General features: G+C 40.3%; 1 long non-coding RNA gene across 2 annotated transcripts; it reads right to left on the bottom strand.

Annotated features, from left to right (window-relative positions):
- Window positions 1–37,063: 37,063 nt before the first annotated feature.
- LOC128852155 (uncharacterized) lies at window positions 37,064–68,377 on the bottom strand. Of its 2 annotated transcripts, none has more exons than XR_008449816.1 (3): window positions 68,293–68,377; window positions 56,715–56,897; window positions 37,064–38,861 (listed from the first exon to the last, which is right to left on the bottom strand). It is a non-coding gene; the product is annotated as an uncharacterized LOC128852155 (long non-coding RNA). The 2 variants fall into 2 exon arrangements; XR_008449815.1 differs by lacking the exon at window positions 68,293–68,377 and adding an exon at window positions 63,290–63,553.
- Window positions 68,378–72,089: the final 3,712 nt, after the last annotated feature.

Genomic DNA, 72,089 nt, shown 5'->3' with positions numbered 1-72,089 from the left:
GGAAGCCATCTCAGGAATTTAAAGCAACAGTAGATGCATGGTTTAGGGAGTGTTGGACTTGATGATCCAGTGGGTCCCTTCCAATTTAGTGATTCTATGTGGTCTCATTCAAGTTAAATAACAAACGATTTATTATTTTTTTATATAATTTGGCTATAAATTACCATGAGAAACAAGGAATAGTTATACTATTTCCGGTGATATTTATGAATAGGAGTCAACAGGTTTTGTTGAATTGGCAGTCCTAATCAGCTCTGTTCTGCTGTAAGAGTGAGTTATCACAAAGCTCAATACTTGATGTAAATTTATCTTTACAAAGAATCATCAGTGACAAAATTGTAAAAAGAACGGAAAATGACACCAAAACATTTTACTTTGTGCCAAAAATTTAATGAGATCTGAAAACCACAATAAAAATTCATCTCTTTTGTGACAAATCTAAGATTTTAATCTTACGGAAGGACCTCCTTAGAGCTGTATATAAATACTATGAAAATACTGATGAAAGGAACAGATGGCATTTTTTTCCAGAGGGTGATCTGCATGTGGATGAAGTGCAGTGTTATTAATGGTCATAAAATCATTTGCAAATATTTTAAACACAAGTATTAGCATATCTCAAACTTGGCAAATGTCCTCCTTTGCAGGAAATTGAATTCTGGGTATATCTTTTCCTTGATACTACATGTAATAATGTAATTAATGAATTGAATGCTCGCTCAGTTCAGCTGAATGTTCAGGTAATGTTGTCAAATTGATAAAAAGACAGGAAATGTAGAAAAATTATGATAAGATTTTAAGAGCATTGTGCATTTCTACATTGTCCTTTAACACGACTCACTGTCTGCAACGGACATCCTACACTGACGCATTTTATAGAATTTCATTTACCCGTAAATAATGGCTGCTAAATTACAAAGCTGGTAATGAAAAGAGGTAGAACATACAACACTATGACCTTAACTTTCTTATTTTTCATCACATTTTTCATTGCTATTCCTTTTATAGGAACTGGAAACCAACCATACTGATGGGCACTATTTAAGGTTTCAGGTAATGGTCAGCAACTTCATTTAAGTAAAATTAGCATCAAGAATTAGAAATACAGCATATGTCTGTTTTACTTGCATTGAGAGGAGCTGTATATTATTATTGTTCAACTCCTGACATTCCAGAGGAGCAGAAGAGGAGCAGAGTCAGTCGGTGTGATGTTATTCATAGAGCTGTTAGAGGAGAAATATACGCATAAATTAAGATTGCCATTTTCAAAAGGTATCCAAATCTAATTTTTCAATTTATTTTCTCATAAGACCGACTTTACCTTGCTGAGGATATATTTTTTTTAATCTGTGTCCTTGTCAAAACTGTCTAGATAAAGTTGCTGATAGGTATCTTTTCTTCTCTTTTCCTAACTTTAATACTAAATCTCTGAGCCTCCTGGAGGACTAGTGGAAATTAATTAAGTGAATAAAACTGGAACTTTACTCCTCCTTTTCCACTTAATTAACTGTTTTTTTCCTAAGTCTTAGCAAGTTTAACTAGCACATTTCGTCAGTTACAGCTCTTCCTTTCTGGTATCTTTTGCCTCTCCTGACTTTACTTTTAAATTATAACTTCTTTATAGGAAGAATCTCCCATTTTTTGTCTTCCTGTCACTACTCTTTCACAGGAAATCCATCAGTGAGAAATCTGATCAATGACAAGAGGAGGAGCAAAATCTCTGCAATTGCTTTGTGGCACAATTTAGCCATTTAATGGGCTGGATTGTTTCATCCCTTGGCTGACCCAGTTGCTACGGTCCGAAAGGCTCACCACGGTTGCCCCTAGAGCCTTCTCTGTGAAATCTGTAGCTCTGAAAACCTGGCCAAAACAAGTATTTGGGATACAGGGACCTTCGCATGTGAGGGTGTTTTTTTTATTCCTAAGTATATTAACCACGATCTTGCTTGGTAACACAGTGACCTTTTGGCAGTGACATAGTAAAACTGTTAAATAAACATGTTCTGTAGAATATTTGAGAAGATGTACTAACTCCGACAGGACTAGCACTGCTAAATGTTAAGTACTTGCTTTGGGGTGCTGCATGAGGACCACTGTGCCTGGTTCCTGAAAGGGAAAATATGTATATACATACATAAATGCGTATAGATATGTAGAACAAGATATATAATGAAGATGTAAAGTAGTAAATTTATTTTTTACTCTGCCCTGAAGAGAATAAGCACAGTGTCATGAGACTGCCTCTAAAAGTCAGCAATGATTTCAGACTGGCTCCATGCTGTTCATCGTCAACCTTATGAGCATTTTTGTATCTTTTACAGATGCATTTGGTACTAAAACATCAGAAATGGGATAGCCCTGGTCATGGTTATCATGCTGCGGGGACTGAGTAAGCATTTGTACCTACCAAGTCCTTTGGAGTAGTAAACATACAAAAAGCCAAACTTAACTTTTCTGTCAGGAGACTAATTTACACTGAAACTGTAACAGTTACAAGAATAATACAATGGGCTTACCCAGGAATGTATTCGTACTCATAATCTGTTCTTTTTCTATGTGTAACTGTAATCGAATGGCACATCACTTCTCTTTTCTGAACTGTCTTGTCCTTCTCTTCCCACTTGAGAGTCATTGAAGTATCAAACGCTGCTGTTTTGAAGCTCTTGCACCCCTGCTATCCCCTTTTAGCACTTTTTATGCCCCCTGTGTCAGTGATGTATTTACAATGATACTTATTCATTGTACTTCAGTAATCCACAATATTGTGGAAAAAAAAAGTAACCTAAAAAATAAACTTCACATTTGCTTTTCTATACTTCTCATTCAAATACATTGCAAGGTAGACTTTCTCCCTTAACCTGAATCAGGAAAGCTCCCCTGACATTTAGCAGAAGTGTTCCTACCCATTTATTGCATTTCTCAGAAAAAAAGGACTGCTGATTAGTAAAAGATTTTTTTTGTGAATTTAAAACATTTAGCACTTGAAATCTAAATCAAATATATTCAGTGAATGCCCTAGTTTATAGTACTTGTGGAAATGAAGGGGTATAGGAAAAAAAATAATGAAATAAAGCAGCAAGAAGCAAGGTTGAGGTCAGACTCTCAACTCTGAAGGTGGAAGTTTGCATTTAAAATGCAAGAAAAACTGTCATGAGGTACAATTTTGAACAGTCACAAAAACCTTCAAGTCTGAATGTTCATATGCCCTTGTTTGCCACGTGGCCAGTAACGACGCAGATGTGTGCATAGAATCACAGCTGAATAATTTTTCCTCTCTTTCAGTGCCCATCAGCTTCACAGGATGGATTTATGGTACTGGTGCAGAAGTCTGAGAAACATGCAAATATCTGATAGGAACTTTTGCAAACTTGCCTGACTGACGCTTACTGATGAAACGTAGCAAATGAAACATTTCCTGGAGAAACAGGTATTAGCATTCTGCTTTTTAATTTTTTTTTAACTCTAGTGGTTCTTGCTGGCTTCAGTTGCTTTGTGTGGCTAATTAAAAAGTTTGTATATAATGTTGTTATAGTAAACGGTGATGCCATGAGATTAACTCATTGACTTCTACCTTTCTCAGTGGGCTGCCCAGGATGCCACCATATGAGATTCCCCTCCAAAAGAGTCAAAGGCAGCCTGACACGACCAGCATGCCACAAAATCCTTCCTGTGATATTCAGGCTCCCTTAGCAAGGTCTTTTGACTGATTTTTCTGCCTGTCATGATCAAGGACAGATATTGCTGCGAGAACAGATTGATTAAGTGATGGATATTTTCTGGAAGCTGCTTGTTTGACTCTGTACCAAAGATTAGCAAAGACACATGCTTGTCAGTCCTAATGCACTTAACTGAACTTTCACTTGCCTTCCATATTGTGTTAATGTGAAGTAAATCTGGACTAAAGTAGATCTTGAGTCTACGGTCAAAATGCAATTCATAGGTATTGCTGTGAATAACTCATTTAAAATACTAACAAGTATATTGTGGATTATCACAAAAATTAATGAGCTATACTAATTAAACTTACTCTCTTCACCTTGTATGATATAGTTTCAATTTTATTTTGAAATGTGGTTTAATGTATTTTTTTTTTAATTTTAGGCTACATTACATATTTTACATTCAATACACTACTTATTAGAGGATTGCTTTTATTTTTTATCCTAAATGACTTTTCAATCCCTTTTGGCATCATTCCTTGGCATGGAGGAATTTAGAAGCTGGTTTCCATGGATTTCATATGTTGGGATTTTAAATTCATTTTCCGCAAATGCTCATATCATTCAAATTAGAAACATGAAAGATTTGCGAATACAAAACAAAACAAAAGCAGTGATCATTCATTGTTATTTTAAATTTTTATGAACCTCTATGAGCCTCCACGAGAATAAAGTAGTTAATCACACGTGCATGTGGAATAAAAATTGGTGACCTTTAAGCTGATTCTGCGTGAAGGCACCAGAAAATTCCAGGTGGCTTTATTTAAATAATGTAAAATGCAGAAAAGTGTTGAGTTAATTATAACCTTGAAACAGAGCCAGTTCTAAATATATCTGGGCAAAGTATTAGCTTAGGGTAGCAGGCTGGGCATGGGAAATGGCTAAGATCTCCACTGAGCTCTGGAAAGTCAGCTTTTCTGCTGCTGAAATAAGTAGCAGTATATTAATTCCTTTGGAGGGCAGGCATAGACACTGAAAGTGTCTTCCCTTTGAAACAGTTTTTGCTACGCTTAGCCACCCATATTCCAGACATAATTCAATAAATTCTCTAGTGATGGCTTTCCATTGCAGCTCTGCTTCCTTACATCTTTATCCCCATCTGTAATAGGAACCCATTGATCATGGCTCCTTATTCTGAAGACAAGAAAAAACTAATTTAACCAATGCTTCAGAAAAGCTTTTAATTAGATGATGTTGAATAAAACAAACAGTTCAGAACAGAAATGCGAAGGCTGTTTACTGGCTGATGAGATATTACTGACAGAGGTAGTTTTGCATACTCAAAGACTCCTTGACATCAAAGAAATTTTATGTCCTTCTGCCTTGTTTCCATAATTGTAGAAACATTATCTGCATGATATTCTCATATGTACTGGCTACACTCACAATTTATATTGTCAGGAGGAGGTTAGATTGTTGATATGTCAGGAAGGTAAAAACTGAGAGATTAGCACATTAGCTAAATGTTTCTGCTAATGTGATTTTCATCGAGAACATTTACAGCCCTGACAGTTAGATTTTCTTCTGTTTCTGTTGCCATTGCACTGATGTATGCATCAGCTGAGGAACCTCATCTCTAGATGAGACAGTTCTGCTGTAGTAATATACAGAAAAGGAATTTGCAATTGATCCGAGCATGCAATGCATAATCTAATGTTGAGAGCTCTCAGTCAAAGTCCATCATTAGAGGGATGAGAAAAGAAAAATAATCAAATGGGTTTTGGTTTTTTTCCTGATTTTGAAGACTGCTCCTTCCTGCTATTGTTCTATTTGTCCATAGTTATCTGCTGATACATTTTTTTTTCCTAGTGTCACAGAACATAGGGCAATTTTTGGCTAATTGATATGAAGAAGATATTGCATAAGTAAAGATGATCACACAATTCCTTTCGCTTCCTCATACTTCTTTCTGAGCCGTCCAATCTGAACACTTACAGAAAGAGAAAATCTAGATTTGATTTACCATTGCAATACTTCCAAATAAGCTGTCTTTATGTATGCGTCTCTATGAGCCGCTCAGCAGTAATCATGAGAAGAGATTAAAGCAACACTGTTCTATTCTAATTATTTCAAGTATTCCATCCACAATTCACTCAATTCTATTGTTTTATACTGTACATACAAATCTTGCTTCCCAGACAATATGTAGACTGTCTCAACTCAGAAAACAGGAGCCCGCTGTATTTGTAGAAATATGAGTACTTTCCTTTTCAAAGACACAAGTTTTAACAGCAGATTAATGTGCAATAAGGGAAATAGCTGCATGTATTTCCTCTCCTCTTTCTGAGGAAATATCTGCATTGTTTTGCCAGTGCTTCACCTTGCTTTCAGTTTTCACTTATACTCCATAACTTAGGAAAAACTGTTTCACCGAAGAAATAAAAGGAAAATAAAAAACAAATGAAAAATAAAATTCCCCCAGTGCCAACTTCATTGCTGATCCTTTGTATGAATTGAAGTAACTGCTTTCTATTGAGAATAAAACAACACACTAAGTGATGAGGTCAGTAATCTAATTTTGCCTGAAGCAATCAGATAAAAAATGCCAAAAGCAAAGTGAATATTCTGCAAGGATAATAGGTAGAAGATAGAAGTCAATCATTCAGGGCTGGAATCAGCTCAACCAGGGACTTATTCAACCAGCTTTCAAATCCTTTTCAGGCTCTTTCCAGCTCTTGAAATATCAAAGAGTATAATAAATATCAGTATTTTTTTCCTGTCATTAATTTTTCAATCCTTTCTGGAATAGTCATCATAATTAAATTTTCTATGAAAAACCTCAACTATATCTCCAAAGACAATGCGGGTTGATTAAACATCAGGAATCAGAATGAAACATCTGCATGTAACAAATTCTCTTTTGACGATAATCTTCAAAGGGCTATGAAAGAAAGATGTACCTATTTATACATCTATGAATGTGTAAAATATGTCTGCATTTAAATCTATGGAAGGAATTAACGGAAAGTTGTTTTCTATTTTTGGTAACATTCTTAAAATATTTCTTTGTCCTATAAATTTACCCAAATCAAACAGACCCAAGGACAGGATAGTGAGTGTATTTCATTAGCTTAAGAGAACGTTTGATAAAGGAAATAACAAAAGGATATTCATAAAGACTTACTGCTGAATGCTGAGTAATTGCTGTTTTCAAGCAAAGAATGTGCTCCTAAATGCAATAGGTAGAAGCCTAGATCTCGTTTTTAAAAATTAAAAAGGCATCATGGACTGATGCCGATGACAGCAGACCTCCATCGGTCTCATCTCCCTCACCTGTCTCAGAATCCAGGGCTGGATTAGACATTCCACTAGCTTTTCTTTAGAGTCGCTGCAGATGGAAACCTCCTGTAGCTCATACACCCCGTCTGATGCTTCATTGTGAATTTTAAGATCTCTTTGAACAAGAAGCATCCCAGATAACCATCTTACACCAAACACACAATTTTTAAAGGGGTTCTGAGTCATTCAGATTGATATCCCTGGGTAGTTACGCACCTATAAAAACACTTTCATAGGCACTTAAATACTCTTCAAAAGTAGACCTCGTCTTCTTAGTCATTTGATTCATAATTCATACCAGTTTTAGTACACTTGTCAGGACTTTTCACTCCCTTGCTTTCAAAGCCATACCTAAAACTCAAAAACTTGATCCCTTACCCATATTCTGTCATGACTGGTAGGATTTCTTCTCTTATCCTAGAATTTTTAATAGCTTTTGAGGTATGCATATCTAAAAACTGAAGATCCTACTGGTCTGCTGTGAACACCTACGCTAAATGGCTTTGGAAAGATGTTGCTTAGACAGACAGTTATCAAAGTCATACCATTATTTGTCACTTGATGGTCTTTTGATGCATATTGTGGAATTCAGCCCTCCTCAAGATAACCCCTGCTGTGCAATTATAAAAAAAACCAACCAAACAACAAAGTAAATAAAGCTAAAGGTACTTCAAAATTAGCACTGTGATTTTCATATTGCTTCAGCATATCATTTCTTTGCAATTTTGCTAATAACCAACATTGTTATTTAATGAGGATGGTTTTCTAATGATATAAAGTTATATTGTGTTCTTCATGATTAATATTATTATTATTTTAGGCTATGATACAATTCCCTAATTAGATTCTGATTCCTTGTACTTGTTGGAAGGCACCGATGAAACAGAATTTACCACCTGTAAATATCTATTTTTCTTTGCTCTAGAAAGTACCTGAAGTGACTAAATTAAAAGAAAATTAGATACTAATAAGTTCAGATTAATGGATTTATCAGATTGAATTTGATAATGTCTATCTCCCCACCCTTAAAAAAAAAAAGAAGCAACTTTGCAACAGCAATTTGTCCTCTGAAAGAGGGACCACTCACAGAAGCCCGTTAGGTCATTGCCAATCTGTTTGCAAAGAGGTTCAGTACTGGCAACTAACCTGAGTTGACACCAGAACAGCTGTGGATCCTAACAAGTGGATGGCATGCACAGACCATCTCAAGCACAGACAAAAATATGGACTTTACCTATTCCTAATCAGTTGATACGTGTAATTCTGGTGCATACACTTGTAAAATTAAAAAATACAGTAGCAGTGCAGGTGCTTGGCCTAAGTAGAGAATGAAAACATTATCAAGAAAGTGTCAAGCAGAAAATTTTATCCGTCGTTATTTTTAATTTAAGAAAATCTAAAGATAATGCTTCAAGCCAGGTAAACAGTCTGTTCATTGATTTACTAGTCCTTTATGGAATTATCCAATAATGTTATCAGCTGCATGTTATTTTAAATGTTTAGTTTTCCCTGTTTTTTTTTTTTTTTTTTACATAAACTAACTTTTCTGATACTTGTACTTCTGAGCTTTATATCATGAGCGATCATGGAACAACTTGCTTATCTCACTTTTGCTACCTGTACTGCTGAAATGGTAAATAAGTCATGGGAGGCAAAGGCAAGTCCGGAGAGCTGTCAAATGGGGATCGTTGCCACAGAAACTACACTTTGTGCCCTACAGGTTCAGCGAGTTTCATTTCATTTCTTACAGTGGAATTTCTCTCCTGAAAAATGAAAATCCTCTAAGCAATTGGAAAGTAACCAAGAAAGAAACAATCTAGACACGTGCCCCACGTTTTCATTAGACGCAGGACTGTCTAATCTCATGGGGTACTGGGACTGATGGTGTGGGATGTTGTTATTTTCTCTGCACGAGGGAAATTCTATTTTTTCTATGTTTCCCCTGTTCAGTAAGTGTGAAACTAGGTATCCTTTTCACAGGCTTAATTTGAAAGCTGAATTCTATTTCTAGTCTCTGTGACATAAGAAAACAATCCTGTTAGCAAATCGTTGCCTCCACAGGTCTCCCATTTTTTCCTAAAAAGACATTATAGAAGGCTATTAGGAAATAATAAATAAAAAGCATAAACAAATTAGAAGAAAATTATTAATCTCTTTTACCTCATCAGTCTTTATATGGATATATACAGTTCTTACATGTTACAGTATACAGATTTGAGTGACAGCTGCCCAGATAGATCTTTCATTTTTCATTTTATTATAAAGTGGTAGTATAGTCCAAATAATGACCTATTTTTGCAGTAAGTTTTAAAACATCACAAAAATAGGAACAGTTCTTCTTTCTACCTTCTTTCTTTGAGAGTTATTCCAGATGGATAGAAAAAACTTCTGTCTATCTACGTGTCTTAGGATGATCAAATAGAGGCAGAAGTTTGCCCTTCATGACTCCTCTGCCATCTTGTCCCCTTCAAAGGAGAGAAGAAAAGAAGAATGGGACATTTGACCTTTTTGCTTCCTTTTGTCATTAATCCTGCAGAACCAAAACTTACTAATAAAGAGGTTATTTACATTGACACCCAGAGAACCCTCTTCAATAAGGTGTCATATTTCTGAGAGACAAAGTGAGCATTCTAGCAGAAAGACTAGTCAGTCCAACAGTTTCGTGCTCATTCATTACTTAAATTGGTCTTGCCAGAAGACTAGTCCCTCACCTTTGCAAAGGAAAAGGGATCAAATGAAATGTGACTCATCGGATCTCAAATGTCTGAAAGTTAGATATTGTTCTCTGAGCCATATTAATATGCCAGGTCAATTCTTATGCATGGTAAGGAAAAGTAAGTGTGGTCAAGGGAAGAAGGGTTAAGTATCACTTAAAGATACCTGTTAAAGGTGGATGGGGTGCGTTTTCTGAAGGTTCTTGTGTCTTTTTACCGACAATACAGGGCCTTATCTCGGTATCTTTTTATAGTTATATGGATTTCTAGTTAGAAAACATTAAGAATGTTTGATGGAATAGTAGTTAAACTTGCAAAACTGGAAAGAAAGAAATTTGAGCGAATTTAATTTGCAAAATCAATTCTTTTCAGCAGAATTCAGGCCACACCTATTTTGTTCCTGCAGTACTAAACATGTACTTAAAACCTGGCAGTTACACTAAACAGCATATTTTTTTAAGCCTTTGAGTTAATAAATCATAAATACAGTTGGCTGTCAAGGTCAAAATAAGTTTTTTTTAAAATAGTAGATTTGCGAGGCTTGCAAGAACTGCTTAAATCCTGTAATATAAGACATATCCTTGCAATCCTAAACTGTATAATGAAGGACAAATTTTGGCATCTGCAATATCCAAGAATTCCAGGAGACAACATATTAACTTAATTAGTCTTTCTGCATCATCATATAGTTCACTTATGGAAGAAAGGAAGAAAAATAATGATAACTTGAATTAGTCTTTAGCTCTCGCTTCCTTCAGTCATCCCTCCACTCTGCATCTCAGCAAGCACTTTCAAGTGTATATTGCTATTTGTTATCTTGCATGTCTATACACGAGGATTAATACACAACCCGATTAGAAATACATAAAGCCTGTGCTTTTTGTCCATGCCTGAAACCGTCTGTGCATGCCATCCACTTGTTAGGGCCCACAGCTGTTCTCATGTCAGCTCAGTTTAGTTGCCAGCGCTGAACCTCTCTGTGAACAGATTGGCGATGACCTAGCGGGCTCCTGTTGGTGATCCTTCTTTCAGAGGACAAATCACAGACTGTGCGGCACTGATCGTCTAGCAAGAAGAAAAACACATTATCCGAATTCATTTGATTTTAATAAGGTAGAAACCTGAGCTGACCTATTTTGACTTAATTTCCTCTTATTTATTTATTTAAGAGAACTCCTTGTTGTATCCACAAAATACTATCTTTTACCCTCAGGAAGGACAAGAAGAAAAGCATCTCATGTGTTCATTTTTAGTTCTAATAAATCTAGAGGTTTGGGGTTTTTTTTAAAGAGTAAACATGCTTTCTCTGTTGATTGATGTTGTGAGCCTGTATCTGCCTTAACACAAATCATTATTTTGTATGCATTTAACTGCTTTGCACTTCTGCTTATTTGCTAAACTAAAAAATGTGAGTTCTAAGGCAGACATAATGTTTAACATCCATTTTATGAATCCATATTGATTTTTTCCTTATTACTATTTTAATTAAATGATCCAAAAAAAGGTAGAAATTGTTTTTATTTTAGCATTAATACAAATAATTTTGCATTTGAAAGTGTCAGTGGATCAGATTAGTATTATTTCACACATATCAAAGTGCTTGGAAAAGGTGGGTAAGTATCTTTGTTCTCTCCTCACACGAACAAGGAAACTGAAGTATGCACAGTGCATTGTGGTGTGTTTTGGAGGGGTGAATTGCACGCTGCAAAGTGTTGCTTTGAATAGCTGAGTAGGCTTAGCATGGTCAGCCTGAAAGGCCGGTGGTTGGAAAAGGAAAGGACAAAGATCTGCTGAATCAGATGTGGCAAGAAGAGAGTGGATCTAGATCAAATATACAGTGTCCCTTCTGATGCAAGAACCGAGACCCATAACAGAGAGCTGTGGGGAAGCCAAGACATAAAGAAGGGGTTGTGCGGTAAGGTATAGATGCATATCTTGCGTGGACTCTTGTGGAAACAGGATGTGCACCTAGAACATAATTTTCTATCTAGGAGTCTGTTTGTGACTAGTGTTGGAAAATAATACTAGGCTAGATGAACTCTTGTGCAGAATCAACACAGTTTTTGTGGTGCTTTTGTCTGATACTTAACCCAATGGTAACATTCTGCAGATAAGAAAATAATTACATTCAGGACAATGAAATTTCAAATTCTAAGTAAATTATTACCAGCAACTAAAATTAAATTCTATGTGTGTTGACAAATCAGTGTGTACTGAAGCAACACAAATTAATGTAACAAAGTTTTCAAGATCTTGCATTTTAAGTACTGAATTATTGTTAAAACTGATTGCTGAGTCTTAATAAAAATACTGGAGATAAGAACAGCTGCTTGGTAATTATTCAAAAATGCATACTTTATAAATGAATCATTCTTATTAGTTTATTAAACATGGAAGGTCTGTTCAAGCATTTAATTGGCTTTAAAGGAAACAACTATGAGGAAATTCATTAGGTATTAGTTAATTACCAAACAAAGTAATGGGCACTTAATAACTACTTTGATATATTTGTTGGCCTCATTCTAATCCACTATTTCATCAGTGTGCTTTATGTACAGGGTTACAGCCCGATTTTAGAATACAGACGTTTCCCTTAGAAAGCACCATGATCTGTCATCGATCAGCAGGAGCAGCAGGGGCATGAGGAGATTTAACATATGTGAAGGAATGATGTGAGAGAGGAAATGCATGTCTCCAAACAAGAATATGACCACAGTCACTGATCCCAGAGCTGCAGCCTGGCAACTGGGGAACTCAGAGGGAGGAAGAGCTGATTGATTAATGATAAACGTAATGTGGCGCAATCTTTGGCAATCAGGCATTACTTCATAGAGTCATAGAATCACCAGGTTGGAAAGGACCCACTGGATCATCAAGTCCAACCATTTGGAGTGTTCTTGCTCATTGAATTCAAGGAAGTCTCTTGTCTTTAAAAAACAGTACAGCTTCCAGCTTAGGAGTTGAGTGGGACACCTGAACCTGCTTCTAGGAAGGTCAGCATCAGGAGAGATTCCTGGATTTCCTCAGTCTAAAGGAAAAATGGATCCTTCCTTACAGTCTTGCCATACTGGTACCTTTCAGAGCATGCACAGGATCATTCAGTATCTGTGGAAGTGAGGACTAACAATCTTTGTGAGGGATTTTGAGGATTAAGCACTAGGTCAAGTCTTAGCCATTCCTGTTTGGCTGAGATTCTGGTTTATATTTGTTTTAGTAGAACTGGTTCTTTATAACACTTGATTTTTTTTTCTTTTTCCCAGACTGATTAAAAAATTACAAAAAATGTACCCCATATCAAAACTGTCTTGCACAGTCATAGATTTTGCAAAGTGAATTTAAAGTGCTTTTTAAAAACAATAACATTCCAAAGTAGTGTGCAAACTTGACTGCCTGACATTGATGTCAATCCCATGAGCATTTCCCCAATAAAAGTGGGCAGAACTACTTCTCTTCCTTACTTTTATGTATCACATATCATTACCTAATAGCAATAAGGCACTAAAACTAAAATATTGCAGAGAGATTACTAGAATACTTATGTGATTATAGTCAATTGGCTTAGTGCCAGCTAACACCACCTGATGTGTAGTATAATTGCCCAAAACTGCAATGCCTGTCATGTTTTATTTGTTACAGGTCTATCAACATTATCACTATAAATCCTAATTAACAATGATAGAAAAGTGATACTCATGTTAATATGTATGAATACATGTAGGTATATCCATTTGCATAAGGTAGGTGGTGTATATAATATGTATGCGCATATATATATTGAGTTCATTTCTCTATAATGTGTTTACTGTTGTATTGTAATCATAATATATACCAAACATAAAATTATATATAAAATATATTGTAAAATATGTATAGGCACGAAGAGATTTTTCATAGATACACACATTTTTTGTTAAAATAATAAATACATGCAGATATGTTTATGTCTGTTTATAAACCATAACCTATTTTCACCTGTGTAGAAATAGGAACTTGATTACACCACAACAAGATTCCATAATGAGATATTCTGTGAATTAACATGTTGAGAGCTCATGAAACATAATCTTCAACAAGTAGTTTTTACTAGAATGCACACAATGGATTTTATTTTGAAAAACCTACAAGCGTAATAACTAATTAATTTAGAAATAGAATCTAAAGTACTACAAATGTAATAAGACACGGGTTTTAACATCTGTTAAATGAGGAAATAAAACATATATGTAAATATTTGTTTCTTTTCAGTAGTATAATGTATTCCAAAGCATCAGATTAGCAAAAGATGAATAATAGATGCAGACAAAATAAAAATGGATGGTAGAATAATAAGGCACCAAAGAAGAGTGGAACCTGATGGAGGAGAAAGGAGGACTCTTCTGGATTAAGAAAGCCTGCAACTCTGAAGCTTGAAGAATATTTAGAGAGACTTGTGAGGTAGACAACAAACTTTCCTACTTCATAGGAGTTGAGACGTGGCTACCTTAATAAATATTAATGAACATCTGCTTAAAAACTATAACACTGAACGTACTTAGAGGATAAAGAGCATCCATTAACTAGATAATCTACAATATTGCAGTCATTTTTCTATCACACAAAAGACATCTCATCCCTTTCGTGCCAGCTGAGAACTGAAAAATATCCACTTCAAGAGAAAAGCCAATTAATTCTCAGTGTTGGAGCAAGTTATATTGGAATAGAGATATCTAAAGACTATCCAGAAAGTCCCACGTGTTTACAAATAGCCCTTCCATTTCAGCAGGGACCTATTTGTATGCATGTGTCCTACTCCCCATCCCGTTTGGACTACTCTACATCATTTCAGTAAGATAAACAGTTTGTCCAGACAGGCTAGCTACTATATTGAGTCACTGACATTCTCGTAGATAACAAACCAAATAAAACTGCTCACTACAATTCCTTCTGCACAACTGTGATGGCATTTATCAAAGACTGTGCTACAGAAGTGTGATAGTAGGTACCGATTGCTTCACCTAGGATCCAGATTCTGGCAGTGTCGCATGATTTACTCTGCAGCAACTGGATGATCGTGACTCATCAGGACAACACAATGCTAAACAGAGAGAGCAATGGCTTTGGTCCTCTCAATTATAAGTATAGGCAGTGCAACTATCAATTCACTGTGTTCTCCTCTAAGGTCTATAGCAACAAGTCTCTTTATGTTGTCTATTAAATCCAGTATTGCTGACCGACAAATGAAATGAATGATTCCAAGTCTAGACTATTACGTAAAACTCAATAGGTGATAAATATGCACACATTGCTGAATTTGAGTGCATGAATTTATTCAAAATAGGCCTCTGATTCAAATTAATGAAGTCACTGTGGTTTAATTTGAATTCACAACACAAAGACATAGAGAAGTGCTCATCTACAGGCAGTCAGAAGGCATCATTTAGAGATGGCTGATTTAATTTTTAGTATCTCTGATTTCTCACAGAACATGCGTATGGCAGCCAAACTTGAGTAATAAGAACAATGCCGTTTTGAGACTATACTGGGAGCTTGCCCGGATCATGCATCTCTTCAAAAACATCTCTGCTAATGCCCCATTAGCCCCACAAGTGCCAGTTGATATCCAGAGGTTGGATGATCCAGATAACAGTGAATAACCTCAATTATTCTGAATGATGTGGCCCATTTGGATGGGTGCAGCACTAAGCTTTGCAAAAGAGAAGGAGGAGGGGGGGAGGCTGAGAAGCATTAAAATAAAGGTTGTGAACCACTGGTCTGCAAAATACCAAATTTAGGAGTGCATTTGGATTGGTGATACATAGTAAAGGGATTCTTCTTTTTCCCTCTGTTCCTCTCAGGTGGAAGACCATTTGAGCAATGATTCAAACAGGAAGCAAGACCTTAATGATTAGAGAGAAATACCTACAGGAAGGTGTGTTGCTATTTATCTTGAAGATATATTTCATTTTTACTAAGTGGAACTACAGAAAACAAACTTTTCATCTATTGCTTCAATGGTTTTTACACTTTACCAAGCAGGTTATTTGTGCTGCCTCAAGAATGTCAAGCTGAAAAATGATAGAAGGCTGATCTCCTCTTTATTTGAACATACCCTTTAAAGTCTGGGACTACATTAAGGATTCTTGACACCAGCAACGCTGAATATTTCCGTGCTATTTACAGCCTGAACTGTAACAGGCAGGTTCAGTGTTAACAGCTATTAGCATGGGAAAAAGGAAAGAGCTTGAATCAAAGAGCAGATGTTGGTTGATGAAAGAGCTGGAGGTAATGAAAAGACATACATAGAAAAAGACATTGTTTTGCAGGAAGCGCTATTACTCAAATTCTCAAACATTATCCATACCAGCTAGTTATATTTTTCTCTTCTAGGAGCTGCTGAAATTGTTTGAGAATACGCACTTGGTTAAAAACCTTTGAACCACACAGGCTATGAAGTGCGTAATAGACAGTTTCTGGTTTACACCCTCTACTTTTAAGGAAGAAAAGACCTTAAAAAATAAAATAACTCCCTCCTTCTTCACCAGACAAACTAAAGCCCAAATTCTTTAAACAAGTATTAGCAAAGGGTTTTTGTGGGACTATGAAACTGATGAGCAAAAACAGACAAACAGGGTTTGAGAGTGTTCGTTAGAGCTTGGTGCTGTTCGCCTTGAAGTCCTTGGAAGCGGATAACGAAGGAGCCAGCTAGCAGCAGCTTACTGATAAGTGGGCATTGGAGTGCAGAAAGCTGGCTGCATTTGGTTCAGGAGGTTGAAAACAGCCAAAGGAGACTGCATCTGCGCAAAGTTCAAGGAGAAAAAAATTCATCATGAGGAAGACGTCTTACTTCATCCCTAAGACCTCGGCCTGTGACCACCAGGAGGCACTACACAGGCACAAGACTGGAGCGAACTTGCCAGAACTAATTATAATATGAAGCGGGAAAGGTTATGAATATGAAGTAGGCGCTTATAACTATATATGTCTATAGGCTATAAGTAGCTGCTTGTTAAGTTATACATTGTGCAAGTGAGGAGGAGAACCCTCTCGCACCCCAGCGTTGGAAATAAACATCCCTGCTTTATAACGCATTTTGTGTTATAGGGTTTGATTCTGCAAAACAAAACTGGTGTTACTCCAAGCCCATGGAGAGCAGAGGCACATGACACTGCAGCAGGGGACAGCCACAGACTTTTTTTTACACATTGTCACGGCAGAGATTAAGGCATCTTAATTTAGTTCTATTATCATACACATACATATATGTGTATGTATACAGATGTATGCTTAGACTGGTGATAGATACGTGTGGACACCTACGCATATACACACAAAACGACTCCTCTGTCTGCCCCATGGATGTTTCTGTGTCTCTGTAAGAAGCAGAGGGACACCCCAGGAGCATACAATGCTTTTCCCCTGAAACACTGAGTCTTTGCTACCTAACTACAGCTCTTCACAGCTGGTGTTTTGACCTCAAGTAACCCCAGGGCCTAATTGGATGACCTCAAGTAACCCCAGAGAGGTTACTTGGAGACATCCAATTAGGCCCTGGGGTTACTAGAGGTCAACCAAATAAGCCCTGGGGTTACTGGATTTCTAAGACCCTCTCTGGGGACAAGCCAGGGGTTCCTTCAGGACATCAGTTAGGCTCTGGGGTTACTTGAGGTCAAAGCACCTGTCTGGGGACCCACTTGTTGTTACTTGAGGTCATTCAATTAGGCCATGGGTTTACTTGAGGGCAAAGCACCTTTATGGGGAGCCACTAGGGGTTACTTGAGGTCATCTAAATGGTCTCTGGGGTTACTTGAGGTAAAATCACCACACTGGCGACACCCTGGGTTTACTTGAGGTCATCCAATGAGGCTCCGGCATTACTTGAGTTCAAAGCACCATTCTGCAGACCATGCTAGGGGTTACTTGAGGTCATCCAGTTAAGCCCTGGGGATACTGGAGGTCAAAGCAACATTCTGGAGACCATGCTAGAGCTTACTTGAGGTCATCCAGGTAGGCCCCGGGGTTACTTGAGGTCCAAGCACCACACTGCAGCCCATGGTAGGGGTTACTTGAACTCATGCAATTAGGCCCCAGGGTTACTTGAGGTCAAAGGGCCACTCTGGACACCATGTTGGGGTTACTTGAGGTCATCCAATCACGCTCCAGGGTGACCTGAGGTCAAACACCTCAACTGCAATCCAGTGACTGCAGAGCTTATTTTTTCAACCTCCAGTAAATCCAGAGCCTAATTGGGTGACCTGGAGTAACCCCTAGCATGGTCTACAGACAGGTGTTTGACCTCAAGTAACCCCAGGGCCTAATTAGACGACCTGAAGTAACCCCTAGCATGGTCTCCAGAGAGGTCCTTTGACCTCAAGTAACCCCATTGCAATACTGGTTGACCTCTAGTAACCCCTAGCGTGGTCTCCAGAGTGGTGATTTGACCTCAAGTAACCCCAGTGCCTAACTGGATGACCTCTAGTAACCCCAACATGGTCTCCAGAGTGGTAATTTGACCTCAAGTAACCCCACAGCCTAATTGCATGACCTCAAATAACACCTAGCATTGTGTCCAGAGTTGAGCTTTGACCTCAAGTAACCCCAGGGTCTAGCTGAATGACCTGAGGTAACCCCTATAATGAACTACAGAGTGCTGCTTTGACCTCAAGTAACCCCAGGGCCTAATTGGATGACCTCAGGTAACCCCAACATGATCTCCAGAGTAGTAGTTTGACCTCAAGTAACCCCTAGCATGGTCTCCAGAGAGGTCCTTTGACCTCAAGTAACCCCAGATCCCAATTGTATGACCTCAAGTAACCTCTAGCATGGTCTCCAGAGAGGTCCTTTGACCTCAAGTAACCCCAGGGCCTAATTGCATGACCTCCAGTAACCTCTAGCATGGTCTCCAGAGTGGTCCTTTGACCTCAAGTAACCCCGGGGCCTAACTGGATGACCTCAAGTAACCCCTAGCATGGTCTCCAGAGAGGTCCTTTGACCTCAAGTAACCCCAGGGCCTATTTGGATGACCTCAAGTAACCTCTAGCATGGTCTCCAGAGTGGTGCTTTGACCTCAAGTAACCCCGGGGCCTATTTGGATGACCTCTAGTAACCCCTAGCATGGTCTCCAGGCAGGTCTTTTGACCTCAAGTAACCCCAGGGCCTAATTGGATGACCTCAAGTAACCCCTAGCATGGTCTCCAGGGAGGTCCTTTGACCTCAAGTAACCCCGGGGCCTAATTGGATGACCTCAAGTAACCCCTTCCATGGTGTCTAGAATGTTGCTTTGACCTCAAGTAACCCCGGGGCCTAATTGGATGACCTCAAGTAACCCCTACCATGGTGTCCAGAGTGTTGCTTTGACCTCAAGTAACCCCGGGGCCTAATTGGATGACCTCAAGTAACCCCTAGCATGGTCTCCAGAGAGGTCCTTTGACCTCAAGTAACCCCGGGGCCTAATTGGATGACCTCAAGTAACCCCTTCCATGGTGTCTACAATGTTGCTTTGATCTCAAGTAACCCCAGGGCCTAATTGGATGACCTCAAGTAACCCCTAGCATGGTCTCCAGAGAGGTCCTTTGACCTCAAGTAACCCCGGGGCCTAATTGGATGACCTCAAGTAACCTCTAGCATGGTGTCCAGAGTGTTGCTTTGAACTCAAGTAACCCCAGGGCCTCACTGGATGACCTCTAGTAACCCCTGTCATGGTCTCCACAATGGAGCTTTGACCTCAAGTAACCCCAGGGCCTCACTGGATGACCTCTAGTAACCCCAAGGCCTAATTGAATGACCTCAAGTAACCCCAGTACAGTCTCAAGAGTGGTCCTTTGACCTCAAGTAACCCCAGGGCCTAACTGTATGACCTCAAGGAACCCCATCATGGTCTCCAAAGATGTGTTTTGACCTCAAGTAACCCCAGAGCCTAATTGTATGACCTCAAGTAACCCCTAGCATAGTCTCCAGAGAGGTCCTTTGATCTCATGTAAACCCAACGCCTAATTGGATTGGCCTCGGGGTTACTTGAGGTCAAAGGACCTTTCTGAAGACAATGGTAGGGATTACTTGAAGTCTACCAGTTAGGCCCTGGGGTTACTTGAAGTCAAAGGACCTCTCTGGAGACCATGCTAGGGGTTACTAGAGGTCATCCAATTAGGCCCAGGGGTTACTTGAGGTCAAATGACCTCTCTGGAGACCATGCTAGGGGTTACTAAAGGTCATCCAGTTGGGCCCTGGGGTTACTTGAGGTCAAAGGACATCTCTGGAGACCATGCTAGTGGTTAATTGAGGTCATCCAATTAGGCCCCGGGGTTACTTGAGGTCAAAGGACCTCTCTGGAGACCATGCTAGGGGTTACTAGAGGTCATCCAAATAGGCCCTGGGGTTACTTGAGGTCAAAGGACGTCTCTGGAGACCATGCTATAGGTTACTTGAGGTCAACCAGTTAGGCCCAGGGGTTACTTGAGGTCAAAGGACCTCTCTGGAGACCATGCTAGGGGTTACTAAAGGTCATCCAGTTGGGCCCTGGGGTTACTTGAGGTCAAAGGACCTCCCTGGAGACCATGCTATAGGTTACTTGAGGTCATCCAGTTAGGCCCAGGGGTTACTTGAGGTCAAAGGACCTCTCTGGAGACCATGCTAGGGGTTACTTGAGGTCATCCAGTTAGGCCCCGGGGTTACTTGAGGTCAAAGCACCACTCTGGAGACCATGCTAGAGGTTACTTGAGGTCATGCAAATAGGCCCAGGGGTTACTTGAGGTCAAAGGACCTCTCAGGAGACCATGCTAGGGTTTACTTGAGGTCATCCAGTTAGGCCCCGGGGTTACTTGAGGTCAAAGGACCACTCTGGAGACCATGCTAGAGGTTACTGGAGGTCATGCAATTAGGCCCCGGGGTTACTTGAGGTCAAAGGACCTCTCTGGAGACCATGCTAGAGGTTACTTGAGGTCATACAATTGGGATCTGGCGTTACTTGAGGTCAAAGGACCTCTCTGGAGACCATGCTAGGGGTTACTTGAGGTCATCCAGTTAGGCCCAGGGGTTACTTGAGGTCAAAGGACCTCTCTGGAGACCATACTAGGGGTTACTAGAGGTCATCCAATTAGGCCCAGGGGTTACTTGAGGTCAAAGGACCTCTCTGGAGACCATGCTAGGGGTTACTAGAGGTCATCCAAATAGGCCCCGGGGTTACTTGAGGTCAAAGGACCTCTCTGGAGACCATGCTAGGGGTTACTTGAGGTCATCCAAATAGGCCCCGGGGTTACTTGAGGTCAAAGGACCTCTCTGGAGACCATGCTAGGGGTTACTTGAGGTCATCCAGTTAGGCCCAGGGGTTACTTGAGGTCAAAGGACCTCTCTGGAGACCATGCTAGGGGTTACTTGAGGTCATCCAGTTAGGCCCAGGGGTTACTTGAGGTCAAAGGACCTCTCTGGAGACCATGCTAGGGGTTACTAGAGGTCATCCAGTTAGGCCCCGGGGTTACTTGAGGTCAAAGCACCACTCTGGAGACCATGCTAGGGGTTACTTGAGGTCATCCAGTTAGGCCCAGGGGTTACTTGAGGTCAAAGGACCTCTCTGGAGACCATGCTAGGGGTTACTAGAGGTCATCCAAATAGGCCCCGGGGTTACTTGAGGTCAAAGGACCTCTCTGGAGACCATGCTATAGGTTAATACAGGTCATCCAGTTAGGCCCAGGGGTTACTTGAGGTCAAAGGACCTCTCTGGAGACCATGCTAAGGGTTACTTGAGGTCATCCAGTTAGGCACTGCGGTTACTTGAGGTCAAAGGACCTCTCTGGAGACCATACTAGGGGTTACTAGAGGTCATCCAATTAGGCCCAGGGGTTACTTGAGGTCAAAGGACCTCTCTGGAGACCATGCTAGGGGTTACTAGAGGTCATCCAAATAGGCCCCGGGGTTACTTGAGGTCAAAGGACGTCTCTGGAGACCATGCTATAGGTTACTTGAGGTCATCCAGTTAGGCCCAGGGGTTACTTGAGGTCAAAGGACCTCTCTGGAGACCATGCTAGGGGTTACTTGAGGTCATCCAGTTAGGCCCAGGGGTTACTTGAGGTCAAAGGACCTCTCTGGAGACCATGCTAGGGGTTACTAGAGGTCATCCAAATAGGCCCCGGGGTTACTTGAGGTCAAAGGACCTCTCTGGAGACCATGCTAGAGGTTACTTGAGGTCATCCAGTTAGGCCCAGGAGTTACTTGAGGTCAAAGGACCTCTCTGGAGACCATGCTAGGGGTTACTTGAGGTCATCCAGTTAGGCCCAGGGGTTACTTGAGGTCAAAGGACCCCTCTGGAGACCATGCTAGGGGTTACTAGAGGTCATCCAAATAGGCCCAGGGGTTACTTGAGGTCAAAGGACCTCTCTGGAGACCATGCTAGGGGTTACTAGAGGTCATCCAAATAGGCCCCGGGGTTACTTGAGGTCAAAGGACCTCTCTGGAGACCATGCTAGGGGTTACTTGAGGTCATCCAGTTAGGCCCAGGGGTTACTTGAGGTCAAAGGACCTCTCTGGAGACCATGCTAGGGGTTACTTGAGGTCATCCAGTTAGGCCCAGGGGTTACTTGAGGTCAAAGGACCTCTCTGGAGACCATGCTAGGGGTTACTAGAGGTCATCCAGTTAGGCCCCGGGGTTACTTGAGGTCAAAGCACCACTCTGGAGACCATGCTAGGGGTTACTTGAGGTCATCCAGTTAGGCCCAGGGGTTACTTGAGGTCAAAGGACCTCTCTGGAGACCATGCTAGGGGTTACTAGAGGTCATCCAAATAGGCCCCGGGGTTACTTGAGGTCAAAGGACCTCTCTGGAGACCATGCTATAGGTTACTTGAGGTCATCCAGTTAGGCCCAGGGGTTACTTGAGGTCAAAGGACCTCTCTGGAGACCATGCTAGGGGTTACTTGAGGTCATCCAATTAGGCCCAGGGGTTACTTGAGGTCAAAGGACCTCTCTGGAGACCATGCTAGGGGTTACTTGAGGTCATCCAGTTAGGCCCAGGGGTTACTTGAGGTCAAAGCAACATTCTAGACACCATGGAAGGGGTTACCTGAGGTCATCCAATTAGGCCCAGGGGTTACTTGAGGTCAAAGGACCTCTCTGGAGACCATGCTAGGGGTTACTTGAGGTCATCCAATTAGGCCCCGGGGTTACTTGAGGTCAAAGCAACACTCTGGACACCATGTTGGGGTTACTTGAGGTCATCCAATCACGCTCCATGGTGACCTGAGGTCAAACACCTCTACCGCAATCCAGTGACTGCAGAGCTTATTTTTTCAACCTCCAGTAAATCCAGAGCCTAATTGGGTGACCTGGAGTAACCCCTAGCATGGTCTACAGACAGGTGTTTGACCTCAAGTAACCCCAGGGCCTAATTAGACGACCTGAAGTAACCCCTAGCATGGTCTCCAGAGAGGTCCTTTGACCTCAAGTAACCCCATTGCAATACTGGTTGACCTCTAGTAACCCCTAGCGTGGTCTCCAGAGTGGTGATTTGACCTCAAGTAACCCCAGTGCCTAACTGGATGACCTCTAGTAACCCCAACATGGTCTCCAGAGTGGTAATTTGACCTCAAGTAACCCCACAGCCTAATTGCATGACCTCAATTAACACCTAGCATTGTGTCCAGAGTTGAGCTTTGACCTCAAGTAACCCCAGGGTCTAGCTGAATGACCTGAGGTAACCCCTATAATGGTCTACAGAGTGCTGCTTTGACCTCAAGTAACCCCAGGGCCTAATTGGATGACCTCAGGTAAACCCAACATGATCTCCAGAGTAGTAGTTTGACCTCAAGTAACCCCTAGCATGGTCTTCAGAGAGGTCCTTTGACCTCAAGTAACCCCAAAGCATAATTTGATGACCTCAAGTAACCCCTAGCATACTCTCCAGAGTAGTACTTTGACCTCTAGTAACCCCAAAGCCTAATTAGATGACCTGAAGTAACCCCAGGGCCTAACTGGTAGACTTCAAGTAATCCCTACCATTGTCTTCAGAAAGGTCCTTTGACCTCAAGTAACCCCGAGGCCAATCCAATTAGGCATTGGGTTTACATGAGATCAAAGGACCTCTCTGGAGACTATGCTAGGGGTTACTTGAGGTCATACAATTAGGCCCTGGGGTTACTTGAGGTCAAAGGACCACTCTTGAGACTGTACTGGGGTTACTTGAGGTCATTCAATTAGGCCTTGGGGTTACTAGAGGTCATCCAGCGAGGCCCTGGGGTTACTTGAGGTCAAAGCTCCATTGTGGAGACCATGACAGGGGTTACTAGAGGTCATCCAGTGAGGCCCTGGGGTTACTTGAGGTCAAAGCAACACTCTGGACACCATGGTAGGGGTTACTTGAGGTCATCCAATTAGGCCCAGGGGTTACTTGAGGTCAAAGCAACATTCTAGACACCATGGAAGGGGTTACTTGAGGTCATCCAATTAGGCCCCGGGGTTACTTGAGGTCAAAGGACCTCTCTGGAGACCATGCTAGGGGTTACTTGAGGTCATCCAATTAGGCCCCGGGGTTACTTGAGGTCAAAGCAACACTCTGGACACCATGTTGGGGTTACTTGAGGTCATCCAATCACGCTCCAGGGTGACCTGAGGTCAAACACCTCAACCGCAATCCAGTGACTGCAGAGCTTATTTTTTCAACCTCCAGTAAATCCAGAGCCTAATAGGGTGACCTGAAGTAACCCCTAGCATGGTCTACAGAGAGGTGTTTGACCTCAAGTAACCCCAGAGCCTAATTGCATGACCTCAAGTAACCCCAGGGTCTAGCTGAATGACCTGAGGTAACCCCTATAATGAACTACAGAGTGCTGCTTTGACCTCAAGTAACCCCAGGGCCTAATTGGATGACCTCAAGTAACCCCAACATGATCTCCAGAGTAGTAGTTTGACCTCAAGTAACCCCTAGCATGGTCTCCAGAGAGGTCCTTTGACCTCAAGTAACCCCAGATCCCAATTGTATGACCTCAAGTAACCTCTAGCATGGTCTCCAGAGAGGTCCTTTGACCTCAAGTAACCCCAGGGCCTAATTGCATGACCTCCAGTAACCTCTAGCATGGTCTCCAGAGTGGTCCTTTGACCTCAAGTAACCCCGGGGCATAACTGGATGACCTCAAGTAACCCCTAGCATGGTCTCCAGGCAGGTCCTTTGACCTCAAGTAACCCCAGGGCCTAATTGGATGACCTCAACTAACCCCTAGCATGGTCTCCAGGGAGGTCTTTTGACCTTAAGTAACCGCAGTGCCTAACTGGATGACCTCAAGTAACCCCTAGCATGGTCTCCAGAGAGGTCCTTTGACCTCAAGTAACCCCAGGGCCCAACTGGATGACCTTTAGTAACCCCTAGCATGGTCTCCAGAGAGGTCATTTGACCTCAAGTAACCCCAGTGCCTAACTGGATGACCTCAAGTAACCCCTAGCATGGTCTCCAGAGAGGTCCTTTGACCTCAAGTAACCCCAGGGCCCAACTGGATGACCTTTAGTAACCCCTAGCATGGTCTCCAGAGAGGTCATTTGACCACAAGTAACCCAAGGGCCTAATTGGATGACCTCTAGTAACCCCTAGCATGGTCTCCAGAGAGATCCTTTGACCTCAAGTAACCCCAGGGCCTATTTGGATGACCTCAAGTAACCCCTAGCATGGTCTCCAGAGAGGTCCTTTGACCTCAAGTAACTCCAGGGCCTAATTGAATGACCTCCAGTAACCTCTAGCATGGTCTCCAGAGTGGTCCTTTGACCTCAAGTAACCCCTGGGCCTAACTGGATGACCTCAAGTAACCCCTAGCATGGTCTCCAGAGAGGTCCTTTGACCTCAAGTAACCCCTGGGCCTAACTGGATGACCTCAAGTAACCTATAGCATGGTCTCCAGGCAGGTCCTTTGACCTCAAGTAACCCCGGGGCCTATTTGGATGACCTCTAGTAACCCCTAGCATGGTCTCCAGGGAGGTCCTTTGACCTCAAGTAACCCCTGGGCCTAATTGGATGACCTCTAGTAACCCCTAGCATGGTCTCCAGAGAGGTCCTTTGACCTCAAGTAACCCCTGGGCCTAACTGGATGACCTCAAGTAACCCCTAGCATGGTCTCCAGAGAGGTCCTTTGACCTCAAGTAACTCCTGGGCCTAACTGGATGACCTCAAGTAACCTATAGCATGGTCTCCAGAGAGGTCCTTTGACCTCAAGTAAACCCGGGGCCTATTTGGATGACCTCTAGTAACCCCTAGCATGGTCTCCAGAGTCGTGCTTTGACCTCAAGTAACCCCGGGGCCTAACTGGATGACCTCTAGTAACCCCTAGCATGGTCTCCAGAGAGGTCCTTTGACCTCAAGTAACCCCTGGGCCTAACTGGATGACCTCAAGTAACCCCTAGCATGGTCTCCAGAGAGGTCCTTTGACCTCAAGTAACCCCTGGGCCTAACTGGATGACCTCAAGTAACCTATAGCATGGTCTCCAGGGAGGTCTTTTGACCTCAAGTAACCCCGGGGCCTATTTGGATGACCTCTAGTAACCCCTAGCATGGTCTCCAGAGAGGTCCTTTGACCTCAAGTAACCCCTGGGCCTAATTGGATGACCTCTAGTAACCCCTAGTATGGTCTCCAGAGAGGTCCTTTGACCTCAAGTAACCCCTGGGCCTAACTGGATGACCTCAAGTAACCCCTAGCATGGTCTCCAGAGAGGTCCTTTGACCTCAAGTAGCGCCAGATCCCAATTGTATGACCTCAAGTAACCTCTAGCATGGTCTCCAGAGAGGTCCTTTGACCTCAAGTAACCCCGGGGCCTAATTGCATGACCTCCAGTAACCTCTAGCATGGTCTCCAGAGTGGTCCTTTGACCTCAAGTAACCCCGGGGCCTAACTGGATGACCTCTAGTAACCCCTAGCATGGTCTCCAGAGAGGTCCTTTGACCTCAAGTAACCCCAGGGCCTAATTGCATGACCTCCAGTAACCTCTAGCATGGTCTCCAGAGTGGTCCTTTGACCTCAAGTAACCCCGGGGCCCAACTGGATGACCTTTAGTAACCCCTAGCATGGTCTCCAGAGAGGTCCTTTGACCTCAAGTAACCCCTGGGCCTAACTGGATGACCTCAAGTAACCTATAGCATGGTCTCCAGAGAGGTCCTTTGACCTCAAGTAACCCCAGGGCCTATTTGGATGACCTCTAGTAACCCCTAGCATGGTCTCCAGAGAGGTCCTTTGACCTCAAGTAACCCCTGGGCCTAATTGGATGACCTCTAGTAACCCCTAGTATGGTCTCCAGAGAGGTCCTTTGACCTCAAGTAACCCCGGGGCCTAATTGGATGACCTCAAGTAACCACTAGCATGGTCTCCAGAGAGGTCTTTTGACCTTAAGTAACCGCAGTGCCTAACTGGATGACCTCAAGTAACCCCTAGCATGGTCTCCAGAGACGTCCTTTGACCTCAAGTAACCCCAGGGCCTAACTGGTAGACTTCAAGTAATCCCTACCATTGTCTTCAGAAAGGTCCTTTGACCTCAAGTAACCCCGAGGCCAATCCAATTAGGCGTTGGGTTTACATGAGATCAAAGGACCTCTCTGGAGACTATGCTAGGGGTTACTTGATGTCATACAATTAGGCTCTGGGGTTACTTGAGGTCAAAACACATCTTTGGAGACCATGATGGGGTTCCTTGAGGTCATACAGTTAGGCCCTGGGGTTACTTGAGGTCAAAGGACCACTCTTGAGACTGTACTGGGGTTACTTGAGGTCATTCAATTAGGCCTTGGGGTTACTAGAGGTCATCCAGTGAGGCCCTGGGGTTACTTGAGGTCAAAGCTCCATTGTGGAGACCATGACAGGGGTTACTAGAGGTCATCCAGTGAGGCCCTGGGGTTACTTGAGGTCAAAGCAACACTCTGGACACCATGGTAGGGGTTACTTGAGGTCATCCAATTAGGCCCGGGGTTACTTGAGGTCAAAGCAACACTCTGGACACCATGCTAGGGGTTACTTGAGGTCATCCAATTAGGCCCCGGGGTTACTTGAGGTCAAAGCAACACTCTGGACACCATGTTGGGGTTACTTGAGGTCATCCAATTAGGCCCCGGGGTTACTTGAGGTCAAAGCAACACTCTGGACACCATGTTGGGGTTACTTGAGGTCATCCAATCACGCTCCATGGTGACCTGAGGTCAAACACCTCTACCGCAATCCAGTGACTGCAGAGCTTATTTTTTCAACCTCCAGTAAATCCAGAGCCTAATTGGGTGACCTGGAGTAACCCCTAGCATGGTCTACAGAGAGGTGTTTGACCTCAAGTAACCCCAGAGCCTAATTGCATGACCTCAAGTAACCCCAGGGTCTAGCTGAATGACCTAAGGTAACCCCTATAATGGCCTACAGAGTGCTGCTTTGACCTCAAGTAACCCCGGGGCCTAATTGGATGACCTCAGGTAACCCCAACATGATCTCCAGAGTAGTAGTTTGACCTCAAGTAACCCCTAGCATGGTCTCCAGAGAGGTCCTTTGACCTCAAGTAACCCCAGATCCCAATTGTATGACCTCAAGTAACCTCTAGCATGGTCTCCAGAGAGGTCCTTTGACCTCAAGTAACCCCAGGGCCTAATTGCATGACCTCCAGTAACCTCTAGCATGGTCTCCAGAGTGGTCCTTTGACCTCAAGTAACCCCGGGGCCTAACTGGATGACCTCAAGTAACCCCTGGGCGTAATTGGATGACCTCAAGTAACCTCTAGCATGGTCTCCAGAGTGGTGCTTTGACCTCAAGTAACCCCGGGTCCTAACTTGGTGACCTCAAGTAACCCCTAGCATGGTCTCCAGAGAGGTCCTTTGACCTCAAGTAACCCCAGGGCCTATTTGGATGACCTCAAGTAACCTCTAGCATGGTCTCCAGAGTGGTGCTTTGACCTCAAGTAACCCCGGGGCCTAACTGGATGACCTCTAGTAACCCCTAGCATGGTCTCCAGAGAGGTCCTTTGACCTCAAGTAACCCCGGGGCCTAACTGGATGACCTCAAGTAACCCCTAGCATGGTCTCCAGAGAGGTCCTTTGACCTCAAGTAACCCCTGGGCCTAACTGGATGACCTCAAGTAACCTATAGCATGGTCTCCAGGGAGGTCCTTTGACCTCAAGTAACCCCAGGGCCCAACTGGATGACCTCTAGTAACCCCTAGCATGGTCTCCAGAGAGGTCATTTGACCTCAAGTAACCCCAGGGCCTAATTGGATGACCTCTAGTAACCCCTAGCATGGTCTCCAGAGGGGTCCTTTGACCTCAAGTAACCCCTGGGCCTAACTGGATGACCTCAAGTAACCCCTAGCATGGTCTCCAGAGAGGTCCTTTGACCTCAAGTAACCCCTGGGCCTAACTGGATGACCTCAAGTAACCCCTAGCATGGTCTCCAGAGAGGTCCTTTGACCTCAAGTAACCCCGGGGCCTATTTGGATGACCTCTAGTAACCCCTAGCATGGTCTCCAGAGAGGTCCTTTGACCTCAAGTAACCCCTGGGCCTAATTGGATGACCTCAAGTAACCCCTAGCATGGTCTCCAGAGGGGTCCTTTGACCTCAAGTAACCCCTGGGCCTAACTGGATGACCTCAAGTAACCTCTAGCATGGTCTCCAGAGAGGTCCTTTGACCTAAAGTAACCCCAGATCCCAATTGTATGACCTCAAGTAACCTCTAGCATGGTCTCCAGAGAGGTCCTTTGACCTCAAGTAACCCCGGGGCCTAATTGCATGACCTCCAGTAACCTCTAGCATGGTCTCCAGAGTGGTGCTTTGACCTCAAATAACCCCGGGGCCTAACTGGATGACCTCAAGTAACCTCTAGCATGGTCTCCAGAGAGGTCCTTTGACCTCAAGTAACCCCAGGGCCTATTTGGATGACCTCAAGTAACCTCTAGCATGGTCTCCAGAGTGGTGATTTGACCTCAAATAACCCCGGGGCCTAACTGGATGACCTCTAGTAACCCCTAGCGTGGTCTCCAGAGAGGTCCTTTGACCTCAAGTAACCCCGGGGCCTATTTGGATGACCTCAAGTAACCCCTAGCATGGTCTCCAGGCAGGTCTTTTGACCTCAAGTAACCCCGGGGCCTAATTGGATGACCTCAAGTAACCCCTTGCATGGTCTCCAGGGAGGTCTTTTGACCTTAAGTAACCGCAGTGCCTAACTGGATGACCTCAAGTAACCCCTAGCATGGTCTCCAGAGAGGTCCTTTGACCTCAAGTAACCCCAGGGCCCAACTGGATGACCTTTAGTAACCCCTAGCATGGTCTCCAGAGAGGTCTTTTGACCTCCAGTAACCCCAGTGCCTAACTGGATGACCTCAAGTAACCCCTAGCATGGTCTCCAGAGAGGTCCTTTGACCTCAAGTAACCCCTGGGCCTAACTGGATGACCTCAAGTAACCTATAGCATGGTCTCCAGAGAGGTCCTTTGACCTCAAGTAACCCCGGGGCCCAACTGGATGACCTCAAGTAACCCCTAGCATGGTCTCCAGAGAGGTCATTTGACCTCAAGTAACCCCAGGGCCTAATTGGATGACCTCTAGTAACCCCTAGCATGGTCTCCAGAGGGGTCCTTTGACCTCAAGTAACCCCTGGGCCTAACTGGATGACCTCAAGTAACCCCTAGCATGGTCTCCAGAGAGGTCCTTTGACCTCAAGTAACCCCTGGGCCTAACTGGATGACCTCAAGTAACCTATAGCATGGTCTCCAGAGACGTCCTTTGACCTCAAGTAACCCCGGGGCCTATTTGGATGACCTCAAGTAACCCCTAGCATGGTCTCCAGAGAGGTCCTTTGACCTCAAGTAACCCCAGGGCCTAATTGGATGACCTCTAGTAACCCCTAGCATGGTCTCCAGAGAGGTCCTTTGACCTCAAGTAACCCCTGGGCCTAACTGGATGACCTGTATTAACCTATAGCATGGTCTCCAGAGACGTCCTTTGACCTCAAGTAACCCCGGGGCCTATTTGGATGACCTCTAGTAACCCCTAGCATGGTCTCCAGATAGGTCCTTTGACCTCAAGTAACCCCAGGGCCTAATTGGATGACCTCTAGTAACCCCTAGCATGGTCTCCAGAGAGGTCCTTTGACCTCAAGTAACCCCTGGGCCTAATTGGATGACCTCAAGTAACCCCTAGCATGGTCTCCAGAGGGGTCCTTTGACCTCAAGTAACCCCTGGGCCTAACTGGATGACCTCAAGTAACCTCTAGCATGGTCTCCAGAGAGGTCCTTTGACCTAAAGTAACCCCAGATCCCAATTGTATGACCTCAAGTAACCTCTAGCATGGTCTCCAGAGAGGTCCTTTGACCTCAAGTAACCCCGGGGCCTAATTGCATGACCTCCAGTAACCTCTAGCATGGTCTCCAGAGTGGTGCTTTGACCTCAAATAACCCCGGGGCCTAACTGGATGACCTCAAGTAACCTCTAGCATGGTCTCCAGAGAGGTCCTTTGACCTCAAGTAACCCCAGGGCCTATTTGGATGACCTCAAGTAACCTCTAGCATGGTCTCCAGAGAGGTCCTTTGACCTCAAGTAACCCCTGGGCCTAACTGGATGACCTGTATTAACCTATAGCATGGTCTCCAGAGAGGTCCTTTGACCTCAAGTAACCCCGGGGCCTATTTGGATGACCTCTAGTAACCCCTAGCATGGTCTCCAGAGAGGTCCTTTGACCTCAAGTAACCCCTGGGCCTAACTGGATGACCTCAAGTAACCCCTAGCATGGTCTCCAGAGTGGTGCTTTGACCTCAAGTAACCCCGGGGCCTAACTGGATGACCTCTAGTAACCCCTAGCATGGTCTCCAGAGAGGTCCTTTGACCTCAAGTAACCCCTGGGCCTAACTGGATGACCTCAAGTAACCCCTAGCATGGTCTCCAGAGAGGTCCTTTGACCTCAAGTAACCCCTGGGCCTAACTGGATGACCTCAAGTAACCCCTAGCATGGTCTCCAGAGAGGTCCTTTGACCTCAAGTAACCCCTGGGCCTAACTGGATGACCTCAAGTAACCTATAGCATGGTCTCCAGAGAGGTCCTTTGACCTCAAGTAACCCCGGGGCCCAACTGGATGACCTCAAGTAACCCCTAGCATGGTCTCCAGAGAGGTCATTTGACCTCAAGTAACCCCAGGGCCTAATTGGATGACCTCTAGTAACCCCTAGCATGGTCTCCAGAGGGGTCCTTTGACCTCAAGTAACCCCTGGGCCTAACTGGATGACCTCAAGTAACCCCTAGCATGGTCTCCAGAGAGGTCCTTTGACCTCAAGTAACCCCTGGGCCTAACTGGATGACCTCAAGTAACCTATAGCATGGTCTCCAGAGACGTCCTTTGACCTCAAGTAACCCCGGGGCCTATTTGGATGACCTCAAGTAACCCCTAGCATGGTCTCCAGAGAGGTCCTTTGACCTCAAGTAACCCCAGGGCCTAATTGGATGACCTCTAGTAACCCCTAGCATGGTCTCCAGAGAGGTCCTTTGACCTCAAGTAACCCCTGGGCCTAACTGGATGACCTGTATTAACCTATAGCATGGTCTCCAGAGACGTCCTTTGACCTCAAGTAACCCCGGGGCCTATTTGGATGACCTCTAGTAACCCCTAGCATGGTCTCCAGATAGGTCCTTTGACCTCAAGTAACCCCAGGGCCTAATTGGATGACCTCTAGTAACCCCTAGCATGGTCTCCAGAGAGGTCCTTTGACCTCAAGTAACCCCAGATCCCAATTTTATGACCTCAAGTAACCTCTAGCATGGTCTCCAGAGTGGTGCTTTGACCTCAAGTAACCCCAGGGCCTAATTGAATGACCTCAAGTAACACCTAGCATGGTCTCCAGAGAGGTCCTTTGACCTCAAGTAACCCCGGGGCCTAATTGGATGACCTCAAGTAACCCCTTCCATGGTGTCTAGAATGTTGCTTTGACCTCAAGTAACCCCGGGGCCTAATTGGATGACCTCAAGTAACCCCTAGCATGGTCTCCAGAGGGGTCCTTTGACCTCAAGTAACCCCTGGGCCTAACTGGATGACCTCAAGTAACCCCTAGCATGGTCTCCAGAGAGGTCCTTTGACCTCAAGTAACCCCTGGGCCTAACTGGATGACCTCAAGTAACCTATAGCATGGTCTCCAGAGACGTCCTTTGACCTCAAGTAACCCCGGGGCCTATTTGGATGACCTCTAGTAACCCCTAGCATGGTCTCCAGAGAGGTCCTTTGACCTCAAGTAACCCCTGGGCCTAATTGGATGACCTCTAGTAACCCCTAGTATGGTCTCCAGAGAGGTCCTTTGACCTCAAGTAACCGCAGTGCCTAACTGGATGACCTCAAGTAACCCTTAGCATGGTCTCCAGAGAGGTCCTTTGACCTCAAGTAACCCCGGGGCCTATTTGGATGACCTCTAGTAACCCCTAGCATGGTCTCCAGATAGGTCCTTTGACCTCAAGTAACCCCAGGGCCTAATTGGATGACCTCTAGTAACCTCTAGCATGGTCTCCAGAGAGGTCCTTTGACCTCAAGTAACCCCAGATCCCAATTGTATGACCTCAAGTAACCTCTAGCATGGTCTCCAGAGTGGTGCTTTGACCTCAAGTAACCCCAGGGCCTAATTGAATGACCTCAAGTAACACCTAGCATGGTCTCCAGAGAGGTCCTTTGACCTCAAGTAACCCCGGGGCCTAATTGGATGACCTCAAGTAACCCCTTCCATGGTGTCTAGAATGTTGCTTTGACCTCAAGTAACCCCGGGGCCTAATTGGATGACCTCAAGTAACCCCTACCATGGTGTCCAGAGTGTTGCTTTGACCTCAAGTAACCCCAGGGCCTCACTGGATGACCTGAAGTAACCCCTCTCATGGTCTACAGAGTGCTACTTTGACCTCAAGTAACCCCAGGGCCTAATTGGATGACCTCAAGTAACCTCGACATCATCTCCAGAGTAGTTTGACCTCAAGGATCCTCTAGCATGGTTTCCAGAGAGGTCATTCGACCTCAAGTAACCCCAGGGCCTAACTGGATGACCTCAAGTAACCCCTATCATAGTCTCCAGACATGTGCTTTGACCTCAAGTAACCCCAGGGCCTAATTGGATGACCTCAAGTAACCCCAAGGCCTAATTGAATGACTTCAAGTAACTCCTAACATGGTCTACAGAGAGGTGTTTGACCTCAAGTAACCCCAGATCCCAACCAGGTGACCTCAAGTAAGCATCAACATGGTCTCCGGAGAGATTCTTTGACCTCAAGTAACCCCAGGGCCTAATTAGATGATGTAAAGTAGCCTCTAGCATGTTCTCCAGACAGTTCCTTTGACCTCAAGTAACCCTGGGGGGGGACTAATTGAATGACCTCAAGTAACCCCTAGCATGGTCTTTCGAGAGGTTCTTTGACCTCAAGTAACCCAAGGGCCTAACTTGATGACCTCATGTAACCCCAGGTCCTAACTGGATGACCTCAAATAACCCATAGCAGGGTCTCCACAGAGGTGTTTGACCTCAAGTAACCCCAGAGCCTAACTGGATGACCTCAATTATCCATAGCATTGTCTCCAGAGAGGTGCTTTGACGTGAAGTAACCCCTTGCATCGTCTCCAGAGAAGAGTTTTTCTTATAGTAATCGCAGAGCATTATTGAATGACCTGAAGTAACACCTAGGGCGTCTCCTGGCTGTGATTTGACCTCAAGCTACCCTGGGGCCTAATTGGATGTTCTCAGGTAACCCCTAGCATGGTCTTCAGAGAATTGTTTGACCTCAAGTAACCCCAGCATGGTCTCCAGAAGAGTGCTTTGACCTCAGGTAACCTCGAGGCCTAATTGGATGACCTTAAGTAGGCCCAGGGCCTAACTGGATGACATCAGGTAACCGCTAGCATGGTCCCCAGAGAGGTGCTTTGAGCTCTAGTAATGCAAATGCCTAATTGGATGACCTCAAGTAACCTCTGGGTTTCCCAGAGTGGCGATTTGACCTCAAATAACACCAGTGAGGAGCAAAACCAGACAGTGGGGGTTTGGGAGTGTTCGTTAGAGCTTGGTGTTTTTTGCCTTGAAGTCCTTGGAAGTTGATAATGAAGGAGCCAGCTAGCAGAAGTTTACTGATAAGTGGGCATTGGAATGCAGAAAACTGGAAAATAACCAGAAGAGACTGCCTGCACACAGTTCAAGGAAAAAATACGAAGCAGGAAAGGTTATGAATATGTAGTAGGCGCTTATAACTATATATGTTTTTAGGCTATAAGTAGCTCCTTGTTAAGTTATATGTTGTGCAAGTGAGGAGGAAAACTCCATCACACCCCAGCGCTGGAAATATCCCTGCTTTATAACTCATTTTGGGTTATAGGGTTTGATTCCGCTAAACAAAACCGGTGTTACTCCAAGCCCATGAAGAGTAGAGGCACATGACACTGCAGCAGGGGACAGCCACAGACTTTTTTTTACACATTGTCAGGGCAGAGATTAAGGCATCTTAACTTAGTTCTGTCATCATACACATACATATATGTGTATGTATACAGATGTATGCATAGACTGGTGATAGATACGTGTGGACACCTATGCATAGACACACATAAACACACAAAACGACTCCCCAGTCTGCCCCATGGATGTTTCTGTGTCTCTGTAAGAAGCAGAGGGACACCCCAGGAGCATACATTGCTTTTCCCCTGAAACACTGAGTCTTTGCTGCCTAACTACAGCTCTTGACAGCTGGTGATTTATTTTTGAGGGCCTTCAAAAGGCATTTAGAATTATTACACGCAAAATGGTGCTTTATTTTGCTACTACCATCCTTCTAATAGTGGCTATTCTATATGTTGCAGTACAGGGTTATTTTGATTTTCATACGTAAGAGCAGAGAGTATGCTATCAACAAGGGCTTACACACCATGTGGTGGATTCAGCGTAGCCTAAACAGCAGTGACTCCCAACTTATTGTGATTTATGGGAGTAATATTAACCTGTCTGGTTTCAAAATTCCACATGGCAGCTGCCTCCTCCAGTAAATCTCTCAACGGTGACAAACGTGCTCTAGCACTTTCTCCTAATGCAGTGAGAGCCACTGGAGGAGATGTTGGACACCACATGGATACTCCTTCTTTGGCAGTGATTTCCTTCTGCCAGCATGCATCCTAGTACCCCATGAAGGGAAGGAATTTCAGACATGGCAAGTACGTACATTCCCTTGATGGGAATACAGAGCAGGGCTATGTTTTGTTTCGTTGTGTTGTGTTTTCTCAACATGACTTAGAGCACCTTGTTTCTATCACAGAAGACTTATAAAATTTCTACCCTGTAAATGTGAGGAAATTCCTACTGTGCTTTCAAATTATATCCATCGATAAGACCATTCCACTGTTTTTGTCTGTTGTGCAGTATTTTAGATTTATACAGATGCATAAGGCAAGTAATATTTACTAGGACATGTGCTGTAAGGAAATAAAAGGAATAAAAAAAACAGAGGAAGACCAGAATATTAAATCTGAGGTTGAAGATTATTTCTGTGTCATTTCCATAAAAAGAAGGAAAAAAATGTTGTCATACAAGGAACTATATCAAATGTATGTATGTTGATACTGATAAAAGAGAGTGGATCTTTTGAGACAAAACCCACCTACATATAAGAAAAAAAATCAATTGCGTGAAGCCTTTGTTATGTATTACAGACAGAGGGAAGGTTATAATACAGTCAAGATAAATAAGCTGTAGCATACTTTTACTGAAAAAGCAAAGTTGCAGAACATAAATCTTTTCTCAAATCTGTTGAAGTTTATAAATTAATAATGTAGCACATATGTTGAGTATCTTCTTTTTTTGCGTTGCAACCGAAGTATACATCTGGCAAGCGACAAACCAAATAATGAATAAAAAGGTAGTGTGATCATGTTCGGAAGCCTTTTGTCTTGCACAGTACCATTCAACTCTGAGTATATCACAGATACCAGAGAGCGACAGGAAAGTATTATTAACATGGATAAAGAGAAGGAATCTTTCTTTGTATTTTTATATCAACTGCATACTGCTGAAAATATCAGCTACTCTGTAATATAGCACATCTTACACATGCCCCATAGGTGTCAAAACACTCCTTCAAGCAGAAATGATCTCTCTATGTAAAACAAGTATCCCCTCACTTCTCGATTTAAGACTAGCAAATCAGACTTTATAATCTTGACATATTTAAACCAATTTTTTAATTCCAAATCTCCAAAGGCTTGGGTGGCAGTCTTTGCTGCCCTCAGCCACAATAAGTAATATAATATACTTTGAGTGGACCAACTCAGTTAATATCAGCAACTGGCCCTGGGTGAACAGCATAACAAATATTCCACTTTAGTATTTTTCCACACTTTTTCCAGCGTGCTAAAACTTTTGATTTTCCTTTAAGAAAGAAGAAAAATCAGAAAGTGGATTTTTAAGTATGTCAGTTTCATGGATGCTTTATTTTTCCCCTAAATCAGGTCTTACATTTTTAAGGTTAGACAGACTGGAAATATCTAGAGTTAATATACAATGGATGTGTGAAGCAGAGAATATGAATAAAGAAATAAGTATGGTTATGAATATAAAAGTCTGAGAGGCAGAGAATGGTTTTCATTCAGTGTGATCAACCAAGCACAAAGCCTGATTAAGTATGAATGGGCATGAGTGAAGCAATGTAAATGGAAGGCAATATGACTGTCAATAGAAGATTAGGAATGTGCAAGGCACGGTGTGACAGGGTATTTATAAGCATGTCAGATTACAGATTATGATGAAAAAAGGAATTTTAACATTTCTAATGCAAAAAGAGAACACATTCCACTTCCTCAGAATATAAAACTCCATTTTATGAACAAGTCTTGTATTCCAAGTCAGAAGAGTGCAGCAAAAATGAAGGTTTGTGGGTATGTGTCACTGCCCAACACACTTGTTAGAAATGCACCATGTAAATGTCAGGTAGATTGCAAACAATGATTTTATGCAAACAATCTAGTCTATAAAATGACAAGTAAATTGCATGAATAAAAATTTAATTTTGTTTAACAGCAGTAAAGAAAAAAAGGATAAATGGGCACATTAGAAAAAAAAATGCAATTACCACCAGATCTTTACTCTGTCAAAGAGTTTAATATCAGTTTCCAACACTCAATACAAATTTTATGAATCTCCGTCTTAACTGAACAGAATGAGACTTTCCGAGTATCCAGACCTCTAGGAAAGTGCTCCTATATTAAACTAGCAGTGCTCAGAGGTGTCTTTGACAAAGAAATCTGAAACTGTGGAGCTTGTTTACACCAGGAGACTAACGGGCTTCTCACTTGAAAGCAACATGCATGTCTTGACATTTTGGATAGTGTGTGTACCCAATGTAGGTGTGGTTTTCTGTCTTTCAGAAAGAAAAAATTATTTTAAGATAAGTATATCCTCAGTGTTTGGTATAAATCTTCTAATATTATACATGCATTCTTATTCATACAAATGGAGTCCTTTGTACCTCTAGATATTAATTAAATAGGTTGTTTTTTCAATCCTAGGCTTCTACGAATAACTGGTAGGTGAGGCTACACAGATTAAGGATCAGAAAAGGTATTCTATGACATGTTTTGCAAAGGTTTTATTATTACATTATTACCAATGACACTAAGGAATGAAATGTCTTCAGTACAAATAATACTTTTAGCAACTTTAGGTTCTTATGATGTCAGACACACATTTAGACTGTCTCTTATTTTATTGTTATTGAACTACACTGCAGGAAATATTCCTAAAAAGAAAAAAGAACAAACCTGTACTGAAGTTTATGTAGTAATACATGTGTGCATAGTTTCCCAATGGTAACTTGTTTTAGGTGTTAACAATTAGAGGATACAATAGATACCCTATACTTTATTTCATTTAACTGTGGTAGGACTTTTTGTTTCCTTCTATATGCACCATACAATAAAACTGAATTTCTCCTTCTGTCTTCTCTAAGTAGACAAAACTTTGGATAGAAGTTTGTTTTAGCATTATTACCCACTGTTTGAAGTAGAAATAGAATTTAAGAGAAACATGATGTACTTTAATCACATTTTGATTATCATGAATTACAGGAGCCTCTACCTATGTTTGGAAAGTATGAGTAAAATGAGATTGCCTTTCTTTTCTTTAAAAGGATTGTTAGTGCACCCACCTTGCTATGTAATATCTTTCTGAAGAACAGCCTCTCTTATTCACAAAGACAGAAAACCTAGAAAAATAAATTAAGATTTAGATTTTTAACTCGTGATCTATTTGGGAAACTTGATGCCAGCTGATTTTCTATTTGATATTCACATTACATTCAAGGCGCAAAGAAATAGAAGCCACAACATCAATAACACAAAGCTAATGTACATGCCAACTTTAATATTACGCCTGTACTACTGGAATTCTTGGTTCAATAAAATCTCTATGTTTAGCCATAATGTAAGCCTTAATACAAGAGCTAACTTTTCACAGAATACCTGAAGAATGGTGCATCGTTTATCTGAATCACGTAGATGGGCTCTTTACTATAGATTGAGATTAAGTCTTCTATAGTAAAGAGGGTTGCTTCAGATCTGTCATTCTTCTCCGTAAGTAACCTCCATCGCTTGTGTCCCAGATCCCTAAACTGACTAAGTCCTAGTAGAGGGGGAAGAGGAGTTTCTCCTATGACTGTAGCTTATATTCCTCCTTTGCGACCTTAACAACTTACAGATGGTTATATTGCTAATACTAAAGAGCATAGATGTTGAAGAAGAAAAGAAAGCTGGTAGAAGAGTATCTACCCTTCCCACAGTAATCTGTGAAAATGCACAGCCATAAGTATTTAAAAGAATGCTCTACAAAGAAATGCTCTTTTCTCAACAATTTCTTCTGTCTTATATATAACCAATGCATAGCCTTACCCAAAGAGCAGTAGTACTAGCATGAATTCTTCACTCTCTGTATTCTAGCTATTTTGGATAAAAATGGATGGGGCTGGATCAGGAATTTGTGTCTGTTTTTTGGTTTTGTTTTTTTTTTTTCATTCTTTCTTCTAGACATATATTTTGACACAGAATTTTCCATTTGCTCTTGCATGTTAAGTTTGCAAGGCAGCTCGATGTTACAAGTATTGAATGTGGATCGGCTCTTGAAAAAAACCTGCTGTTTTCTAGTTCTGTGATTGCGGATGGTTATTCCCTCTTCCCAGTAAGACTAACAGAGATCAGTGTGACTTCTTTTCTTTTATCCCCAGAGTTACCAAAAAGAAAAAAAAGTGATCTACGTTTTCTGGAGGATTTTGCTGCTCAGCTATTTCTCCATTAGCTGCTGAGGAAGGTGCAGCTCTTTCCAGTGTGACTACTTCCTGTCCCATTTATCTGTCCAATTTCAGCAGTAAGTGCCTTTTTTTTTTGAAGCTGTCATTGTTGATGCATTTGCTGATTCTCTTGTAAAACAAATTTGGTGATTTTTAAAAATAGTCTTTCTTATTACACAATTATACCTGGAAATGATGCATATTCTATTCTTGTCAGAATTATGAGGAAACACTCAGTACGTTTTGCTTTTATGATTATTTAACATTCTAGTTTTGATATCTATGTGTGTACAGAAGTCTGACACAATATAATTAAGTATGAGAAATAGATTCTTTAACAAAAATAAATAAGTTTAATAATGGGTGTCAATCACACTAGTACTATTTACCTTTGATAAATTATTTTCTTGCAAAAGTATTTGTCTTGCTGAAGTTCATTTAGAAAATTTGAGGAAGGCCTTCAACTGAAAATACAAGGTGAATTCTCTTACACTCCAAATAGGCTCTTATATGTTCAGATATTATATCCTTATTGCTCACATAATTTTATCTAATCTTATCAAAAAGTAAAACTGAAGAAACTACTATGACCTTAACAGCAATAGACCCCCAACGTGGACACATATGTTGGCTCAGAGATTTAGCTTTTACTGTCAAGGTTAAAAAGACAGACCAAGAATGCTTTACAGATTACTGTCAGACAGGATATTTGCAATGGATGGTTACAGGAGGTACAGGAATTATGTAATTTGAACTGGATGCCTCTTCTGTCAAACACTGAGATTTTCCTGGTTCCCCGATCATACATATTTATTGCTTAATTACCTGGTAACAACTTGATACAATTAAAAGGTCCTTAAAGTAAAATAAATTGGTATTTCAGAGGGAGGGAAGGGGATCATGCGTGAAGTACTGAAAGTACAATGCCACAGATAGCCTATTTGCTTTCTGGACTCCTTTTTGCAGTCAAATTTACAGTGTATCTTTGGATTTTGTTTGTTAGCTCCAAGCTGTAAATTAGGTTACAATATGTGCATGCACGTGCATGTGTCTGTACATCTGTGTGTAAACCAGAAACTATCAATAATCATGTGCTTATTTTCTCTTAAGTTACATGGGCATACTGTAATTTATGTCCTTCCTTCTTGACACTGTAATCCCTTCATAGAAATGTCACAAGTAGTTTAATTCCTCTTCTCCTCTGTATTTCTTATTTAATTGCTATAATCAGTGCAAATACTTCCTTATTTATATGCATTTCCCTCTGTGCAAGCATATGCACACAGATCTTCACAAAATAGTTTCTCCAAATGCACTAGAGTGAAATAGCTAATAGCAAGACGCGCAACTAAAGCAAGAAAAAAAATAAGCCAGAATTTTAGCCTGTCAAGATAGACTTAAAGCAGTACGGAAAGCAGTGCACAGTAGCATTTTTCTTTTTCCAGAAACTAAGTGAGGAATTTCTGGATGTGTGAATTTGTTTTCAAGACTACATTATTATTATTGGGTTTGTGATAGTATTCAACAAGGAAATAGCTGAGTACATTAGCAGCTCTAATGTTCCTTCTCATTTCAGTTCATCTCTGAGGTAAAAATTTATGTTAATTCTGTGAGTGAGGAATTGCCTCAATTTAGAAAGCATCTATCATATATGATGTTAATTAGATTGCATGCTAATATAAAACATCCCATGTTAAAATTTACATAGTTTCATCAATATTTCCATTACAATGCCAGGTTTCTCAGTTATTGTTTCAGTACAATACCTGCCATTTACGAAGATTTGATAACAAACATTTTATATTTGAAACATGAAGATGCAATTCCTACTCATTTAACAGCTCAGTTTGGCCCCGAAGTTCAGTTACATCAGAAAAAGGCTTTGCTTTAATATTTCCCAATAATGGACAAATGTTTTTTCTATTTCTGGATACAAAAGCCGTTGTTTAACAATTAGTCGTTCCAAAAACCGTCTCCCATACTGTGACCTTGCAATGTTGCCCTACCTTTTAAGAACATAAAAAGTACCTGAAGTAGTCTTTGTGTAAATAAATCTGTCCATCAATTGTCTGCTTTCCCAATACATGGATTTTCCAGCTTGCCAAGTCCTAGTATGAGCTAATATACGCACACAGGAAAATTCAGTCTTAAAGAGGAGCTGAAAATCTGTCCTGATAATCATCACAGAGCTCTTTTGCCATGCACTGACATTTATATATATCCATTTGCAATAAAGCGGTGCTATTGCTGACTTGTTTAATGCCCCAGCACTACAAAAAAATCTCTTCTTTTTTTTCCAAATTGGCAACTAGGAATGCCAGGAATACAACTGAGACAACTCCCTGTCTAAATGTGACATAAAATGCGTTTCTGAATGTCAGCGTTCAGCACTGTGACTTTATTAATTTTTGTTACACTTATCTGTCTTTTTGCAGGTGGCAGTCTGTCTGCAAATTGCCCATACATTCTCTATAAATGTTTTAATTTTCCTTATTATTCAAGTAGCAATTCTCGTAATTATTCATTAATTTCATAATTATTCAAGTAGCAACTGGGCTCATGACTCTACCATTCAGAAATGACTCTCTATTATTTGACAACTGTAATGCAGTTTGTATTTTTTCCTCACATTTAGTCATAAAACATACTTCGGCCAGTAAATGATTTAAAACCCAGGGAAAATAATGAGTCTTTCAAATTCTGGACTTTAGATCACATTTAAATATGTAGCTTCAGATTTTAGACTAACAAATATGAAAAGATCAATCAGGTTTATCGTCATCTTACGTTCTTAACACTTATTTCATTCTTGCAAATGAAAAAGAGGGTAGGAAAACAGTGGAAAAAAAGGGTAAGAAAATGGTAAAAAAGAAAAGGAAAGTGCTTTTTATATACATACTTGTTTGTGTATACTTGTTTGCATATACACACTTCTGTTGGTATGCCAATACATTCATACTTAGATAAACAGTTCTCACCTAAACATTTATCTTAGCAAAAGGCAGCTTTTGCAAACTACATGGGAAACCAAAGGAAGTCTGGTACAAATATGGCTGAACCAATTTGCTGGATTTAGCAATCATGTTTGTGAATACATTATTCCACCTATTGTCCACTAGTAACCAAAAGTAAGACAAATCTTTTATAAGTATACCTGCCTTACAATATAGCTGTAAAGAAATCTCCTTTCAGATTGCCACAAAACAATGAAATAGAAATAAGAAAATATAAGTTGGAACTCTTTAAAAAAAAAAAAAAAGAGCAAAACAGTTTTAGCAGTCTCATTTTATATTTATTTTGAATAAAAGGTCAAATCTCAGCTATTGAATTACTCACAGGAATCTTATCCTTTAATTTGTCTTGAGATTGCAGTCATGGCTTTCAGAACCATACAATTCCACATTATGTCTCAAACTATTACTATTACAACTAAGAAAACTGCACTGTTTTCTTGGAAAGACATTACTGACTTGAATCTGGCTCCTAACTGTGGAACTTAGGCCTCCTTTGAGGACTTGAAGAAACCGGTCATTTAGAGGCACCCGTTCACAGTCAGAACACATATTGTTGAGATAAATCCAGAAGCTTCAGCTGTGTTTGCTATTATTTAGGGGGACACAGTGTAGAAAAAAAAACCTCAAAAACTATTTGCACACTTTTTTTAATGTATGTACAGCCCATAACACATAATTATGAATACCTGGAACTCTGTGGCTAGAATAATTTCAAATAATTTGTCATATAAAATATAGTCAAATTACTCATCCTAAGAGAAAGTTTAATTGCAAAAGCTGGAAACTGTCACCTAACCTGAACATTTTACAGGGTTTCCTGAATACAAACCAATAAGCAAGAATCAGAAAAAAGTAATATATTTGTTTTAGAAAGATACAAAATACCTACTATTACATCACGATTGGTATCACCAGATAGCACTATTACAAATATTTGCTTTATCTTAGCAATTGATAACACCTAGGTGAAAGAAGTTGTGCAGAAGAAAGGAAAAACTTATGCAGTTGCTTACTGGCATTGCTCCTTTTTCTAACATCCTGTTCTGAGAGCAAACATAGCCGTAGAGGGTTTGGGGTCAGAGTGCTAAGAGAGCAGAAGTCAATGATACTTCTGTGTCTAGAGATGTGCAAATATCCATATGTACAATTTACACCTAGAGTTTAATATTAGTGCTAGAGAAGATAAAATCAACAGTGAATAGTATCCTATTGCTGCACACTCTGGCTGGGGGTGGCACAACCTTCATAGACAACCCAGCTCTTGGCAGATATATTGTGGCAATAGCTTTGCTGTAGAATGAGTAACAGACAGTGGGTGCAATTTAACAAACCTCAAGGTGCTGTATCTTGGACCAAAAGGAATAAAAAAATGAATTAATTGTTTTACCTCAGAAGCAACCCTTTGAACCAGGCTTCCTGCCCTCTTGTGCCAACTGCAGCTTAATATAGGCTACAATCCCCTTCCATCTAGGCTGTGAAGACTGTGTTTCTTTAACGATCTTAAAATGATGCCATCTGTAGCATTTAATATGTAACAGCTGGGGAAAGATAATGGCCCTTAGTTATGTCTTAGGTAAAGCTACAACTAAAAATGACTGAGTAGGGGCAGAGTGAGTAAATATTCCTGAGACCACCAGCAGACCACTCTCTGGGAAATTATTTCATAAGTACTTTAAAATTTGAAAAGCTATTGATTTGAAATTAAGTAATCACATTGACATACAAAACAGAGCCTGATGAGCACCCTAACTGTATCTAAGCCCTTCTCCCCACTCCAGCTAATCCATTGGAAAGGTAATAATGCTCTTCTAGCACAGAATCACAAGGTCGGAAAGGACCCATTGGATCATCGAGTCCAACCATTCCTAACACTCCCTAAACCATGTCCCTAAGAACTTCATCCACCCGTTCCTTAAACACCTCCAGGGAAGGCGACTCGACCACCTCCCTGGGCAGCCTGTTCCAGTACCCAATGACTCTTACTGTGAAGAATTTTTTTCTGATATCCAACCTGAACCTCCCCTGACGGAGCTTCAGGCCATTCCCTCTTGTCCTGTCCCCTGTCACTTGGGAGAAGAGCCCAGCTCCCTCCTCTCCACAACCTCCTTTCAGGTAGTTGTAGAGAGTAATAAGGTCTCCCCTCAGCCTCCTCTTCTCCAGGCTAAACAACCCCAGCTCTCTCAGCCGCCCCTCGTAAGACTTGTTCTCCAGCCCCCTCACCAGCTTTGTTGCTCTTCTCTGGACACACTCCAGAGCCTCAACATCCTTCATGTGGTGAGGGGCCCAGAACTGAACACAGTATTCGAGGTGCGGTCTCACCAGTGCTGAGTACAGAGGGAGAATAACCTCCCTGGACCTGCTGGTGACCCCATTTCTGATACAAGCCAAGATGCCGTTGGCCTTCTTGGCCACCTGGGCACACTGCTGGCTCATGTTCAGTCGGCTGTCAACCAGCACCCCCAGGTCCTTCTCTTCCGTGCAGCTCTCCAGCCATTCTTCCCCCAGTCTGTAGCGCTGCATAGGGTTGTTGTGCCCCAAGTGCAGGACCCGGCATTTGGCCTTGTTAAACCTCATCCCATTGGTCTCAGCCCAGCGGTGCAGCCTGTTCAGATCCCTTTGCAGAGCCTCCCTACCCTCCAGCAGATCCACACTTCCTCCCAGCTTAGTGTCATCTGCAAACTTGCTGAGGGTGCACTCAATGCCTTCATCCAGGTCGTTGATAAAGAGATTGAACAGAGCTGGATCCAGTACTGAGCCCTGAGGAACCCCACTTGTGACTGGCCTCCAGCTGGAGTTAACTCCATTGACCACCACTCTCTGGGCCCGGCCATCCAACCAGTTTTCAACCCAGGAGAGTGTGCGCCTGTCCAGGCCAGAGGCTGACAGTTTCTGCAGCAGAATGCTGTGAGAAACTGTATCAATGGCTTTACTGAAGTCCAAGAAGACTACATCCACAGCCTTTCCCCCATCCAGTAGTTGAGTGATTTTGTCATAGAAGGTGATCAGGTTAGTTTGGCAAGATCTGCCTTTTGTAAACCCATGTTGACTGGGCCTGATCACCCGGTTCTCTTGCGTGTGCTTCATGATAGCACTCAAGATTACCTGTTCCATGACTTTCCCTGGCACTGAGGTGAGACTGACAGGCCTGTAGTTCCCCGGATCCTCTCTGCAACCCTTCTTGTATATGGGCACAACATCAGCCAGCCTCCAGTCTAGTGGAACTTCCCCAGTCAGCCAGGACCTCTGGAAGATGATGGATAGGGGTTTGGAAAGGACATCCGCCAGTTCCTTCAATACTCTTGGGTGGATATGTCCTCCCTCTCTACGTCCTCCCTCCCTCCCTTCCCCCCTCATCTTTTTTAATTTGCTGAGTGATTGTCTTCACTTTTTTTAGTTTATGCTTTTGAAGTGATGCTATCAGAGAAAGAAGTCTGTATCTTTACTTGTACCCATGTTGTCTTTCCAGCCTCAACAGTTAATCTTTCCCTTAATCGCATGCTGCAGCACTGGAATGTTGGGAAAACACCAACAAGAAGAAATTCAACACAATGTTAGAGGGTTATTTCACAAAAACATCCTTACTTTTATTTATGGATTTTTCCTGCTTATGACAATCCTGTTAATAGCAGACCGAGGAAACTTCGGTGCCGTGTGATATCACTAGATGTAGATTTGCTCTACCGGATCAATCCTAATCTAAAGCAGGTTAATTTCCAGGAGGTGCTTATGTCTGCTTTAAACATTAGAGACATGGTTATTCTTTGAGGTATAGCCTGTAGGTCAAGGAGGATTAGCTTTTTACGCTGATATGATGTCTCTAGATGTACTTAGGCATAATCCCCATCAAGGATACTGTGTGTCTTCTGCTTCTGATAGCAGCTAAAGGGCTGCCTGGCCGGCTGTAGGAGCCATTCTTATTACCCTAAAACAGAGTCTGAGTTCAAACTTATATTAGTGCTAGTGATGTTGATGTTCCAGAGAAACAGACAGTAATGAAGTAACAACAGGTCGGAGAGAAACTCTGTTTTGTTTTTTCCAAGGACAGTAAGAGCATGAATGAAAGCAAAAAATGTAGATACCCTAGAAAGCAGGGCAGGGAAAAAGTACAGAGCATCAAGGGTGACAATTCCCCTCCCCTTCTTCACACCCTTACTGAATGTGTTGGCAGAGGGCTGTACTGAGAAGCACAAAATAGCAAGAAGCATAGAAACAGAATAGGATTTGAAAATAGCCATTTTTTTGTGGAACTCACTAGGTCATGAGATTCTGGGATTTAGATCACATCATCAAAGCAATGAGTTGAACAATGCTTTAAAAACATTGAGATCCATAAAAAAAACCCAACAACAATAACGACAACAAAAAAAAAAAAACAAGAAAGAAAACTCCCAAACAATCATCAAACAAATAAACCCAAAATGCTGTGTTTGAATTATACCAGTTCTCATCTCAGCAGTACCAAGAGGAACAGCAGACGGAAAAGCTTGTAACGGAGCTGAGGTAAAACGCATGAAATTGGGAGTCAGAAAATACTGGAAATGACATGCTTAGAGATAGAACTGTGCTCAGCGTCACTGATAAATCACTCAGGTAAAGGTGTCTGAGAAAGGTGGATTTGGGAGTGCAAAAAGAGATAATCTGAAGAGCTGCAGTGCCAACCAAGCCAAGATCGGGGCTGCACTGCATTTTGAAATCTGCTCTCGCTCCCTCACTAACCACCTTGAAAACCATGCGGGAGGACCAGTGGCCCTTGAGTGAGAGCAGAAAACCCTCCACACCTCACACCTGGGTAGAGAAACTCCCACCAGCCTGTGCACATTTTCTGTCACGAATGCAGTATGTGTAACAGCTATTCTTGCTTTTCAAAACAAGAAACTTACCTTGAGGAAAAAAAACCAAAACAAAACTACAAATCCCTGGCTGAACTCGTACGTGACTAATCTCTTCTTGTGGGTGTAATATCAGGAAATAGGACAACTCCTACAGCACACAAGAAATGTACTCAGAGGGTTCAAGTGAAGCGCAGGAGCTGAGGTTCATCTTTTAAAACAGACACTGTATCCCAGTCCAAGTAAAGAAAATGAATGAACTACCTGTGTTGTAATGCCATCACGGGAAACACTGAAGTCACTTTTATAGGGTAACGGCTGAAGAAAGGCTGGCATTTGACCCTCTGCCATGGAAATACCATCAAGGACAGTATTACTCAAACACAGTTAAAGATTTAATATAAAGTAGACATCCCAATGCATGAAGCATCACTGAATACTGATCACAGACATCCTTCAAGAATTTAGCAGGATCCCTTACGAAGTACAGACACATATCTATATTCATTGATCATCCCTGTCATGCACCGCTATAGAATTTATGGTTACAGTGACAGAAAGCAGCAAAGGAAACAAGCAGCAACTAAGGAAACAAGGGAATATAGGCAGAACAAATATATTCAGCTTGTGGTCAAACAGCATGACATCACACAAAAAGAGAAATTGTGGAATTTGGATTTGGATACACCCAAGTTCCAGTAACCTCAGATAGGCCAAGTTGTGACAGCAAACGGTCAAAGCCAACTCATCTGCTAAAAGAAATCCTGGTAGGAAGGATGGATAGTGACAAGCCAGATGAGATGAAGAATGATATTTACTGTGCACTTTCGTTTCACCCTGGGGCAGGAACAAGTTTCATTGCCTACCTTTTGGAATAAGGTCAGCTAGTGAAGTGTTGCAACAAAAGGACAGAGACTATTTGGAAACCATACAGGCATCCAGAAAATAACTGATGACATAGTAATAATGGCATCAATTCCAGTAAAACACTTATCAGTACTGAAGAAAGTAATGACAAGGGCTCATGCAGAAAATACTGAGTTCAAGGCAGACAAAATCCCTCTCACGATGAAAGAAATTGACTACATTGGATATAAAATTCCATTAGGAAAACAAACCAGAAGATATCCAAGCTTTAACCATGTTTCACATGGAACCTTCACAGGACAAAACACAAAATAAAACATTATGTAGGGGCCTGCCTTAGATACTTCACATTATAGAAGGTTTTCTGGATGATTTCTCCTTGAAGATGATATATCTCTAATTGCTCCATTGCAGTATGAAGCATGAGGTGGTCATAGGCATAGGGAATGATGAGACACTACAATAAAAAATGTCTACTCTCTCTACTGTTCTGTGTCAAATTCCATCACCCCAGCAAATAAGATAACACTGACACAGGTGCATAGAAATATAGTTGAAGGGTTCTGCACCAAAAAAGTTTGTAAGTCATACTGAGAAAGCTACCCTGCAGTGTAACACAGAAAGAGATGATCAGGATAAAGCCTAGCTTTAAGTGGCAATTTGCTAAACACCCTGAAAGAAAAATATCTGTTAGTGTAGGCATCACACAAACTGTCAGTAGGTGCTGACAGAAAGAAGAAAATAAGTTAATTTCAGACTGAAAGATCACAATATAGACTGTGACAATCTGTGACACTTTTGATCCTTCTTCTTCACTGGATGGCTTGCACTAAGCCATTTAGTTTAATGAAGGGCCAGGTCTTTCCAGCTCCTCCTCCTCTTATGACTCCTCCATTATTTTTTTACATTGAAGTTTGCCTTCTTGACACTTAATACCGATGAGCCTAACATTAAGGATCAATCAGCAAGCTGCCAGAATTTCTGCATTAGTCTGCTCATGTTGCAGACCTCAAAGGGAGCTGCTGCTTGGGAGATGGTTTAGGTGCAGGCTTTTGAATGAAGAAAGAACAATACCATATTGCAATAGGCTCCTCTGCAAAATTATGCCCATATTATTGCCAATGTGATGATGACTCCTTCAAAAGAAGTAAAACGTGCTTCAGATATTGTAAGGGATACTTCCAAAAGTATTTTGCTTTTCTTCCCAGTTTCTAATATGTTTTAAATGGTTTAAACTTTATTTTCTTGTCCATTCCAGGTTCCTGACGTAAAGTGTATGAAGCAGTTAAGAAAGCATAACAGAAATACCAGAAAGTTTTAGCCACCCTTAAGTTTCTCTCCAGGGGAAGTTGCCTGGAGAAATGACAGAGATGCTGTGCTGCAACGGCTCTGGCAGAAGCGAGAGATGAGTCCCAGCTTCTGAGGCAGATGTCACAAACATTTAAACAGCTGCCAGAACCTACTCAGGCTGTCATCAGGCCTGACCTTAAACCCAGTTTAGTTTTTAAATGTTAGGGAGAGAGAAAAGTAGAAAATTAAAAAAAAAGACCAACACAGTAAAGTTACACAGCTGCCTGAAATATTAAATGAAAGGACTGAACATCTGTTCACTTGCTTTTCAAACTTTAATGGTTTGGAGAGATATTCTGTTGTCTTAGATCTTTAAGAACATCTGAGACCCATGCAGCTTCAGCACCTGTGAAACATGACTTCAAAGCTTATTACTCCTGTTCTTTGCCAAACATATGTTGCCAAACACCACAAAAAATTATTAATAATATTTAGGTTGTACTTGGCTTTTGTGTAGTGAATTTCCTGAGCAAGCACCAAAACACTACTTAAGCATCAGAAGCTTGTAATGCACAAGTCAGAAAGGATCATGCACAAAAAAAAATCACTGGAGAATAGTTTAGTAGGGAATAAGCCAAGTATTATATTGATCCATTTTTGGGTTTCATTCCTTTTGTTGTTTTGGGGTTGTTATTTTTTTCCTTTTAATTTCAAAATTTAAACTGATCCTTGCTTGCCAGGATCAGGCATAGTGTATAATGAACTTCTAAGCTTCCTGCCAGAGAGTTCTATTGACATAGTAAAGGGAATTAGGAGAGGGTACAGGAGGGAATTATTAGGCATTTATGTGAATAAGAATAGTTTCTGCAGTTAAACTATATGGTTCATATTTTTATCAGCCATCAAACCCTTTGTTCCAGGACACGGGATGTAAAACAGAGAGTAGACAAATCTGTAGTATAAACATCATTGTAATTTTAGAACTAGATGCTTGCACTGTGCTTCTGGGTATATTTTTGCAACATGAGACTTCAAGAGGTGGTAGAAAGCAAAAAGAAAAAAGTGGTCAGCAAGATTTCTGTTTATATTTCTATTTTCATTTCTAATGGGTTTCCACTGGAGGTATTTATTATCACTCCACGGAGTTTCCTTTGATTACCACAACTTACGGCCTCGACTCTCTCAAATTTCAGCATGCGGTATTACATTACAAAACTTAATTCCACATTTGGAATTTTAGCTTTCATTGAAAGAAGACCTAAATGTAGGTGATATTTCTTTTCAAATGTAACTTTAAACAAAGGAAACATAAGGCTCTAGAGATACATTGGCTATAAGTGAAACTAGGCTAAGTTCCTTGCCACTCATGCATTGTGAAGTATTTTTAATGTTTTATAAATTGTTGATTCAAATGAATAAATGTATACCAGTAAAAGTAAACAGGTAGAATTAATAATAATGATAATAATAACAGCATTAATAATGCAAATCCCATATAAGTCTCTTCAAATTCTGTGAGAGATAAAATGCAATTTCTAAAACCCCCTAAAACTATTAATAAATCTTCATTAAAAATTAAAGCAATAGAATCAAAGAAAAAGAGTGGAGGAATAAAAAGCTATGGGACCGGATAAAAGTAATTAATCAGACCAAGAGGGAAGTATTTTCATAACAAACACAAACTGTGAAGAAAGTTCAGGATTTGGGGGCAGGGAGCTGTTCAATACGGAAGAAATGACGTGGACAAAACCCAGAGTATAAATTGTCACACATTACTAGGAATTCATTATTATCCACGGAAGGAAAGGAATGCATTCTTGGCTATTTATACAAAGGAAGTGTCATCATTAGGTGCTGTTTTATAGCATAAAAAATAAATAGTGAATAGAAGGCAAATTCTGTCACCTTGCATTATTTTTGAATTGTGGTGCCATGCATGCTCTCATACTGTTGCACATGTGCTTACCATTCACAGAATAATTCTACAGAACGAAAGATTTTTACAAACTCTCATTTCCTACGTGAAACTAACTCAAAACGAAGAATCAGAAAGTATGGCTTAATAATAGAGTGTTAGACACACAGGGTGAAAATAATTCAACAAAGATAAGGAGAAAATTGATTTAGGAAGACATTCTGTTTGAAAGTAATTCATTGTTGTCTGAAAGCTGAGACCTAGGTGCGGTATAGTTCAGATATTAGACACGTTTTGCCCTCATACATGTACGTTGCAATAAAACTACAGATAGGGTGCCGTGATTACAGATATAGGCTGTATAATGGCCATTTATTGAGCTGTGCTGTTTTAGATACCATTCCTCATTTAACAGCTGTGATGGAAAACTTCTGTGATATTCATTCCAACACTGACACCCTCAAGTCATATTTCTTCCCTTGTCACAAAGTATTTATTTTTATCAGCGACTTGTCATTCAAGTGTATTAAAAAAAAAAGATGGAGAAATGGGCAGTTGTGAAGCCTCTATGTCAACCGTGAAGATAATGTCTCTCAATTTAGTGCCACTATTTGGTTATCGTACGTTCATAAATAATCAAATATCAGTTCGAAGACTCCAGGCATTATAACTGAGAGAGTGGATGGAAAGTATAGGTGGTGGTGAATTTTTCGCTTACTCTCACAAAACAAGTCATCCTGTTAATAATCTGGCTCTCATCCCAGTCAGACATAACACATTTTGAAGTTGTCTTTCTCCCTGGCTGTGTCAAAATTGGCAGCTATATTCACAGCTAGAAAGCTTCCGAATGGTCAGACAGGTTTGTTTTGTGTTCTTGCCCTCAAGACTTCTGAAGTGCCAGTGAATAGAAGAGAACAAAGGCAACTGCATATCTGCAGCTGCACATTAGTTTGACATCACACGAGTATAAACTCAGAAAGAAATACATTGAAATAGGATGGACAGTCTTAATGACACAGGAGATGTCGTACTCTGAAGCCCAAAACAATAAAACTAAATCAATTTTTAATTTGCTCCTCCTCTGATTTGTATAAACACCGAGGCAGGGAACAGAAGCTGTTAGCTGTTCATTAGGCAGGAAAAACAACATTTGTCATTCCACATTGTATTAAGAGAAATAAAAATATTTTTTAAAAGATAAATATATATATATATAAAAGACAGTTAAAGTCTGTCTCTTCTACAGGAAAAAGAAATGATTTTCAGTACTGACTCAGAACCTCAGCATCTACGTAATATGTCTCTTTATGGGCTCTTACTTCATGCAACTTACACTTTATCATGTTTGTCAAATAAAATTTCTTAAGTTTATGATGACAATTTAGTTTTTAATGGGAACTGAGCAGATGGGAATTCAGGACAGCACAATTCTGGGTATGATGAAGTCAAAGTTATTTCTGATTTGTTACTAGTCATTCTGTAATGTAACACACATTTCTGTGTTTCCTACACATAGAAAATGAAAACTATCATATATCTAATGTATCAGTTAGATTCAACTCAGTCCTGTAATTAGGCAGTGATGGGACTCTACAGGCAGCAGTGGCTGCACCACAGCTTCATAACATCTTTAGCAAAGCAAATACACTGGAATCCTTTCTGTCTATGATTATGTTTACTTCTGTTTTCCTGCTGCAACACTTAATGGGTACAGCTTGGGACTCTCTATAGTTATACCTATGTTCAGATATCCCCATGGTTCACTTCCACTTACCTATACATTTATGCACCAAACTCGGTCGGTTGTTCTGGTGTGTTTAAAAGTAATGTTACCAATGTAAGTCAGATTTCCATTTTCAGTATTACAGAGAACTGCAATGCAGATCCTAAGCACATTTCATTGGGCTTTGTAGCTTCTTCGTATCCTTTAGCTGAAGTTTGTATTAACAGCATCCCACGTTTCCATAGGAGGCTGACACTAAAAGCTTATCTGAAAGGAATACACCCTCTACAAGTAATAAATACACGATAAATATGTAGGATCAGCTAGTACATCCCAAATTGTGGTATACTGATTTATTATGCATTGTAACTCCTGTTCCGTTCTATCAAAAGGAAAAATAAAAAAAAAATCTGTTTAAAAATTACCTCTACATAACAGGACGTCATTGTGCACGTTAATTAATAAAATAAAAGTTGAAATTTCTTTACAAGAGGTACAGCACTATATTCTGGAGAGTTAGAAGGTGCTTGACTTGGTAGATTACGTACCAAGAGATCTAAGTGATCTAAGTGATCTAAGACAAAACCTGCTGCTTTTAAGTCTTCTAATGAACCGCTGCCCAGTTCTGTCAGTCAAAGTTGGAAAATGCTGTATCACTAAATTGAGAGACAGTATCTGATAAGAACATTGTGCAGGAGCCTGTGAGTTTCTTCTTCTGGTACGCCTGAGCCATGCCCACTGCCTTGCTGGGAGTCAGCTACCGGGATGAGCTGGATGCCACCCTCAGCCCCTTTCCACTGCCAGCGGAGATCTAAACATACAGATTCCTCCTGCCCCCAGAGCAAGGGCTGGTTTGGGTGTAAGTACTTGCATACTTCCCTTCCCCATCAAAGTTTTTGCACTCCACTGAAAAAGAATTACAGAGGAAGGAATAGCAATTTGGTAAAAAAAATTAAATTCTGATAATATTATCCTAAGATGCCAAGCTACTTCAAGACATGGTGTAAGAGCTGTGGGTATCTGATTCAGAGACAGATGATATTATGGTGTTGAAAGCCATAATGTGCTGCTACATGTCTTTGTGCGGGAGGGAATGGAGGGTGGGTGTTGTTGGTAGACAACCTCTTTTTAAAGTCGTAAGTTGCAAGAATGACCCCTATTACAAAATTCTGGTCAGCCACCCTTTACAATTACCCTTGACCCAGCTATCCCCTCTGGCATCCTCTAAATATGCCCCGCTTACCATTTTTTTCCCATGGAAAATCACAAAGCATCTCACAACATTCTAACATATAGCAGGACACCAGTATTAGTTCAGCACAGCTCCCTAACAGTGCACTACAATAGACATTTATGGTCCTGTAAAATTAGGCTAATGTGTTTAGTAAATCTGTTTCTATAAAGGTTACAGAATGTGCTACTTTCATCATTACAGGTGGAACATGGCTTCTATGCATTTGACATTTTGGAGTGTCTTTTCATAGATTCTAAAAGGTCTTTTTATCATGTAATTATCTAAAACTTGTTCCCATAGGAGATCTGAAAACGAGCAACTTCTCTGTTCATATGCATCAATTTTCTTATACAGAATATTGATCCTCATGAGGGTTTACTTGCTCTACATCCCACTGGAAGGGCTCGTATATGTTTTAATTTTTATATATATATGTGGGTGCATGATCTTTTCCCACCTTGCAAAGGTGATGAGAAGGATTGTAAATTACTTTATTTCAATTTACTCTGAAATGCAAACTTTTGTGGATGCGTTTGTATATCTACTCTTTCCCAAGGCATCATAAAATTCTAAGAGTTTCACAACTACACACTCATATTTTACTTGTGTCTTTCTGGAAATGTCAGGGACAAGTAATATCATGCACTGCAGTCTGAACATGTATATACATGTGATTTTATATTTATGTTTGAATAAGGCAGTGTGCATCACTATTTTGAGAAATAAGCTTTGATCAGTATTGTTGCTAACAATGTTAATTCTAATGCACAGTATTCTTAAGAAAGCGTATAATGGGGCGTTTTGCAATTCAAACACAATTAAAAAGCAACATCAAATAGATGTTTTGTTTTGATTTAAAATATAAGTGATTCAGGTCTCTAAATATATTCTACATTAAGAATACTAGAAAACAAATACCTTAGGCTGCTTTCATTGCTGTCTCAGAAAGCAGGGGTTTCTGCAGCTTACTGACAACTCAGATTCCTCCTGGTCCATGAAATGAGGATGGAGTTCAGCTCATGAACCTTGAGCCTGCCGACACACCTCAGCACTCTCAGGGCCATCCCATTACCTTCAGAGCACCCAGCAGCTTTGTTCTGTGACTTCTTCTCAATCCAAATATAGTTTTCCATACCCATCGGCTCCATCCTAAAGAAGGTGCCAGTTGGCAGCCTAGTTGCCCCTAGTGAGGGCTTTATCAAATAGCAGAGGATGTCCAGGTGCGACTTAAGAGCACTGATATCCCCTCAAAAAATCCTACTGCTGCTACTGGAAAAAGTATGTTCCCAGTCTGAATGAAAAGCGGTTAGAGGGGACCAAAAAGCAAATGCTTATTTACAAACTGAATGAGTTTATGAAGAAAATTACTGCAAGGCAATCACTGAAACACACAACAGATTGTTTTCAGAGTATCACTTCAACTTGAGATTTCATATTGGCTCGCCAGTGTTACAAATATTTTTCTTGCTTCCTGAAATCACATGTAGAAATCCACTTTCCTTAAGCTTGTTATTTGATCCTGATTTAACAAAAGGTCTGTCTGAAGTCTCTACACTTTAGATGCGTATGTTATTTGTTGGAATGATCTCTAATCTTTAGAAGTGAAATAAAGGCTCCGGAGTACAACATATATAAGATGAAAAACTTAGAGCAACCTCTACTGCTTCATACTAGTTGATAAATTACACATTACGATACACTGTAACCCCTCCTAGTAGTAGTCCAAATATTGTATATTGTTTTTGCGTATCATTTTCTCTTGGAAAGCATGCTTTTCCACTCGTAAATTTAGTCCCTGCCTCCAGCAGAAGTTATAAAACATTAGAGGAATAACAGAAAAGGAGAGAAAAAAAAAATCTGAAGAAATGATTGCACACCAGAAGATATGAATATAATAGACTCACCCATGAACATGAGTTTGCTGGGCAGGCTCATAGAAATATTTTCACTGATTCTGCTCCAGGTATTGGAATGACACCGGTGCATGTGGTCAGCCAGCAGGCAGGAGGGGTCACACTCAGGGCAGCATCACTTCTTTGGAGGGGAGAAGTTGTTTCGCGCCTTGTGAGTCCAGCCTGAACATGGGCCTGCAACAGGGAAACTGCTCAGCTCTGCTGTTCTGAGAAAATTCCACTCACAGCTTTATATGCAGAGGCAGTGTGAGGACTAAGTTTTTTGACACAGAGCAATTCCAAGCATGAGAAGGCCATTTTGGCTAAACCAAAAGGCATTCAGTGCCTTAGAATATGTATAACTTATCACAGGCTACCTGTTTCTTGCATCTCCACTTTCAAGTACAAGTAACACTCTACTAGTTATTTTCTGACCTCTTTTTTTTTTTTTAAATTAAGTTTCAACCTTAGATTGGATATTGAGCTTATGCAAACTACGTGCTTGTTGAGAAACAGAGTGAAATTCTTTCAATGATAGTCAGCGTATTCAAAGAAGCCATATGGAGTTCTGTGGTAATGGGGCACAAATCTCTGTAAGAACGTCCTAAAGCAAAGGAAAGCTTGCCACTCTTTGATTCAGCTGTGCCATATTCTCGCTGAAGCAAGACTTATGCTTCCATATAGTGGGACAGCAGACTTGCCCAGATGTGCCAAGGCTCTTCTAGCAGTAAGGGAACTTAGTTGGACTTGTGAGTGTCAAACACTGAAGTCACAATGAGTTTGTAAAAGGGAGCAGTTTGACTTGAATGACTTTATCGTGTAAGACAGAAGGACTGAGTGGTGCGCTAATGCTCAAATCAGCCAAGTGACACCTGGAGTGAGGTGGAGACCTCACAGACTGGTGTTGCTTCAGTTACAAACAGAAAGACCCCTGAAAACTCCTACTATGTTCCCCACCCTGAAGGAACGATGAACAACTGAGTTCTGCTTCTGATGACAGCAGGCCCTACCAAGAGCCAATTAACACATAATAATTGACTTAGTCCCACCTCACTAAGAGATGCCAAAGAGTTTTCAAAAATATAAAACTGGAACCTAAAACCCCTTTCTTTTTAGTGGAGTCAAATGACTACCTTATCTGACTGATGCGTTGATGGGCCTGGACCTCTCTTTGGCTCCCAACAGAAAGGCATGTCTTTTTTGAGAAGAATCATACCTCTGACTTTGCTGTATTGTTCCTCAAGAAAATAACTACTAACTCAAATTACAATTGTTACTTCATATATATACGCACTCATATACATATATATATATGTGATAATTTTTAACCAGTTGTAATCATCTAGCACTAGTGCAGCAAGTGAATTTATCAGTGGTAATTCCAAACCTGTTTTGTCTGTCACTTTTAATAAATTACCTATTGTTTCAGCATTGCAAAACTCTCTCAATGAGAGTCCTTGGGAAGGCTCTGACAGACATCATGAAACTGCTTCGATGAAAGCCCATTTGGCTCTCTTGCAACAAATTTAAACCTGTCAGTGAAAAGCCTGTGAGGGGACTCTGACAGGCAAACTTGTGGGTGACAGTCCATGAGGGGAAGCTAGCTCTTACATCTTTACCTAGTACCATCCTAAAGAGAGAGTAGAGAAAATCACGAAATGCTTTGGACATAATCCTTTAGACATAAATCTTTGACCAAGTCTGGGTCTCAAGTTTGATCCAACAATGCCTAGTCTCCACTCCAAGGAGTTTAGAAAGCCTAGTTATTATACAGAACAGTTAAATTTGCTAGAATCCCAATCATGTTCATCCCTGTTATGGCAAATACTCTGATTTTTTTTCTGCGAACTCTATATCATTTTTCAACCAAGTGAAATGCCCAGAAACATTAACGAGTTTTCAGGATGGTGTAGGGTACTTAAGATAACCTGTGTAAGGAATTTTGAGACCCAGCAATATGGTACTGTTATTGTTATAGACTCATAGAGTAATTAAAGTTGGGAAAGACCTCTAAGATCATCAAGTACAACCATCAGCCCAACATAAGTGCCATGTCTACACATTTTTGGAACGCCTCCAGGAACGGTAACTCCACTGCTTTCCTGTCAGCCTTTACCACTCTTTCAGGAAAGAAATTTTTCCTAATATCCAAGCTAAATCACCCATGATGTGACTTGAGTCCATTCCTTTTCGTCCTGTCACTTGTTACCTGGGAGAAAAGACCAAAACCATCTCACTGTAATCTCCTTTCAGGTAGTTATAATGGATGATAAGGTCTTTCCTCAGCCTTCTTTCCTCTAGACTAAAAAAACCCAGGTCCCTCAGTTGGGTCTCACAAGACTTGTGCTCCATACCCTTCATCAGCTTTGTTGTCCTTCCCTGGGCATGCTCCAGGACCTCAATATTTTTCTCGTAACGAGGAGACGAAAACAAAACAGAGTACTCGAGGTGTGACCTCACCAGTTCTAAGTACACAGAGGCACTATTACTACCCTGAATAAACAATAATTTACTGAAGGGAATTATGTCTTTTTTAGAAAAATGTTAAAATTAGTTTCTACCTAAGCAATACCAAAAAAAAAATCTCGTAGAATAATATGGAAGACTGTCTTTCTTTGCTGTATTCTGTGTGGGCAGTAGGTTAACTGTTAGTGGAAGTAAGCGTAAATTCAAATTTCAACCTCTCAAGAGCTGGCACCCACTTAGAAAAGTCATCATAGATTTTGCAGGAGACTAAATAATATTTTATCTAATATATATATGAAATTATAGATATTATTTTAAATTAATATCTTAAAATTTAATATTTTTCTTACTGCTGCTACACTTAGTGAGACTAATAAGCATAAAATTACAAGTAAGGAGAGAAGAATTTTAAAGACACATAAAATATAGCTACCTTGATTTAGGATTTAACAGGTTTGCTGAGAAACAAAAATAACTGCAAGTAGCTATGCTTACTGACACTCTTCTTACCTGTGTCTAATTAGTCCAAGCAGGGAAAACAGTAGGTTCATACTCTCCCTTGTTTAACAGTTCGAAAACATCAAAATACAGTAGCAGTTTAGGTAATTAGTTTTGGTCAGGTACATCTAGTTACTTCTCTTAGTTAATATGGTGGTCACAGTACTGACAGAAAAGTTCAAGCAATGACAAAAGTGGAATCGGCAGATCCCTATTTCTGGCAGAGTGTGGGCACTCTTCACCGAGAACCCATTGTGATCACTAGGAATATCACACGTTCTGTCCTGCTTCTCTTTAGCACTCCAATTCCATGGATCAAATTTAGTCTCCACTGCCACTGCACTTCCTTCATTGAACTTCCAGAACAGGTACAATTGTGATTATAAAAATACAAATTTGTACTAGAGAAGATAGACCTTCACTGTCCTTCTTTCTCTGTACCTAGGACCACTGTGATCAAACAGCATTTGAACATGTAAATATGATCTTTCTTCTCTGTCACTGGTTTTATGAACACAGAATCACTGTTTGCCCATCATATTAAGTCATTGGTCATGATTGAGTCCTTCCAGATGTTTCCTCTCTCCTCTAAAACTAAGCTGTGACTCCATAGTTAGTCAATTATTTTTCTTTGCAGTAATTAGTCCCTGATGAACCACTGATGCAACATTATGGATGTGCAGTAAGTTAATTGTACGAAGGATGCACAAAGTTAAAACTCTTAGGAGCAAATAAGGGAAGATCTGCTTAGCAGTTCAACTAAAAGTACCACATTAAAAACCTATGGATACACCTTGGAGAGGGAGAAGAAACTCAAGACTGTTTATGAAAAGACCAGCTGGAAACAGGTTTTCTCTTATAAATCACCTATAACTAGAAAGAATTTTGAAAACGAATGTTTTTCTCACGTGGATGCACTTCATGGATAAAACTGAATTGATCATATGTGGAAAGTCTTTACATTTGCTAGAGGAGAATAATCACATGGCCTCCCAAAAGTGCTAGATAATTCATTCTTGTTTCACAACAGACCCATTCCGGGACAAGTTTCATTATTTGTCACTTTATCTACAAAAAAAACCAGCAAACAACTTCAGAGTTTGCCTCATGGGAATATCCTTGTACCTAAGATTCTTTTCTAGAAACTGTGACAACAAACAAACAAAAAAATAAAATCTTTCAGATAGAAGCGATAAAAAATGACTGCTTGTTTAATACCTTATTTTTTCCCTGACATCATTTAGCATCTCTACTATAAGTATTCCTGTAGATCAAACACCTGCAGCTATATGTAACCTACTACAGGTAAGTAATGCTTCTGCTGTGATAATTTCATTAAGTTGTGATCTATGTAGTTTGTATTTGGTGCAACTATATCATACAGTATGCACGTGAATACTAGAACATCCTCCAATCCACTAGAAAAATTTTGGGAAATTTGCTACTTCTGACAACTTTGAACAACTTGGACTGAATTATTGGCCATCAATATTAAATTATATTATAAACTGCAAGGCATAGAAAATGTAACTTTCTAGTTCTTTTGACAATAAATATTGAAAAATATTTTTCCGATTTTTATTCCGTGTTGCCAGAAGAATTATTTTTGTAATGGCTTTAAATGTTAAGGACTAGTTTTCTTGTTTGTTCGCATTTTCTATACAATATTTCAAATATTTTACTCAGTCATGTCCTGGATTTTTTATTTTTCTTTTCTTTTTTTTTTTCTGGAATTGTGGTTGGTTTTCACCGAGTGTTCTTTTAACTCAAAAAATGAATAGCTAAAAGGTAAAGGGCCGATGGTGTTTACTATAAACCCTCTCCTCCATTAAGAAAATAAAACAGAGCTGTGCAGCTATTTCTGAAGACTGAGTTAAATATCTAAAAGAGCACTTTCTTCCCACTCTCCCTATCATAATACCTCAAACAGCTGAAAAGTAGAAAAACACCTATGTTTGTATGTCCTTGTCCTTTTCAAAATGTTTTCTTCCTTTATACTGGTATATTTTTTTCCCATTCTCCTAAACATGGGCTAACACTTGCCAATGGTTGATAAGATTTTTCTTTTTCTTCCAGATTCTTATTTTATTTGTGTCTTTAACACACTGCATGCCTGAGCAAACTAGCCAAAAAAAACAGAGATAAGAATTTAGTGTTAGATCTCCAGGGGGTTATCACCTTTTGAGCTTTACAGATGCAGATAATACCAATTGCACGTAATACCAATTAAACCTTATTCTGCCTAAATTGATTCTATCAACAGTGAAATTAGTACTCTGGAAAGAAATGGGGGAGGGGAGAAGAAAATGTGGATAATTTGAGCCATCAATTGGACAAAAGTTGATGTAGTGATGTTAACTTCAAAAAAATCTCTCTGGAGACCCACAAAAGGCACATAGATAACTTGTTTAAGAAGAAAATAGATAGCAAATGCTGCCTGTCAGTGCTGTGGGCTTCAGCACTACTACTAATATATAACTTCAACCATTATTTACTGGCTTGGTCTTACTGTACAGTCCCAAAGATCTTTAGAGGATACATTTATAAAGTAGAATCTACACATCTGTATAAATCATGGGTAAGAATCTCTTAAAACATCTTTTTCGGCTTCAACTGTTTGACAACAGACCACACGGTCATGATTTACAAATCTATCGGCTACCTCTTATATCACAATGGTTGGACTTGTCCCTAGCTAGAATAAATAATAGAGACTTCAAAAACAGTTTAATTTTGCTCATTAACATATTAGGCTATCCCTCCTGTATTCTCTCTTGCATTTTACATATGTAAAAATGTTACAAATACAACATACAAATAAATTTTCTTTGCATCATAAAGGGATTTTTCCCGTCTTCCAAATTCAATTTATTCATTGAAAGAGCTGAAAAACTGTATTAAAAAATGTCCTTTCCCCTCACCACCAAACAAAAATAAAGCATTTGCTTCTAGCAGTGTTAAGTGATGTTTGATGCTCCAGAGAGCCTTCAACATTCATTACAGAGTCAACCAGAGCTTCATTAAATATCAGTCTAGCATGTGTATATGTGGTACTGAGCGCCAGCCTCAGGAGCTCCCTTAGGCGATGTTCTATAGGTTTCTTTCATCTGTCATTTTGCTTTGACTTGAGGCTATTATCACTTTTATCATTGACAATAGAAAACTCATTCCTGTGTGCATTTCATTTTCATTATTCCTGCCCCGTGAGGATGACTGACACATACAGATTCTTTTTCATCTCTTAAAATATTGTAATTAATCATTTTAAATTCTCGCCTTAGAGTGTTCTTTTATTAGCATTGGTAGATGGAATCAAATTAAAACTGTGTATTGGTATGGAGAAAACTTGCTGGTCTAGCCTGGCTCAGTAGCAAAAGACCAGCTCTTACACATTTCACACTGTTTTAACTGCCCTGCATTTATTCTACCCTGATATTCGTTAACATGAACGGAGTGTAAATATGGGAGTGACTAATGTTTTGAAATACTAAACATATAAAACTGAAAAAAAAAATCAGCCTTTTTTCTCCGTTTGAACATCACCGAAGGTTTTCAAATCTGAAAGTCACTGTGTGCAGCTATGAAACAATTATAAAAATGAGGAAAACAGATCTTTAACATACAGAGCCCGTCAGAGACTGAAGAGACCTGGATTACTGCTGCTGCCATGGGCTTCACAAGTTATCTTGAGCAAATGACAAGTTCTCTTCTTGTTTTCCACCTGCAAAATTAAGATATGAGTGCTCCTTCTTCCCTCTTGCTTCACTTGTTTAGGTTGTGGGCTCTTCTATACAGAAACAGCCTCTTATAACTGCCAAGGACTGTGTCTTCCACGATCTCACTAATGTCAAGCACATAATAATTGTGTGCCATTGCTATAATAGTTACTGCCTGTGCATTAAATTATCTGAAAGAGACAGCACTAAGAGAAGCACAGAGAAGCCTTATTCCTGCAGGAGTGGTGCCATTCCCCTTCTCTCCACGCATCAGGACAAATTACCATAGAAACAACCGCCAGTGCTGAACAAGTGACAGACCCTTACTGGAATTGGAGGGGGAGAAGATATGCAAGCATAACAGCACCGCCGTTTGTGTTTGCCTCAGAAGTTTAAAGCCTAACTGAGGAAAAAAAAAAAAAAAAAGCAGAATACAGAAAAATAACATTAGACCTGAGTTTCAGTAGTGATATTTGGCATCTTTTTAAAATGTATTGAAAATGCAGAAGGTGCTGTATTTCATTATCTCTCTTTTCAACAGTTTCTGTTCCAGATCACATTGGTTTATTTTAAAGCTCAATTTTTAAGAAAACGTATAAAAAAATAAATCACGGGCATTTTCCTATAAGAACCTGCAACACAATCCTGCCTTAGTTTAAGCCAATTTTCTTTTCTTTGTAATTCCTGAGGTGACACGAAGGTACTAAACATATTGGTATATGGCAGCTTGCAATTTTGGAAATCCTGATATTTCACATCTTTCCTATATAATGTTTTTATCTCCTATATATGAAGGCTTGAAAAGAATTCATGAGAGCATAAAGTACTGCTGGTTTTGTCAGATCCCAGTCTAGGTAAGCCTTCCTTGAGAGAGCTTTCTGGCCTCTCTTAGGTGTGCAACAAGGATAAACAATGGACAGACCTTCCAAACGCTCCACTTCTGTATTATTTCAGTGCTATTTCAGTATAACGGTTTCATTCAGAAGCAAATACTTTGCTGTAGATAAAATAATAAATAAGTTTCACAAAGTTTTCTTTCACTTTATATGCAAGATTAAAATAGATTTTCAGTGTTGGTATTGATAATGTATCAGAACGTGTAGGGTATTACATTTAATGGCAAGTTATCACCTTGAGCTCTATTTCTTTTACTTGAAAAAAATATCTTTCATTCTTAAGAACATCCAGTGACAGCCATTCTGCCATCTACTCACACTTTTAACAGCAAATTGCTTTAATGTGTGCAACCAGATGTCTGAGGTAGCACCTATGCAAATGAAAATTTGGAACCTTTATTCCAATTTATTCTTGACTCTATTCAGAATACCTTTTCGCAGAAGTATTACGGAATACCCACTTCCCAGTATCTCGTGTTACAGATCCAGATGCTTTATTATAAATTAATAGGAAAAACTTCAGGCTTGGCCTAAAATGTAAAGATCACCGTTTAAGGCATGTTTCATATCAGTTATCCATCTTGAATATAGATGCGTTACATCCTAGACTGCCTGAATAAGGAATATTTTAAATATTTTCAGCTGAGTTACAAAAATTTGAGTACCTAAATTTACATTCTATCCAAAATGGCATTGGAAATTGAAATAAATCTTTCAATAAAAGTAAAACTTTAAAAGTTCATTACTATTTGAAAATATTTCCTTGAAAGTAATCAAGACTAAGGTTGTAAAACATTGTGTTTAGCCAAGAAACGTATCTTTTTACTATGAAAAGAATCTGGGTTTCTCACCCAGGCTCACCTAGACTGCCAAGGAGCACTGACTGAATGCGATAATGAAGGAATTTTTACATTTTACAGTTTTCATAGAGGCTGATTGGGTAAATTTTATTCAAGGGAAATCTCACTTCTTAAGATCTGTGAAGCCAGATGGTGCCCCATGAAGCTGCCTTTGAGCAAAGTATTTCTCTTATAATTTGAGAAATGCCCAATTTTTCTAGTTACATATGGAATTCTTTCTGCTTTAAGGTCAGCATTTGGCAAACGCAGCACTCCATGTCTATTTGGTGATCCTCACTGTCACAATTATTTCTATGAGTCATCAGAGGAACTAGAATCTAGTAAGGAAAGCATCAAAGAAAAAGCATCTAGTATTTAAGAAAAGAGCCTATTAATTAAATATGCTGCAGAAATCAGATTTCATTTTCAGTTCTAGAAAACGTATCCTGTACAGTGAGTGGCCCATGTGGCATTTTGGGGGCCATATGCTATACTTTTTAATAAACTGAAGAAATTTAAATATTTAATGTTATTTAAAAACAAAATATGTGATATCCACTAACCGTATGAACTGACACTCAATGTGTCATTAGTTTGTTTATGGTACACATAGACCAGTCGAGGCGTGCATATAATGAGACACCAATTCACTGGAGACCTCATGATAATGGCACTTCTGTGGAAGTATATGTAATCCTGAGGAAGAGTCACGGGGAACTTACAATAGCTTGTAATTTTGGCTTGGTGCCTTGAAAACACATCCTGTTGTATTTAAATAGGTCAGCACTGACAGACTGATAGCGTAATTAATGTTGATTAAACCCATGTAGAATCAAGAAAATATGATGTAACAACTAGTTTAGAACTATTTTTTATATGACATAAATAATCGAGAGACCTAGAAATCCAAATGTCTCATGGATGGTTAGGTTATGATTCAACCCTGACTGAACTGACTGAATTGTTTGAATACTTAAACATATTTATTACAGATTATTTTTTTTTAATTAATCATGACTGATAGTGGTATCTGTCATTAACTGAGGATTTAACTGTTTTACCAATAAAATACGTTAAATGAATATGAGAAAAAGTTCCTAATATAAAGAGCTATATATAATCAACTTATATACAACTATATATAATCAACTTTATAGTACAAAGGAAGAAAAATAACCTCAATTTTTTGTCCAAGCTTCAAATCAAATACAAACTGATTAACAGGAAAAATATTTGGTATATATTCTAGAAGAAAATCTAAGCAAATAAAAGAATGCAACTGGAACAATTTTGTGTAAACAGTTCTACAGAGCAAACACTCATTGATTAACTAATTTTCAGCACTGCTGGGGTTGGTGTAATACTGGAACTTTCAGCACAGGCAGCACTTATCTTCCAGAGCAAGAGCTAATAAATCAAAATTATTTTGTTCCCTTGTAAGTTCCATTGTCTCTTGTTACATCAACATTAAAAATACGTAACACTATGAGTGTGCATCTCAAAATTTTCAGTAGTCAGGAATTATTTTCTTGTTAACTGCCTCTAGCACTTTTTAGCTCTGCCTGCATGTTTCTCTGTTGTCACTGAACAGAGATAGGATCTATTAATCTTGTTGCTTTGTCTTCTCTGCATTATGGCACAGAGAAGATACATAAAATCACACTCTTTCCCACCAAAGAGACTACCAGCAAAAGTCAGCTGGAAGTCCTGTCCAGCTGTATCATTATGAGGGGAGAAAAGGACCTTCTGCTACAACAACTCACTTTTACTCAGGTCTGCTATAAAGTGAAATTAAGATGTGCAATTACATGGAGAAAATTCCGAGTTAAGATCCAGGTAGGGTTATGCACATTGAAAGCAGAATCATGATTAAGCACACCTGCTTCAAATTTGTGAAAGATTGTTGACTGTCACACAGGACTCCACAAGTTATATTCAAAACGTGACTTCTTTGTTAGTTTTGGCTTAAAAAAACCCTCTGTAAGACAGTTATGGTTATCTTTCATGGACTGATTTAGAGGCGAGTTCATTTCATTTGCAGTCCAAAGAGCAGACACTTATTGGATTTATTTTCCATTATTTACCATAGAAATGAGCTCATCACTATTCCATTTCATATTTTGTATTAATCAATTCATTTTTCTAGCTTGCAATCAGTTTATTAGTTTCAATAAGTGCTTCATGAATAGTTAATGATAACATAAAACAACAAAACCCAGAATCTGGTTAAAAATAACATCCTTTGAACATTTTGGCCTGCTGCCATTATTATAAGTGACTGGTGAAAGGTAGAACACACGTCACTTTCAGCACAATTATTTGCAAGGGTCAACATGGCACATCACAGCTTCAGGATATGACTATAATAAATATCATATGAGAAAACATTCATAACCTTTTGAAGACTATCTATGCTATAATTTCCTAGATGTGTGCGGCACAGCCTGTATTATTTTAGATCCATCTACTAGAGGTGCCAAGGGGAGCTGTCAGTTGTTCTTATGATTTTCATCAAGGCCTTAAACTGAAAAGAATAATAGCTATATGCAGGCAGTGTTATGAAAATACATATAAAATAGTGTCAGAATAGAATAATAGTTATAGGGAATCTCATGTAATCTACAATATATATCAATAATTAAAAACTAATTCAATTTTCCAGAAGTATTTAATATTTTTGTATAATACGGAGCTACTAATCAATTCCAAGTTGCTGTATGCACGCAAACATAAATATTGTTTAGTGATGAAAGTACATATTTCAAAATGAGTTCTAGAGTTGTCCTCTAAGAGCCGACCAAGTGATAGTATCATAGCTTTTCTGTTTAATTTATTCCAAAACCTCAACGCTCCTGAGGATTTTAATGTCAACTCAGATAAAAACTACGTCTTAAAATGCTCTGTACACTGAGAACCATTCTAAGCATAGATACACAAATAGGTTTTGATACCGCCCGAGAAAAAAAAAGATTGAAAGTATGTCTCAAAAAGCTCTCTTCCAACCTCTTCTTCTAAGTAAGAAAGATGATGTCTCCAAACCATCCCATTGACAATAACCTCCAAAACCAAACACTTGGACATCATGTCTTTAAAACAAATTGATAAGAAATCTAGAAATTATTCAAATAATATTTTTTTATCATTTGTTTTTAAACAAAGGTAAAAAGCATATTACCTTAATGAAGTTCTCTAGGGTCATCCAGATATTTTCTTCATACTTAATGATTCCTTAATAAAAGAATAAACTCAACCAAGATATTAGTCAATTTTGTTGACTAACATCCAGACAAATTACAACATGCAGAAACATAATGAATGTTCACACAGCAAGACAAAATGACCGTAAATTTGGCTTGGCAAACAATGAATCTCACCTACTACACCTCTCTCAATCATGGTGTTTGTTTTGGTTTTTTATTAAATATTTATATTTAATATATAAATATATATAAATATATATTAAATATATTTATATATAAATATATTTATTTATATATATATATAAATATATTAAATATTTAAATATTTTAATTTATAAGCAAGTTATGAAGTTATTTATTGTATGCCTCTTCATTAAGCTCTTCTTCTATCCTTTCTCATAGATTTCTCCAGACACTGACGTTTATTTATATTCGGGGTTTTCTTTCATACGGCAATTAAAACAGCCAGGAAAACCATAAACAGCATTTGATTGAACTGCTTAGAAGTAAAAAATATGTAGCATCTCCTCAAAGGAAAATGTAAAAATACAATCATCACCAATACCATATTGATAAGAACACTCTGCCAAGCACTGCTTAGAATCTAACGCTCATAGTTTACAATGAAACAAATAAAGTCAAATTTATAGTGATGACAGCAGTGCAAGTCAGTCCTTATTTGTTGGTGACAACTACTGCATGTCTGTAAGTTGTTTTTCTTTTGAATCACAAAAGTAGAGTGAAATCTGAGTTTTAGAATTGACTATACTGAAGGCAGAGTTTCATTCCATACCAGTAGACGTAGTTTGCATGAAAGCCATCACCTCATAAAGTCCAATCCACTCTTACTTTGACGACAAATAGAATGAGCTGTGGAGTGTGCTTTTTTTTCCAGGAAGAGCATTATATTGTGAATTACTGTAAGATGCCATCCACTCTCTTTCATGACTGAAATGCATGGCAAAAACGCCAGGTGACTGCAAAGGTGTGAGGTCAGACCTCAGTTTCTGGAGGAGCTTTCATCACCACATGCACCTTGCAGTCATATCTTCCTCTGCTTCAGGCTAAATGAGGTAGTGCCCTGAGATGACAGAAGGAATAGAAATAAACTGCTGAGGAAGAAATAATTTTTGGCTCCTCGATTTAGATTGCATTTTACAACTTCCAGCTGGAAATTGGAAATTTTGATTATGAAGGGCATTAGCAAATAATTTGTATTAGCAAGAAAGAGGAAGGACCCAGGTTCTTCTCTCTGTCACTTGAAAAGAAGGAGGTAACACATTGTCAACAGTAGCCAAAACAGCCTCTACTTTTCTGACTAACAGCATCACATTAGAGGTTCTGATTCTCCTCATGAGAAATACTGAACTTAGTTTCACAGATGCAAATCATATTCATTCTTTATCTGAATGAGTTTCAGATTTGCAATAGTATAATTACAGTAATTGCATCTACATTTATTATACCAATTTACCTTACACTTTGCCAGTTATAAAGAATATCTCATGCAATGAGTGCATTTCACAGTGTGCGGGTACCACACTTTTAGCATTCAAAATGCTGCAGAAGAGATCCTTCATGTAAAAAGATTTTTTTTTTTATGTTTTCCCTTAGAAATAACTTTAAAAAAAAAACATTTGTATAAAGGAGTCTCTACACCATAGCACTTCTTTCTTTTTCCCTGGAAGATTTACCTTCCCAATCTTGATGGCAAAAAGCCTTGTAGCAAAAATCCTTTTTTCCTTTTTTTCAAATGCATCTTGTTACATTTTCTGGTCTTCAGTGCTGACTGGTTATGATGACACAGACTATGCAGCAGAGTAGGCTGAATTGTGTGACATCAAGGTAGTATATCCTGCTTGAAGAGCATCAAGAATTTTTACTAATTTTGTATTTGTCAGAAAGTGTTTTAAAGTACAAAATCAGTTTTTAAAAAGTCATTGATGTTGCAAATAAAGTGATGTAATTGTTTTGTACAGTTAAGCACTAATTTTGCTCTGAAAACAATGCATTTAATGTTAAAAAATAACATCAATATTTTTCTTTATCTGAAATTAATATGAAATCAATAGTTAACTAGTAGTACAAGCATACAGAGACAGTAACAATCTAACTTAAGGCATAAGAAAAGTTGGTCCTTATTTTGAGTAGGAGAACGAAAAACGCAGAAGACTTCCTACACGGGCTGTACAAAAGGAGAAGGCAACTGGGTGGAGGAAGGGAATCACTTTTGCTTATTGTAGGGTCTTTAGCATTTGCTGCTGCTGTTGAGAGGATGTTTATGCCTGGAGAGAGGGCTGGGGCGTCTTCCCCATATTATCGGCACCAGTCCATGACCCTGGCCTGCATCACCTTCCTGTCCATAGCAGCAGTGAGAGTAATAACCCCCAGTTTCATACTTCCCTGCCTTTCCAGGATGGTGCTGTCTCCAGAATAACCCTAAGTGTAAGCCTTGAAGATGCTGGCTCACTGCTGAAGCACTTTCTTCCTATATTGCAACTTGGCCTCAGAGAAGTAACTCCTGTCCTTCATTTATATGAGAATTTAACAAGGAATTAAATTATTAAGGAGGGCATATGTATTCAGTTCTTCTCAAGGCGGATTGGATGTTCTCGGATTGGATTCCACCATGGCTACTTTACTTAAAGTGCAAATCATTAAACTTCATTTGATAAAGACTGAACAGTCAAATAATATTTATAAAATACTAGTAAAGAATCTTGGTATTGGATATTAATGGTGCTTACCTTTGTATTAGTCTGGAAAGTAATAGCACTATGAACATCCGCACCAAACATGCATCCTCTCAAAAAAATGTGTTCTCTGAACAGTCTCAATCTGTAGCGCAAGTGAATGATGCATGCGTGAATTCTAGCCATTGAACACAAAAACCGATATGGCACAAAATCTGTGTGTGCAGTGATTGTCAGACACACAGCTCAAGCCAAATGAAAGCCAATTGGAGGCTGCTCATAAAATTTGGCAGTTAAAATACATACTTAAGGCCTTATGGCTCTATTCATTGCCATATGCTGAGAGCTGTCCCTCTCTATTTATCTCTAACTATTGTATGTTTGGAACTGTCCACCCTTATTTATTTGCAATCCATTAATTAGGCATAATGGCTCAGCTACTAAAAGATATTAACATATTGCTGCAGATTGAAGGGAGAACAGCAGATAAAATTAGAGGTTGAAAGGAGACTGCACCATGTCAAAAGATCAAGTTTGATTTAGTCACACAATGACAAAGGCGGTGACAATCACCCTACAGCCCTTTCTGCTCTGGAAAGATGAATATTCTGTACCAAGGTCCACTTCAGCCTATATTCTAAATTTTCTCTCAAAATTAACCATACGCTGAAATAATACTTAGAAAAAATCTGCTGATTGTAACTGAAAAAGTCTGATCTAAACTCACTCCAGTGTTTCTGATCGGGTTTCCAACTGGCAAGACTACATTCAGCTCTATTGAAAGGGAGGTGGTATATTGGATGCTGAAATCACTGAGAATCACTCTTGAGAAGCTACTGTTTGGTAGAGGGGCGTGTTGCTGCTTGTTGGAGACGGCATATCAAAGACTGTACGGCAAATGGGAGAAATCCAGATTACGTGGACAGCAAGCGCTACCATAGTGTCTTTGATAGTCTGATGGAGAAATGCATCCTCGCAGACTCAATGCAGAGGCAGAAATTAAGCAGCATCTCCTCCTCCACTGGCTCTGACTAGTTCTGACAACACTTGGCATGACCCTTTGAGTCTAGCTACTATCG

Source organism: Cuculus canorus, chromosome 4 (assembly GCF_017976375.1).
Source record: "Cuculus canorus isolate bCucCan1 chromosome 4, bCucCan1.pri, whole genome shotgun sequence".
Lineage (NCBI taxonomy): Eukaryota > Metazoa > Chordata > Aves > Cuculiformes > Cuculidae > Cuculus > Cuculus canorus.
The sequence above is the reverse complement of the archived record's forward strand: the minus strand, read 5'-3'. Positions and strand labels throughout refer to the sequence as shown.